The 72,089-nt window shown below is 36.4% G+C and overlaps 5 protein-coding genes and 1 long non-coding RNA gene across 6 annotated transcripts; all 6 read right to left on the minus strand.

Annotated features, from left to right (window-relative positions):
* Window positions 1-738: 738 nt before the first annotated feature.
* On the minus strand, window positions 739-4,102 carry LOC133819871 (ER membrane protein complex subunit 7 homolog). Its single transcript, XM_062253244.1, has 7 exons — window positions 3,915-4,102; window positions 3,746-3,789; window positions 2,570-2,678; window positions 2,318-2,381; window positions 2,106-2,222; window positions 1,905-2,013; window positions 739-1,214 (listed from the first exon to the last, which is right to left on the minus strand). The coding sequence occupies exons 1-7, from the start codon at window positions 4,007-4,009 to the stop codon at window positions 1,120-1,122; spliced, it is 633 nt and encodes a 210-aa protein (XP_062109228.1). The 5' UTR covers window positions 4,010-4,102; the 3' UTR covers window positions 739-1,119.
* Window positions 4,103-22,178: 18,076 nt separating this feature from the next.
* LOC133819872 (phloretin 4'-O-glucosyltransferase-like) lies at window positions 22,179-24,062 on the minus strand. Its single transcript, XM_062253245.1, has one exon. The coding sequence runs from the start codon at window positions 23,973-23,975 to the stop codon at window positions 22,539-22,541; it is 1,437 nt and encodes a 478-aa protein (XP_062109229.1). The 5' UTR covers window positions 23,976-24,062; the 3' UTR covers window positions 22,179-22,538.
* Window positions 24,063-35,092: 11,030 nt separating this feature from the next.
* Window positions 35,093-36,372, minus strand: LOC133815713 (N-terminal acetyltransferase A complex auxiliary subunit NAA15-like). The gene is made up of 5 exons (XM_062248523.1): window positions 36,214-36,372; window positions 35,741-35,806; window positions 35,555-35,662; window positions 35,303-35,434; window positions 35,093-35,197 (listed from the first exon to the last, which is right to left on the minus strand). The coding sequence occupies exons 1-5, from the start codon at window positions 36,370-36,372 to the stop codon at window positions 35,093-35,095; spliced, it is 570 nt and encodes a 189-aa protein (XP_062104507.1).
* Window positions 36,373-36,544: 172 nt separating this feature from the next.
* On the minus strand, window positions 36,545-37,579 carry LOC133819873 (uncharacterized). The gene is made up of 3 exons (XR_009886468.1): window positions 37,469-37,579; window positions 36,681-36,752; window positions 36,545-36,592 (listed from the first exon to the last, which is right to left on the minus strand). It is a non-coding gene; the product is annotated as an uncharacterized LOC133819873 (long non-coding RNA).
* Window positions 37,580-58,004: 20,425 nt separating this feature from the next.
* LOC133815715 (N-terminal acetyltransferase A complex auxiliary subunit NAA15-like) lies at window positions 58,005-60,079 on the minus strand. Its single transcript, XM_062248524.1, has 5 exons — window positions 60,036-60,079; window positions 59,230-59,335; window positions 58,444-58,515; window positions 58,240-58,355; window positions 58,005-58,140 (listed from the first exon to the last, which is right to left on the minus strand). The coding sequence occupies exons 1-5, from the start codon at window positions 60,077-60,079 to the stop codon at window positions 58,005-58,007; spliced, it is 474 nt and encodes a 157-aa protein (XP_062104508.1).
* A 6,708-nt stretch (window positions 60,080-66,787) lies between these two features.
* LOC133819874 (phloretin 4'-O-glucosyltransferase-like) lies at window positions 66,788-68,526 on the minus strand. The gene has a single exon (XM_062253247.1). The coding sequence runs from the start codon at window positions 68,355-68,357 to the stop codon at window positions 66,951-66,953; it is 1,407 nt and encodes a 468-aa protein (XP_062109231.1). The 5' UTR covers window positions 68,358-68,526; the 3' UTR covers window positions 66,788-66,950.
* Between the last annotated feature and the right edge of the window lie 3,563 nt (window positions 68,527-72,089).

Consider the following 72,089-nt stretch of genomic DNA (forward strand, 5'->3'; position numbering starts at 1 on the left):
CCCATATTCCCTCTTCTCTCTACCTATATTGTCTTCGTTTTCTCTCCACAAAATCAAACAAACCAAAAGGACAAGGCAAGAAAATGTGAAGGGAAAATGGGATTTTCTTGAAGACGATTGATGAATCAACTCTCGCCACAACCACAAGCGTCGTGCCCAAGTGCTTTGGGTAAGCTCAAATTTGCCCACTAGCTTTGCACTTAGATATTTCTGCCCACCGGTTTCGATGAGTGTTGGTTGATATTAGGGGTGTTTTCATTGCGGGTAGTGCCGTTTTTGGCCAATTTATTGGATCGCTCCGCACATACAGTTTGAACAATTTTCCAAACCACACCCACACCGCATAGACCTTAAAACTGCACCACAAAAATACAGTGTGGTACGATGTGAGTGATTTATACCTATCACCAAATAATTTAATAATTAAACATTATAATAAAATTCTTAAACAAAGCTCATATCTTAAGTGTTCAACACAATAATAAAAATGACAAGAAGCTATGATACTTTCAACAAACAATAATAATAGAATAAAATAATAAAAGTTTAGCAAAACATCGTTTAAATTTGATAAATATAGCTCTGCGGTGCAGTTTGAACCCGCAAAATATTTCAAACCACATCGGTTTGATAAACACCCTTAGTTGATATCTGGGTTCGATAGTAAACGACCTGGAGAAAAAGTATAGAATTTTTTTTTTTAATATTTTAGTATAAAAACTTTAAAGAAATTCGGTATTCCTGTAAATAAAGAGCTGGTATTGCAAAGATCAAATACAACTCTAGTTAAGTGCAATTCAAAATAACGAAGTGTTTGGTACCTCTTGCGTATGTATAAATACTATACGTACAAGATCTAACAAAAAAAAAGATCTATTTCTACTAAAGTTCATTCCAAAAATAAGTCATCAAGTTCAAGGCAGCAGCACATTTGTGTCAAGCCAATCCCAAAAAGGAATAGCATTTAGAAAAAATTTCCTTTATGAAGTTTTTGCCAAAAGCCTATTCTCTTCTCCATCATGTTTAGGATTAGAGCTTTCTGGCTTCTGTTCATATAAATAAGGCCGTTGGGTGAGCAGAGGCAGAGGATGGCTCACGCCGGTTGGGATCTTTGCTCCACTAGCTTCTACCAGCAGCCCCAGGTATCAAGTTAGCTAGAGATGGAACCCCTTGGCTTCTCATTTCTTCTTGTGCTCGTCTCATTTCTTCAGGATCTGTTGCCATATTTTCATATGATTAGTAAAAGAATATGCACTATAAAAGGGTGATTGTTTTGAGTAGTTGAGTTGTTTTGGAAAATATAGATGAACTTAGGAGGAAGGTAATATTAAACTCTTGTGTACAAAAGAGTTCACTTTACCTTTAAAATACATGTGGGGTTCATACAAATTATTAACTTTACTACCTTTAAATTTAAACCAAACATAGAAAAAAGTTTTAGATTCACATTCTCACCTTTACTATGCCCCATACCAAACACCCCCTAACAGCAAACTATCTACTAGCAAATAAGTAGTACAATAGATGGAAACAAGTTGTGGAAGTACTCCAACTTGGCACCTCATAAGTACACGAGATATAAAAATCTGATAGGATAGCTTATATGTATGAACACACAAGTTACTGAGGAGAAGGCATCCCTATCTCATGTGGGTCATAAATTTTTTAAAGCAGCACATAAATAGGCCAAGTATGCTCTTAGTTGGATGAAACCTTTCCCTCCACCTATGTGTATTGTATTCTCTTTTCAATTTTAATGGTCAGTCATTCTTACAAAAAAATAAGTTACGGTGGAGGAGGAGCTTGTCCCATCATATGAATGCACATCAAGTTCCAGGAAATGTCGGAATCCAAAAACAAAATAAATGGAGTAGAATCCTATATGTAAAGAATAGAAGACTTACCCATGTTCTCCACTAATTTGGGCATTACAAACATGACAATCACCATAAATCCCATCATCAAACCCATTGGGCTTTTCACGATCGACATTATGTTGAAGGGCTCCCTTATCTGAAATTCCAGTGGTGATGTAAGAAACCAATAATAGAGAAACAGTCAAGGGAATAGCATTATTATTATAAGCATAGTCAATCGAAGCCAACCTCGTAGTACTGTTCCTCTCTCAATGGCTCTAAAACAAACTCATGCAGTCCCCTCCTGGTCTCTGTTAGTGCAGCCTGAACCTTACCTGGGTTTCTGGCACTAACATCAACTCGAACCTAAAAGTTTTTATGAAAGATACATAACTAGATCAGACTGCAGTAGTGGTTTAAAAATATTAAGAACAAAGTTGATCTGTGGATAGTGATCCCACCGGAGAAAAGAAGAACCCTATTGCTGCCACTTCAATGAGATGAGTACCTGCTGGCACATTATGGCTTAAAGGACACATGTCAAGGATACAAGCCATGCCTATGAATGGATTACCACCATTTCATTTTTAATATTATGAAACTTTAAAATTAAGAAGAATAAAAAATTTCTATTGTTGAAAGTTTTTTATTTTGAATCCCATTTAACTGAGTTTGAATCAAAGCGTAGACAGCACAAACGAGGTTAAGGATACAATGAAAAAAATCCATCAGGCCTCAAAAAGGTCACCCTTTGGCCACCATTGAGTATAACTTTGATGTTTGATATTTTCCCAGGAAGACCAAATCCAATAGCCCCGTAACCTGCCAAAACAAAGACATCAGTTATGAGATTAGTAAGGGAGAAAAACAAGAAGAATACAACTGCAAAAGCGGTCAGACAAAAAGCTGTTTTGTGACAAAAATTATGTTCTAATGATGTCATCTCCATTATCAGTATCACTCAATGTCTGAAACCATAAGATATCCTAACATGAATTTACAACCATGTTGATCTTATCACATCCACTTCTCTTTTAAAAGAAATTCGTTGCAGTGGTCATCATTATTTATAGCACACTTTTCTTAGTACTGCTTTTCTTTATACAAAATGCTACTAAAAGAAATTATACAAACCAGTCGAAATGCTGGCAACCAGAGGTCAATCTAGATAAAACCCAACACCGCAACAGCTAGAGATCCTAGAACCAAGCTTCCAATCCACTTTACCATAAGATCCAACGCCACTTGGGGCTATCTCAAGTGATTGGGAGTGTGGGAAGGAGAGGGGTTCAAATTTCCATTGAATTAAAATAAAAAATAAGCCAAAATCACGTTTAAAGATATGATACTCTGCCTATGTAGGTAAGTATGTGGATCCAATCACTCGACCTATCATGCGTTTTTGTATCTACTTTATTTTATTGCATCAAGGAGCTTCACAACATTAGTCTTCCCCAAGCAACTTTCATGTGATTTTAGCATGATCTGACCCTTAAAAACCTAACTTTTAACATTGAATAGCAACTCTAAGACTTACAAAGAAAATAAAGTAATTAAATCAAAACACAAGTAATTTGGACAAACTCTAATCAAGCTTTACATATATCTGATCGTTCAAATTAACTGCAGCCCAGTAGAGAAAATTACCATTTAAATAAACTAATGCAAAAGATCAGATTTCAAAAACCTAATCTCCCTACTTAAATTCAAATCATTGACTCTTACCAATGTTTGAGTAATTGAGTGATCCAGTAACATGAAAAAGTCATCATAACTGATAATATATTTTATAGTAATACCTAATAAATCGCTTAACATTGAAAAATAAAAAATAAAAATCGATCTTTTGAACTCGAGAAACAGAAATAAAAGACAACAGGAATACATACTTGGGATCTTAACTCGACCATGAATGGAGTGACCTTCACTGGATCTGCAAACATTAATAAACTAAATAAATCGAACATTTCATGAAAGGGTGCGAAATCAGCGTTCCACTGTTTGGTTACAAAGAAAACAAACGAGAAAATTGAAAAGGGGGTGAATTGAGAATCGTACACAGGAGAAGCTGCAAGCGACGAAGAGATGAGTGCGAAGCACAACTGCACGAAAATCAGGAGAACGACCGATTTGGATCGGATGCTCGGCGCCATCGCACTGTGAATTTGGGAATTCAATTCCTGTAGAGATTTCTTAAGTAACTTTTGGCTTATATTAAGATGCTTTTCATTTTTTAGAATTATCCTAACATTTTCTTAAAGAAATTTTTATTAAAGTTTTTTCATAAATACACATTTTCAATTATACTTTAAAAAAATACGATTTTAAAGATTTATAATTACAAAAATACATTTTCAACTAGTTGTCAAGCCCTCAACAAAGAGTGTTAAAAAAATAACATAAATTTACCTAGATAGCAATTTCATATAAATACAGTATTGAAAAATCAATTAGATATCAATTTATTACATCAACTCAAAATGATCTAAAAAAAAAATAACATAGAAAAATTTGCATTTTAAAATGTACAAAAATTGAACTCAAAATATATCTTAAAATAACTGAACATATACAAAAAAATAAACTAAAAAATAATTTGAAAAACATTACCATTAAACGCAAAAATTATTTTTAAAAAAAATATAAACCCAATGTATACCTAAAATAAAAAAATAAACAAAAAATATTATCAATTATAAATCAACTCAAAATATACCTAAGGAAAACTAAACATATACCAAAAATAAATAAAAAATCAACTAACATGACAGCAAAAAAAATTAAAAATATAAACTAATAATCTACCTAAAGTAAATTTAAATTAAACTAAATAAAAAAATACTAATAATATCTCAGAATAACTACACATTCTTGACGCGGTTCTTCGGCAACAGGTAATTATACGAGTAAGTGTGATGAATTAGTGCTGCTTAGTGAACCGTAATATATATATATATATAATGGCTATGTTTTAGATTGGGGAAAATATTATATAGGAAGATGATCACTCCTTTCTTTTTAGGTGGTTCGAAGGTTAAAATCCTTCTAGTCCACCAGACAATATTATTGATATCTCTTGAGTATTTCTTACATAGTGTTTCTTTACAAAAATAAGCCCACCCTTTGCAATGCCCAGGGTCTTGGTATTTATAGGGAGAGGATACCTGGATTGGCAAAGGGTCATCCCGTGACTGCTTTATCCCTCATGTCATCTCTGTAATATTGATGATTAATTCCTAAAACCTGACTGTGAAGTGTGGTCTAATCAATAGGTAAGGAGATAATGGGCCGCCTGGCCCAAACCAATCGTGGGATGTCTAAATACGCACGTTTATACTGCGTGCCCGAGAATTCAGGAATGAAAAAGACACGTGATGTCTAGGAAGTGCACGTTTATATTGCATGGTTGACTTTACAAATAGTCGAGGGTGTCAGGCCTCTGAGGCACTCCGAGCTAAAGGTGGTACCAGCTCGTGGCCCTCACCAAGTCGATACGATGGCTCCGAGGAACAGCCAAATGATTTAACCAGCTCGGGCTGGTTAAATTAGGGGACGGTAATAAACATCCTCGGACGGGCTGCTGACGCGTGACAAATCGAGTTAGGCCCTTATCCAGCCCGCCAGAGTGTGCGGATATTCAGGGCGTACATTTGCCCCCCAAGCCTCTGCTCGTGACCTGTGACATCACTTCTGATCTTCAAGGTGGAGGCTTTTAAACTTCTCACTCGACTCTTCATGTCCCGTCCACTACCTTGGTACCGGACACGTGGAATGTCGTGGTTGGAGACTGTTCGGATTCCGAGATTTGCATTAAATGGCCTAACCACATTTCTGCTGCCGTTTCACCTCCTGAGTTATGACCCTCGAATCGCGCATTGAGATGATTCGACGGTCCATGCTTCCTTCCGTCTCTTACGTATATATAAGGAGGGCAACCTTCAACATTAGTCACTTTTGCTTGAAATTTTTTCCTTTTTGAGTTTCAGAAGTTCTTTTTCCAGTCATAACCTTAGAGACCCCCACGTTCTTGCCACAGCAGTATCTTAGAAGTCTTGCTTCGAGGATTCAACCAAGATTCCCAACCCCACGCCTTCAGCAACTCTCTTTCAGAAAAATCAATTGTAAGTTTCCTGTCTATTTACATGCTTTGATTTCCCTGTTTCTTCGATAGGCAAAGTTATTTCTTAGTTATAAACAATAGGTTGTTTCTGGCGAGTTTTTGCTGCATAGGTTCCAACTCTAGGCATATTGATCATACTTAGAAACATGTTTAGGAATGTGATGTTCACCACTATGGGATTTATGGGTAAATTTCTGGGAGAATTTTGGAAATGTCTACTTGGAATATGGAAAGTAAAGGGATTTTCAAAATGCAAAACCGGGTAGCTTAGGGGACACGCTTCCCGGGTGTTTTGTTTTCAAAACCTCCCTTCCAAGGCAAGCAATAATCTGCCTCTCCTGACACGAAGATCCCTGGAGATCAGGGATCCGTTTGAAACGTGGGCGCGTGGTCATGGCAACGCGTAGCTTCACACACCACGGGCTGAGACTACCTTAGCCCGTGTATGAAAATCATTTCTCCTCGTGCTCTTTTTTCTTGCTTTTTTAGATCGCCTATTAAGTTTTTCCTCATTCTTGTTCGTTAGGCAATCTGATGGGACCCAGGAGGAACGTGCCCAAAAGAAGTGCGGCTGGATCATCGTCCCAGCAGTCCAAAGGGAAGGAGGTCGCTGTGGAGTCCCCTATACCCGAATTTGGCCTCGTGGTGGAGAAAGAGGTCGAGGTTGGACCTGATGCCTTCTTCGAGGTGGAGAGGATCGTCTCAAAGATTACGACACAAGGGAGGGTCAACAAGATCCTGCTGTCCCATAACATTGAAATTGGGACAAGCGCTCTTGTTGCCCGACCTCCCCTCGAGGGCGAGAGGAGCTGCACGCCCCTCGACGAGGAGTTCGCGGCTTGGAGCGACGAGCACCTCAAGGCCGGGGCCTTCCTACCTCTGGACCAGTACTTCGCGGATTTTCTGAATTACGTGAAGCTGGCTCCCTTCCAACTGCCCCCCAATTCCTATCGTCTTTTAGCGAGGTTGAGGTACCTTTTCATGAAGCAGGAGTGGGAGGTCCCTACACCGGCGGACATCCTTTATTTTTTCTGCCTCAAAGCCAGCTCGGATCAACGGGGGCGAGGCGACGGGTTCTACTACTTGACCCGTTTTCCCAACTCTTCTGCAGTCATCAAGCTGCCTAGCCACCCCGACGACTTCAAGGACCAGTTCTTCATGTCGACGGGGTTTCGCAACTGCGAACATCACTACTTAAACCGTCCTCGTAAGTTCTTTCTATCCTCAGCTTCGCAAAATCGTCGCACTGCTTTATTTCTTTTCATATGTATTGACTTGAATACCACTGTGCAGCCATTTTTGCGAGGATGGCCAAATCAGCGACCCTCGGGGGTCAGTATGAGACCTTGGCGGGGCTCCCACCAAGTGACAAAGATCACCGCCAGCTCGTGTCTGATGAGACGATGCTGGCGTGAAAATTAATTTCTCTGGGCTAGACCTTAGCCTTAAGGAGGCTGTGGGCTATCTCCGTAGCTCGCGAGTTGGCACCCATCCCCGAGAGGGGCGCTACGGACGACGACGAGCAGGACGAGGAAGACGAGGTGCTGCTCGTGTGTCGGAAGTGGGCTCTTAAGATCGCCCATGGGCTCGACGCGGATCGGATCCAGTCCGGGGCAGCAGCTGGCCCCTCCGGCGAAGGTAACCCATACTTGTTTAAGGACTTAGACAAGGTTGCCATAGACCTACAGCTTGCTAGGTTTAACCCCAGCCATCTCGTACATCGCCATCAAAATGACCCAGACCTTAACATAACTCTACTCCAGTGCATTGATCAACTAGTGTTGCGCCATGACATGGGCCGCCCTAGGGGCACTGTAGTAGTAGACAACACCCTGGCTTTTAGGTCGGCCTTTTTCGAGGAGTATAGGACCAACCTTAGGTCGTGGCCCTCCCTTCTGGAGGGTGTAGTCACTCCGGGGCTTAGGCAGTATGTAGAGGAGTCCAGTCCTGAGGTGGATCCGGACCCAGAGCCCCCTCTCATTCGTGCAGTTATAAACTTAGACTCCCCCGAAGAAGCTCCACGGCCGGAGGTCGTGGCAATAGATTCCTCCTCTAGCTTAGAGGGTAGGACATTTTCAATACATCCTTAGATTTTTTGTGATCAAGTATTCTTACATGTATACTAACACTTCCTTGTTTTTGTTTCAGGCGAAGAGATGGCATAGCCCGGGGACAACGTCCTGCGATCCATTTTCCAGGGGGGGAATCCTCCCTCCGGGTCGTTTGGGCCATTGGTAAAGAAGCCCCGGCAGACCAAGAAAGCCCCCCTCCTGGGACCACCTCCAAGTCTCTCGCTAAGGGGAGGGGCCAGGTCCTTGCCGCCGTAGAGAAGATGCCCCCACCCCACCAGCTCCGACTCCCACTGTGCTTATCCCGGTTAACACTTAGGCCTTGGAGAAAATCCCCAAGGCCTTTCGAGGGACGGTTTACGAAACCGCGAGCTATACGGTGGATCATTACAACAATGCCACCCCAAGGGACTTACGGGAGATCGAGACGAGGAGCCCCGAGAATGTTATGGAGTCTTCACTGGGGATAACCCTCACGGTAGGTTTACTTAATTAATAATTCTCTTTGATTTTTCTATAGCACATGCCTTATTATCTTTTGACCTTGCAGACGGCTTTGGCTCTACACTGCAGCATAGCTCGGTCCAGGGCCAGGTTTGACGAGATCAAGGGCGAGTTCCAGACTGCTCAGGCCGCCCTCGCGTCTGCACAACAACAAGAGCGAGATGCCAAGGCTGCCCTGACGGTTGCCAAGGAAAGCGAGAAGGCCGTGCAGGCCGCCTTGGCCGCAGCGAAGGCTGATCTGGAGGCAAACCGGGCTAAGAAACTGGAGGCCGAGGCTACACAGGTCGCCTTGGATGCCGCGAAGGTCAAGCTTGAGGAGTCCAAGGCCGCTCTTGTGGTCGAGAGGGCATCTTCCAGCTCCTCCATGGAGGCCATGCTCATTGCTGGGCCTTCAACCAGGATGGCGATTTTTCCTTCCTGGCGCCAGAGGTGTGGGAGCCCTTCCTCGAGAAGTTCAAGGCTCGTCTTCAACAGGAGGCGCCCTCTGAGACCAGGGAGACTTCCCCTGCAGGCGAGCAGGATGCCGAAGGGGTGACTTCGTCGGAGCGGCCTGGGGGGGCCTAGGATTTTTGATCTCTTTATTTCCTTTTTTTTGTTTGTAATCTTCTACCACGATGTTTTTTCTCCTTGAGACAATTGGTTTCCCCGAATTTCACTTTAATCTATTTTTTTACCTTTATTTTTATTCATTTTCAACACATTTGGTAAGAACTTAGTTCGTGTTAGTTCACTGACTTTCTTTAAAACCACAAAGCACTCAGTCAATCAACTAACTTCTAAGTTTCGGGACCTGGTTGTATCCAGGACGGTTAACTTTTGAAAATTTAGTTTGCGTTAATTTTTATTGATATCTCGTGCTTTTTAAGAAAAACATCGATCAATCAATTTAAACCAACTTCTAAGTTTTAGGACCTGGTCGTATCCAGGACATTGACTTTGAAAAATTAGTTCATGTTAATTTTTTATTGATATCTCGTGCTTTTTAAGAAAAACATCGATCAATCAATTTAAACTAACTTCTAAGTTTTAGGACCTGGTCGTATCCAAGACATTGACTTTGAAAACTTAGTTTGCGTTAAGTTTTTATTGATATCTCATGCTTTTTAAGAAACACATCGATCAATCAATTTAAACTAACTTCTAAGTTTTAGGACCTAGTCATATCCAGGACATTGACTTTGAAAACTTAGTTCGCGTTAATTTTTTATTGATATCTCGTGCTTTTTAAGAAAAACATCGATCAATCAATTTAAACTAACTTCTAAGTTTTAGGACCTGGTCGTATCCAGGACATTGACTTTGAAAACTTAGTTTGCGTCAATTTTTATTGATATCTCGTGCTTTTTAAGAAAAACATCGATCAATCAATTTAAACCAACTTCTAAGTTTTAGGACCTGGTCATATCCAGGATATATGCCCCCCAAGTAATCAGGAAGGGATCTTTCTTGGTTACTTGGAACATGCCCTAACACTGTACACACATAGATATACAATAATACGAAGAAACTACTTCTCATTATTTAATAAAATAAGGTGGCTTTCATAACTAAGCCTTACAAAAGTATTATTGATAATATTTCTTTAGATGCACCACGTTCCAGGTCCGTGGGACTGCTTCTCCATTAAGCCGAGCTAGTTTAAAGGCTCCTTCCTTCACAACCTCTATTATTTGATAGGGTCCTTCCCAGTTTGGTCCCAACACTTCGTCCTTGGGGTCCTTACCGGCTAAGAAAACTCTTCGGAGCACTAGGTCGCCTAAGCTGAAAATGCGTTTCTTGACCTTTGAGTTGAAATAACGAGTAATCTTTTACTGATAATGCGCGAGCCGCAGCTGCGAAGCTTCTCGTTTTTCATCAATCAGGTCGAGGGATGCGTAGAGCAATTTTTCGTTCTGGTCTTGGTCAAATGTACGGACTCTATGCGAGGCTATCTTTGTTTCGATAAGAAGGACGACCTCACTCCCAAAAGCCAGGGAGAAAGGAGTGTGACCCGTCGAAGTTCAGTTGCAAGGTCCGGTATGCCCACAACATCTAGGGGAACTGTTCGGGCCAAACTCCTTTGGCTTCATCTAGCCTTTTCTTAAGGCTTGCCTTTAGTGTTTTGTTCACAACCTCGACCTGCCCATTAGCTTGGGGGTAGGCCACGAAGGAGAAGCTTTTAATTATGCCGTGCCTGTCGCAGAATTCGGTAAAGAGATTGCTATCGAACTGGGTTCCGTTATCCGACACGATCTTCTTTTGTAGTCCGAACCGGCAGACAATACTTTTCACCACAAAATCGAGGACCCTCGTTGATGTAATCATCGCTAGGGGCTCTGCTTCTGCCCATTTTGTGAAGTAGTCGATAGCCACCACCGCGTAGTGACTCCTCTTTTTCCTGTGGGAAGGGGACCAACTAAGTCAATCCCCCAGACCGCAAACGGCCATGGGGACGAGATCATCTTCAGCTCGATTGGAAGAGCTCGGGCAATTGTGGCGAATCGCTGGCACTTGTCACACTTTCGGACGTAAGAAATCGAGTCCTTTGACAGAGTGGGCCAATAATACCCTTGCCTCAATACCTTCAAGGCCAGGTTTTGCCCCCCAACGTGATCTCCACAAAATCCCTCATGCACCTCCTACAGAATGGTTCTCGCTTCACCGGGCATAACACACCGCATAAAAGGTAAAGAGAGACCACGCCGATACAACGTCCCGTCTATCATTGTATACCTCGGAGCTTGGTAAAGTACCTTCCTCGTGTCGTTTCGCTCTTCAGGTAATCTTCCTGTTGTGAGGTATTCGATTAAGGGAGTCATCCAGGTTGGCCTCGTATCGATCATTTCGACCTCCATTACGGCTTCTTCTATGCTAGGTCTTTCCAAGAATTCTACCGAAACTAGGCCCAACGTTTCGGCCTCCCCAGAAGTGGTGAGCTTTGCCAGGGCACCAACATTAGCATTCTGCCCTCGAGGTGTCTGTTCAATTAGGCTGTGCTCAAATGCGGACAGCTCCTTCCTTATCTTGGTCAGGTATGCCGCCATCTTGGTTCCCCGCGCCTGGTATTCCCCCAATACCTGGTTTACCACGAGCTGGGAATCGCTGTAGCATTGGACGGAGCTGGCCTTCAGCTCTTGTGCCACCCTTAGCCCAGCCAGTAAAGCTTCGTATTTGGCTTCATTGTTGGATGCTTTGAACCCGAAACACAACGCGGAGTGGAAACGATGTCCCTCCGGGGATATCAGGATGATTCCAGCTCCGGACCCGCCCTCGTTGGATGAACCGTCCACAACAACTTTCCACGAGGCTCACACTGGTTCTTCCACTGGTTCCTCTTGGAAACCCGTGCACTCTGCTACAAAATCAGCTAGAGCTTGGTTTGATCGCAGTTCACGGCACATATAGTATCTCGAATTGGCTGAGTTCGATAGCCCATTTCAAAAGGCGCCACGATGCCTCAGGTTTTTGCAAAACCTGCCTTAAAGGTTGATTGGTCATGACATGGATTGAATGGGACTGGAAATATGGCCTGAGCTTTCGAGAGGCTGTAATAAGGCAGAAAGCCATTTTTTCCATCAATGGGTATCTAGCTTCAGCTCCGAGAAGCCTCTGGCTAATGTAATAGACTGGCTTCTGAGACTGGTCTTCTTCCTAGACCAGCACGGCGCTAGCCGCATCTTCCGTGATAACCAGGTAAAGGAAAAAGGCTCTCCCGCTGTTGGCTTGGACAACACGGGCGACTAGGCTAAATGTGCCTTCAGGTCGAGGAAGGCCCGTTCACATTCCTCAGTCCATTCAAATTTTTTATTTCCCCGGAGCAGGTTATAGAATGGCAAACACTTGTCGGTAGATTTGGAAATGAACTAATTAAGGGCTGCCACCCTTCCTGTCAGACTTTGGACGTCTTTTCGCGACCGTGGTGATAGCATCTCGCCCAGCGACCTGATCTAATTGGGGTTTGCTTCTATCCCTCTGGTGTTGACTATGAAACCCATAAATTTTTCTTGACGCAACCCCGAAAGTACACTTTTGGGGATTTAGCCTCATGCCGTAGTTCCTTAAAATCTTAAAGCATTCCCCCAGATCGGAGACTTGGTTATCGGCAGTCTTTGACTTGACCAACATGTCGTCGATATACACTTCCATGTTTTTTCCGATCTGTTTAGCAAACATCCTGTTGACCAACCTCTGATATGTAGCTCCTGCATTTTTCAGCCCGAAAGGCATGACCTTGTAGCAATAAATGTTAGTTGGAGTCATGAAGCTAGTGTGTTCCTAGTCTGCCGGATTCATGGCGATCTGGTTATAGCCCGAGTATGCAACCATAAAAGACATGAGCTCGTGTCCCGCCGTGGCATCTACCAATTGATCAATCCTTGGCAAGGGGAAGCAGTCTTTGAGGCAGGCTTTGTTTAGGTCAGAAAAGTCGATGCAGGTCCGCCACTTCCCGTTGGGCTTCGGGACCAAAACAGGATTGGCGACCCAGACCAGGTACTTTGCCTCACGAATAAAGCCGCACTTTAATAACCGGGCTACTTCCTCCTCTAAGGCCTCAGCTCGGGCGGTGCCTAGGCGCCTCTGCTTCTGGGACTTCGCAAGCACGTTCTTGTCCAAGTTGAGTGTATGCATGATGACGCCCGGGCTGATCCCAATCATATCCTCATGAGACCAGGCGAACACATCTAGATTCTCTCACAGAAATCTAAGCAGCTCCGCCTTCCTTTCGTTACATAGGTTTTTTCCGAGTTTTACCACCTTCGAGGGGTCTCGTGGGTCGATGCTCACCTCCTCGAGCTCTTCGATGGCCTGGAGCTCGGATCTATCCTCACCAATCCTGGGATCGATATCATTATTCAAGGTGATATCCCCTTCCTTGGCTCTCTGAGGTTTTTCTATCTCAGGAATGGGTACTATTTCCTGAGATTCCTCATTCCCGCCTTGAATGGTCATCGCCTGCTGCCCGGGTCTTGACTTTCCCTTCATGGAAATGCTATAGCATTCCCTGGCAGCAAGCTGATCTCCTCGAACTGTGCATATCCCCGTGGAGGAGGGGAATTTGACAGAGAGATGGCGAACGGAGGTTATGGCCTCAAATGCTATCAACGTAGGTCGGCCCAGAATAGCTTCGTAGGCAGCGGGACAATCGACGACCACAAACTCGAGGAGTTTAGAGACAGTCCGGGGTCTCTCTCCCAAGGTAATTACCAGCTCGATTGTTCCTATTGCCGCCGACCCTTCTCCGGAAAATCCATATAGCATCATGGAGGTGGCCTTCAATTCGGTGACGGATAGCTCCATCTTCTCCAGCATAGATCGAAACAACAGGTTCACCGAGCTCCCATTATCGACCAGTATCCTCCTAACTCTCCGGTTGGCGAGCTGGGCAGTCATGACCAGGGGATCATTATGGGGGAACTGGACGTGGCTAGCATCCTCCTCAGTAAAGATGATCAGTTGCCTCTCTAGTCGTTGCTGTTTGGGTAGATGTTGTTCCGAGACGAATTCCACTCCGTTATGAGCCTTCAACTCATTGACATATCTCTTCTGGGCACCTCTACTCGTGCCAGCCAAATGGGGGCCACCGGAGATTGTGGATATCTCTCCCCCCATCACAGGAGGAGGGGTATCCTGATTTATCCGGAGCCCGGGCTGATTTATCGGAACTTCTGGGTCCGGTTGACTGGTAGGAACTCTGTTCCGCGCGTATTGAGCCAAAGGCCCGGCTCTAATGAGCGTCTCGATCTCATCCTTTAAATGCCTACAATCGTCAGTGTTGTGGCCAATGTCGTTGTGGAATCGACAGAACTTAGAAGGGTCCCTCTTGGCCTTCTGGTGCTTCAAAGCCTCCGACTTCTTCCAGGGGAGGCGGGCAGAGTTGGCTAGGAAAATGTGGTCCCTAGTGTTTGTGAGTTTGGTATAAGTCGCGTAGGCTGACTTAAATTTTTCCACGGGTTTGTTCTTCTTCGGACCGTGCTGGCCGCCCTCGCTGCTCCCTTTTCTCTTGCCTCCACCCACTTGGTTATTCTATATAACAGTTTGAGTTATTTTCACGACATCCGTTCCCACTCCAACGGGCTGATCAGGGGCTTGGCTGGTTCCTGCGACCGACGCTCGCGCCTCTTCCAAGTTTATCCATCCCTGGGCCTTGTTCAGGAATTCATCCACGGTGCTGACACATTTTCTCTGTATCTCTTTCCATAGCCTGACTCCAACGAGGATTCCCGTGCTCAAGGCCATAAGCTTGGAACTATCGTCTGCATCCCTGGCTTGAGCAGCAACGTTTGCGAACCTGCTCAGGTAAGCTTTCAAGGGTTCCTCGGCCTGTTGCTTCACGTTTGCCAGGGTGTCGACTTTGACGCGGGCAGCTTGAGAAACCCGGAACGTCCTCTTGAAGTCAGCAGAAAAGGTTTTCCATGAGCTGATGGACTGCTTTTTACACTGCTTGAACCATTGCCTGGCTGACCCAGTCAAGGTGGAAGGGAATAGCAAACACCTTAGCTCAGGGCCGATGTTGTAGGCCATCATCATGGTGTTGGACATACCCAAATGATCTGATGGGTCTTCGTCTCCATCAAACTTAGACAAGTGGGGCATCCGGAAACCTGGTGGATATGTCGTGGCTGCTATGTTGGGAGCGAAGAGCTCGAGTTCGTCCCTCGAGTCGTATTCATCTTTTTCCTTGTCTGACAGGAGCTTCTTCATCAGTTCCTCCATCTGAGCTAAACGCTCTAGGGTTTGGTCCTTACTTCCTTGGTTGTTCTGGGGCTGTTCAACAGCTCCAGTTCCATTGTAAGCGTTAGGTGGGTTATTGCCTCTCCAAGCTTGGGCTTGGTTAGGTGGGACATTCCCACTGTCACGTACTTCCGAAAGACCATCCCCTCGGTGAGCATGATTACCACTTCTAGCCGGATCTCCCCTCTGTGAGTTGAGGTGATCTCGAAGGTCAGCCCGAGGGTTGGCCCGAGGGCTTTGCACCGAACTTAAGCGATTGCGCAGGTCTTCACCTGATCTGTCACTTCGGTGGCTCCCAGTCCAGTAACTTCCATTTGAAAAGCTCAGAGCCCGCTGCTGAGGGTGAGGATTCGGGACTTCTCTGCGCGCTCGGCTGCGATGGGAAGGACGGGCGGAAGGAGGATTTCTCCTGTTGCTCCCATGCACCGGAATGTCCCGAACTGGACGGGAAGGAGATGGGTATCTTATTGGCGACGGGGGGTGCCTAACTGGTGAAGCGATCCTAGTCCCGTCCAGGTGGATCAAGTTAGGTCGCGGCCGTTCCTCTCTACCATCCTCTGCATCCTGCGCTCGGCGGTCTGACCGTGGTGCAGGATGGCTGGCCGGAGCAGGCTGTCTTCGCGAGCCCTCCCCAGATCTCCTCCGCGAGCTGCCTCGGGCCCTTCTGAGTGCGCTTGATGGTGGAATCGAGCTAGGAGTTGAGGTTCGGACTGATCGGCTGAAGTGCTGATTTGGCCTAGGAAACTCCTCAAACATCGTTTCCTGGTGGTGGTGTGACGTGGGGGTAGAACTCGGAGTCGAGGCTCTGATTGATCAGCTGGGTTTGGACCGGTTATCCCGGCGGGACTTATGAGCCCCACCTTGCCTCTTTCCGACGTTAGCGTCGGTTGTAAGAGGGGGTAGCCAGGATAAGACTTCTTCGATTTGCTTGTTTGCTCTTGACAGCTGACTCCTCAACTGTATGTTCTCCAACTCGATCGCCGTCAGGAAATCCGGGTTCGGATTTGGCGACCGGGGTGCCGAACTCCTGGTGTCGCCCTGGCCCATAGACTGCTTTCCCGGTCGCTGCTGGACCTCGGAGTTTTGTTCATCGGATATGGCGGCATGGTGGGCCTCCTGCCCATCATGTTGCTCTGCTTCGTTACCATGTCTCGAACGAGTAACCACCATGATCGGGTTTTTGCGACAGCACTATTCTAAATACTCTCAATGAAAGCACCAAACTGTTGACGCGGTTCTTCAGCAACAGGTAATTATACGAGTAAGTGGGATAGATTAGTGCTGCTTAGTGAACCGTAATATATATATATATATAATGGCTATGTTTTAGATTAGGGAAAATATTATATGGGAAGATGATCACTCATTTCTTTTTAGGTGGTTCGAAGGTTAAAATCCTTCTAGTTCACCAGACAATATTATTGATATCTCTTGAGTATTTCTTACAGAGTGTTTCTTTACAAAAATAAGCCCACCCTTTGCAATGCCCAGGGTCTTGGTATTTATAGGGAGAGGATACCTGGGTTGGCAAAGGGGGTCATCTCGTGACTGCTTTATCCCTCACGTCATCTCTGTGACATTGATGATTAATTCTTAAAACCTGACTGTGAAGTGTGGTCTAATCAATAGGTAAGGAGGGATAATGGGCCGCCTGGCCCAAACCAATCGTGAGATGTCTGAATACGCACGTTTATACTGTGTGCTCGATAATTCAGGAATGGAAAAGACACGTGATATCTGGGAAGTGCACGTTTATATTGCGTGGTTGACTTTACAAATAGTCGGGGGTATCAGGCCTCTGAGGCACTCCGAGCTAAAGGTGGTACCAGCTCGTGGCCCTCACCAAGTCGATACGATGGCTCCGAGGAACAACCAAATGGTTTAACCAGCTCGGGCTGGTTAAATTAGGGGACGGTAATAAACATCCTCGGACGGGCTGCTGACGCGTGACAAATCGAGTTAGGCCCTTATCCAGCCCGCCAGAGTGTGCGGATATTCAGGGCGTACACACATATACTCAAAATAAATAACAAAATAACTAAACATTAACCGCAAAAAATCACAAAACAACACATATAGTTTAATTAATCTTAAAAAAATACAAATCAACCAACATATACTTAATAAAAATTTAAATTGCACGCAAAGTATACCAAAAGTATACTTAATAGAAACTTAAAATTGCATATTATAATGTGAAAAAAAACTCAAAATATACCTTGGAACAATTAGACATATATTATTGGGGTGCTTGTTTTGAGTAGTTGAGTTACCTTGGAAAGTGTAGAAGGACTTAGGATAGAAGTAATATTAAACTCTTGTGTACAAAATAATTCACTTTACCCTTAAAATACATGTGAGGCTCACACAAATTATTAACTTTACCCCTTAAAATTTGAACAAAACATAAAAAGGGATTTAGATTCTTATTCACACCTTTACTTTACCCCATATGTATGGAGTATTTATAATAAAAGTATACAACTTTTTTTAGCTATTTAATTTATAATTTCTATTTTGGTAAATTATATAATAACCAGTAATGAATAAATATAATATATATTATATGTTATGTTAATACAAATTTCACGTGTACACATACATACGAGAGTAATAAAAGTTATATGCTAAGTCAACTAAATGGAACATCACATATGTGTATATTTCCCTACTTAAGACCATGCATAAAGAGAGCTTAATATGTACAACAAAATTAAAAGCCATCATGCGAGATAGACTTTTCTTGGGAACACAATATTACGGAAAGAAATTTGGAAGAAGAGGATGAAGTGCTCCTATGTGGCAATCTCCGTGGGTTACATCTTAATTTTATGAATAATTGTATTGTTAAAAAAGCGTCCTTAATTATGATTGGGAAGGTTGAAGAAAGCGTTAAAAAGGTTTCTTTTTGTCTTATATCTCTTTCTTCTAGTTAATATGTATAGGACAATTTTTCTGTATGGGCTTCACTTTAAGCCCCACCAGTAAGGCTCTCAGTATTTTTCGACCCGTGAACAGTTTTTGGCGCGACATTTTTTTATGACCGCATATATTATAGCTATTTAGAGCATCCTGCAAATTTTCAAAAAATGTCGAATAGTTTACAGTACCGAAAACTATGATCAAACATGTTGTTTTCCACTCGTATAAAAAAAATTAGTCACGCGTGCAACAACATGTTTGAACCTAGTTTTCGGTACTGTAAACTATTCGGAATTTTTTGAAAATTTGCAAGATGCTCTAAATAGCTACAATATACACGGTCATAAAAAAAAATTGCGCCAAAAACTGTTCACGGGTTGTAAACACTGAGAGCCCTACCGATAGGGCTTAAAGTGAAGCCCCTATAGGAGAATTCCCCTATATATATACACTGTAAAAATGAAAGGTCAGTCTTCGGTTTCTTTCCCACTAACTTTCTAGGCACTGTCTTAAATATCTTATGTAATGCCCCAAATTTCCTAATAAGGTTTAGGATCTTGATTAGGAGGCCGGGAGAGCCATAATTGATTTATTATGTTATTTAATGATAATATGCATGTTTAGGTGTATTAAATATGCATGTGAACCCATTTGTGATTAATTGGGTGATTTTCATATTTTGGTCATTCTGGTCATTTTTGGCATATATGTGAAATGGGCGTGGTGCTTTGTTATTATTTGGTTATGCTAGGGTTACCCAGCACAAGACGATCCTAGGAGGTAAGCTAGTGGGAAAGTCACAACGGGATTTAAGCTTGACTTGGAGTAATTCAAGGGGTATTTAGAGCATTACCGGGTTATTGGGTAATGAGAATTAATATTTGGTGATAAATTGAGAGTTAGTAAGATCAGGGGGAAATTCTGAAAGTTTTGACTATAATATCCCCGGGGGTGTTTTTGGGACCCCGAGCATTAGGTTTTATTGGAAGATACTTAAGCTTGAAGTAACCTTTTAAGAAATAAAAAGAACGTTCTGTACGTTCTCTCTCCCTAAAAGTTCCATTTTTGTCTCCCGATCGCGTTTTCGAAGGTATCTGGAGTTTTAGGACTCAGATTCAAGTGAGAATCGAGGCATAGCAATCCTAAGGAGAATTAGAAGCTTATTAGCCGGAGGATTTAGTTGGAAACAACTCAATCAGAGGTAATTCAAGTTTTAAGTTCTAAGTTTTTAAAGTTTTTAAGCTTGAATTAGACTTTGTGTTTTGATGAGTTTTTGGGTGATTTGAGACTTAGGTTTTGTTGGTTTTGGATGATGGGAATGTTTGGGAACTTTGATTTTTGAGTTTGGAGATGTTTGGATATGTTTTTGGGAGGTTTTAAAAGATTGAAAACGGGGGAAAATGGTTGGTTCAAGGTAGGGCCGCGACCCTGTTCTTGGGTGCCGCGGCCCAGGCTTGAAGAAACAGGTGGAGGTTCTGTTTTGCCTAAGGGCCGCGGCGCTTGCCGGGAGGGCTGTGGCGCTTGTTGTCATTTTTGGGAAAATTAATGTTTTGAGCATGTGAACTTAACTCTAAGGGTCTGGGATCGATCCTACTACCTAGTTGAGTGGGATTTGTTGTCCCGGAGGCTTGGGTTGGGCTTGGAAGTATTTATTTACTCATTTTGATGGGGTTTTATATTATGGTTGTGACTAGGTTATCACTAGGGGCTTGGAATCAGGATCGTGCTTGTGGCTTATTTATTGGTAACCTGTGCTTTGACCAAAGGTAAGAAAACTGCACCCCATATGTGATATGCATGGTTATGTTTGAGGCATGTTGGATGTTTAAATGTAAACATTAATAGCATATTGAATGCTTAGCAATCTTGCCCAAGAAGAAGAAGAACCAGAGGGGGAGGTATTGTAACTAATTACAACTAGATCTAAACAAAAAACAGTTATGAGTAAAAAGAATCAGACGTCATTATACCAGGTTACTTAAGCAGATCTGGAGAAAAAAAAACTCAGAAATCAGAACAGATCGTAACTGTAAACGGTTACATTTAGAAGGAAAAACAAATTAAATATGAAGTGCAAAAACATATTTGAAATGACAAAACCAGATGTGAAATAGAAGAAGAACAACAAAGAAAATAAAAATAAAACTAGATATGAAGAAGAAGAAGAACCACAGGTGAGGGGAGGTACGTCGTCGTTAGGGGCGGGTCGTCATCGTCGAGGGCGTAGGTAGCATTGTCGATGGATGACTGAGATGAGAGAAACAAATAGGAGAGGAGAGAGGAATAAATGAGAAAAGAGAAAGTTTTATGTATTTACGATTATAGTAATCAATTTTTTATATTACGTGAAATTAATATATTTTAATTCTTCAAAACTTACCATATTTTATGCAATTTTTTTTCCATAAATATAAAAACTACTAGATACAAGCAACATGCAATGCATATGTGTGCTTAGTTTTATTTATAGAATTTATTAATTATTTTTATCAAATTTATATTAATGTCATATAAATTTGAAATAAATATCCTATTTTAATTAAATAATTTATTTATTTTTGTTTAAATTTATGTTTGTTCTAGTTTTTGAATTTGGAAGTGACAACAATAGATTATATTATATATTTAATGTAATATTAAATATTATACGTAGATTTTAAATTTAAGTTTCTTGCTAGATTTTTTTTAAAAATAATTTGTTGCTAATTCACAGTAGATTATATTATATGTTTAATATAATATTATTATAATAAGTGACTTTAAGTTTAATTAAATTTTATTAAAATTATAAAATATACGATTTTATTATTTTTAAATAGTTATCATTATAATATATCTCAAAAATATCATATTTTAATTTATTTAATTATTTATTATTTAAAAATAATTATCATTGTAAAATATCTAAAAAATATCATATTTTAATTGGTTTGATTATATATTATTTTTAAATAATTATTATTGTAAAATATCTCAAAAATATCCTACTTTAATTTTTTAATTATTTATTTTATTTTATTTAAGTTTAAGTGTTTATAAACTACTGTTAAATATAAGAATATTCAGTTAAAGTTAACCTTTAAAAAATAAAAAACTATTAAAACAAAATTTTTTCGTTATTTACACACTTATTATATATAAAAATAGTTATTTTTCCCATTTAGAAAATATGATAAATGATATATGCCCAACAACTTTTTATTATTTATTTATGTTTGATAAAAGTAGATACAACTACTCATTAATGATCATCAAAGAAAAACCTTACTGTAAAGAAAACGACATTAATATTACCATTCGCCATTATTATTTTCCCTACACATACTTAATATAAGAAAACGACATTAATATTACCATTCAAAATTCGTCATCACAAACGTCATATTTTTCTTCTCACTGAAATTGTAGCCTTTAAAATCGTTATCTGTCATAGCTACTAATCAATTAGCAATATTGATTAGTTACGTATCTCAAGGAAAAAAATTCCGTCTCCAATTTCTTGTCTACTTTACGTTCCACTAATTATTTTAGGACACTTCATTAATTTATAGTGTTATTATAATTAGAAAGATAAAAAAATATAAATCAATTTAAATATATATTAAATAAATAAATAAAATGTCTTAAAAAAATAATTGATAGGACATAAAGGAGACAAAAAATTAGGTACAGCATATTTTTTTTCACCCTCAAGTACCCCACATTTCATTCCTTTATACGACATGTCGTTTATCACGTTCTTGATCAGATCGATACGATGACGTATATGGGTTCACGATTGGCCAAGATATATATTGACCGCCACGTGGACAAGTTGAAATGAGAAGGAATAAGAATTTCAACGCTTTGAAATATTTCAATTTCTACGTGATTACATAATTATATTTACAATAAGTATAGGAGAGCAGATATCTATGGTAGTGCTCATTACACTAAAACAGTGACGTTTTTGAAGGAGAATTGCTAAGATGCATTATTGGATCTAACATTATGAGAAAATAACATATCGCTATTAGTATAATTCAATATCGGATCTTACATATTTAAATTTAATAAGTATAAAGTATCGCTAACCAAACATGAGATGCCACCCATGTAATATTAGACGCCTTAAAATACCAAATAACAATACTTTTTTTAAAGAAATTCCCAACTTTGTCCTAAAATTTGTTCATGGGAGATCTGCCAATACTTAATATACTTAATATAGCACACACTTAACAAATTCAATGTATAATCATTGATATACATTTTTTTATTTTAATATAGAGTAACTACGAAGGTTTAGTGTAATTATATATACATTATTATGTATTGTTGACCTTTAATTTATTATAACTAATTAACAACAACTAATTAATCATTAGTAACCATATCCATGACCCTATTGACAAAACTCATGATATTCTTCTCTGACGAGCCACCTTCCCTTATAGCTTCCTTAGCTAAATTCTGCCATTTCTTGACGTTCCTCACTATTTCCACCGCATTTTCCTTCCCTCCCAATACCAACTCCAAACACCTCCTAATCTCTTCACTTCTAACTATTCCATCTTCGTGGGGCTTCACTCTCACCCCTGTTTTCCACTCTTCCTCTATTAGCTTAGCGTTTGTCCTTTGATCAGACCATTTCGGAAAAGCCACCATTGGAACACCAGAAGCCAAGCTCTCCAACGTCGAGTTCCAGCCACAGTGAGTCACAAAGCACCCGACTGACTCGTTACTCAAAACGTCCATTTGAGAACACCATGGCACTATCATTCCAAGCTTTTCCAACTCTTCTCTGCAACTCAACTCATCGTCTTCTTCTTCGTCGCCTTGGTCACTTTTCTCCCTGATGACCCACAAGAACGGACGACCAAATTCCAGCAACCCTTTAGCTATTTCGTCTATTTGATGCTTTGACAATACCGAAACACTCCCAAACGACCCAAACGACACGTAAATGACTGCCGTTTTAGGCTTGGTGTTGAGCCAGCCGATGTAGTCTTGCGATGATTGCTGAAAAAGATCACTCTGAAATGAAGTTGGTGTCGGAGACTGAATCAGTGGCCCAATTCCAATCAAATTAAACTTACTTACAGCTCTTAATGCCTCGGGCTCCAACTCATCGAACGTGTTCACTAATATTATTTTCGTGTTGTTACCTTCTTTTTCTAGATCTTCGTACATTTCTTGAAACTGTGTAACAAAATAAGAGTCACCGGAGTCCGCCATGAACGAGGGAAGGTCCCCGAGGCTCATGGCAAGTGGTTTAATCCCCGGAAATGATAACGAAAAAGAAGAGGTTTTACTATTGTCACGTATGATTTCTCTATAGCCATGATAGTAATAATAGTAAATATCAAACACAGTCGCCGGTTGTACCCAAAACAACGCCGCCGGAACATTATGCTCGGCCGCCACGTCAGCAGCCCAAGAGAGGAGCATGGTGTAGACTAAGCAAGTGTACGGACGCCCTTCTTTATTAAGCCCAGACTCAAGGATATCCGCCAGGGCTTGCCAACCCCGGCGCCGGAATTCTACAAGGCGGCCATGGATGCCAGTTCCTTCTGGGAATCCGTCGTCGTAGCCATCGGAGAACGGAGCGAAGGACAACCCGTCGTTCGGTGTAGCGGAGCCCGTTCCTTTGGCGCCGCGGCTTTTGGTCATGAGACGGTGCGCGTGGACGGTGATGACGAAGGTGACTTGTGCACCGGCGATGACTCGAACGAGTCTGCTGGCGAAGCTTAGAGTTGGGTTGATAACGCCTTGTATTGGGAAAGCGAGAATAAGGAAACGAGGCTGCACCATGACGATCGACCGCTGTTGTGGCAGTGGCTAATGTAATGTGATTTATATACAGTGAAACGTTAGAGTAGTGATTTATATATTGTTGGGTTTGATTATGACCTGCACAACACAGCCAATACAGTGCACAAAGAATAGCAATAAAGAAGAACAAGTAATAGACAATTTAAACAAACCCAAAATAATCAAAAGTAAAACACAAAAGAAAGAACACCAAGAATACTTGGTTCAGATACAACCAGTTTGGTTAATCCTACATCCAAGGCTAGGTAGCAATGCCTAAGTCAAATCTACTATATCTGAAACTAGATTACACCCTCCAAGCTCTCAAGATTACAACAACACTCATCCAACTTCTCTTGAAACACTCTCTCACTAGAGTATTACAACACAGTTCTTGCTCTCAGCCAAAACTCTCAAAAATTGAATACACTTAGGTTGATCAGGCCTAAAACTATATATAGGGTCGAGATACAAGAGCTAAAGAGACAAACAGAAACTAACTATAACTAACAACAATTAGTTAGTCTGTTACAACTTACTGGTGTCTGCGCAGATGCAACTAGAGAAAACATAGATGCAACTGAAAACACCAGAAAACTATGAGCTTTCATTTTGCTAATCATTTGATTGGTTGAGGAAAGAAGTCACAATCTTCACAATTCTCCACCTTGACTTCTTATTCCGAAACATGGTTCAGTGGATTAGACAATGCTGCCTTAGCTTTAGCTCTAAGGGATTCCCATCTTGATGCCAAGCAAGTTCAAGGCTGAAATGAACTTGCTCACGGGTATGACCTTAGTCATCATATCAGCTGGGTTGATCTCAGTGGATATCTTCACAATCTTGACAAGTTGTTTTGAGACAATATCCCTGAGAAAATGGAGCTTAACATCTATGTGTTTCGTTCTTTCATGAAACACAGTATTCTTAGACAAATGTATTGCACTTTGTGAATCACAATGTACAATCACATGATCTTGTTTAAATCCCAGCTCACTCATCATCCCTTTTAACCAAAGAGCTTCTTTTACTGCTTCTGTGAGAGCTATGTATTCTACTTCAGTCGAGGAGAGAGCCACAACATGTTGTAAATTAGACTTCCAGCTTACCACATTCCCTCCAACAGTGAAAACATACCCACATAAAGATCTTCTTTTATCATAATCTCCAGCAAAATCTGAGTCACAATACCCCATAACTTCACATTGTTTCTGGTCTGATTTTGTGTACAAAATCGGTAGGTTTGCAATGCCCTTCATGTACCTTAGTAACCATTTCACAGCTTGCCAATGTTCCAAGCTTGGTTTGCTCATAAACCTACTAACCAAACCAATTCCATATGCTAAATCAGGTCTTGTCGATACCATAGCATACATAATACTACCAATAGCATTAGCATAAGGAACTCCCTTCATCTTTTCTTCTTCAAAAGACGATTCTTCTTCTGTAAGAGACTTTAGCTTGAAGTGGGCTCCAATGGGAGTGTTGACAGATCTGGCTTCCTTTTGATCAAACATTCCCACTACCTTCTTGACATATCCTTCTTGAGACAATCTCAACATGCCCTCATTTCTGTCTCTAGATATCTCTATTCCCAAAATCTTGACAGCTGCCCCCAAATACTTCATATCAAATTCTTGACTTAGCATCTCCTTGAGCCTTTCCATTTCTGATCTGTGCTTACATGCTATAAGCATGTCATCCACATAGATTAACAAGTAGATGTAGCTTCCATCTTCAAGAACTTTGAAGTAAACACAACTATCAAACTTTGATCTTTGAAATTTCTGTCTCAACATAAAATCATCAAATCTGAAGTACCATTGTCTTGGTGACTGTTTCAAACCATATAGAGATTTCTTCAGCAAGCACACCTTCTCTTCCATCCCTGGCTGTATGAATCCTTCAGGTTGTTGCATGGTATTTCTTCATCAAGATTTCCATGAAGAAATGCTGTCTTCACATCAAGTTGATCCAATTCTAAGTTCTAAATTGCAGCGATAGCCAATATAATTCTTATAGAAGTGTGTTTGACAACAGGAGAAAATACTTCATGATAGTCTATCCCTTCAACTTGAGAAAAGCCTTTTGCCACCAACCTTGCCTTGAATCGAGGTAGCTCAACTCCTTCAATCCCTGGTTTTCTCTTGTAAACCCATTTGCACCCTATTACTCTTTTGTTCTTAGGTTTATCCACCAGAATCCATGTCTCATTCTTGGATAAAGACTCCTTCTCTTCTTTCATAGCCTTATTCCATTTACTCCATTCAGCACTATTCTTGGCTTCCTTGTAGCAAATAGGCTCATGTAGCTCTAGTAAATAAGCTACACTAAGGGCAAAAGCAGTAATATCAGCATGTGCAAATCTCTCAGGAGGTCTGATCTGTCTCCTTGCTCTATCTCTAGCCAAGAGATAATCTGAAGCTTGAGTATCTCTGCCATCAGCTTCAGTGCCATCTGCATCACTTCCAGATGCATCTCGAAGTTCACTCTCCTGAACTCCACCTTGATTCTCATTCTGTGATGTTTCTCTCAATTCAATCTGCATAGTATCTTTCTGCTCAGCTTGTTTAGAGCTGGCTTGATCACTAAATTTCATGTTAGTTTTATAAAAGCAGTGCTCATTGAATATAACATCACGACTGATAATGCATTTTTTCTCATTTATTAACCAAAGTTTATAACCCTTGACACCACTTGGATAACCAAGAAACACACCCTTCATAGAACTAGGATTCAAATTCCCTTGACTAATATGAACATAACCTATACAACCAAAAGGTTTCAGGTGACTGTAACTTGGTTTATGACCGGACCAAACATGTTCAGGAACCTTACAATCTAATGCAGATGAAGGTGACCTATTAATGAGGTAGCAAGCAGTAGCAGCTGCCTCTGCCCAAAATGTTTTTGGCAAACCTGAATCAGCTAGCATGCATCTAACCTTATTCATGATTGTTCTGTTCATTCTCTTAGCAAGACCATTTTGCTGAGGGGTGTTCCTAACTGTATGGTGCCTAACAATGCCATTTTCAGTGCAATAAGAATCAAACTCAGCATTACAGAATTCCAAACCATTTTCAGTTCTAAGTTTCTTAACTTTCTTCATGGTTTGATTTTCTACCATAATTTTCCATTCTCTAAACCTTCCAAAAGCCTCATCCTTAGTTCTAAGATAATAGATCCACACTTTCCTAGAATAGTCATCAATAATAGAAAGGAAATATTGAGCTTTACCGAGAGATAATGGAACTTGGGATGAACCCCATAAGTCAGAATGAATGTATTCCAATATTCCTTTGGTTTTATGAGTTGAACTTGCAAATTTCAACCTGTGAGCTTTTCCTACAACACAAGTTTCACAAAACTGTAAGTCTGAAATATATTTAGAGTTCAAGAAACCTTGCTTACCAAGTTCTACCATTCCCTTGTGACTCATGTGCCCAAGTCGTTTGTGCCATAATTCTGTGGTATTAGGTTCTGTAGTTGAATCTCCAGCAGACCCAGTTGAAACTCCAGCAGACCCAGTTATGGTCTCTCCTTGTAGTATGTAAAGTCCTTGTCTTAGCTCACCTCTCATAAACACCATTGCACCTTTGGATACTCTCAAGACTCCACCTTCAGCTTTGTAGCTATATCCTTTGGAATCTAAAACACCAAGAGACAACAAATTTCTTTTTAGTTCAGGTATAAATCTAACATTAGAAAGTACCTTTATGGTGCCATCTCTCAATTTGATCTTGATAGAACCAATTCCTTGAATTCTGCATGTGTTGTTATTTCCCATCAACACTTGCCCTGTACTTTCTTCTTTTAGATCAAAGAACCAATCTTTTCTTGGTGACATGTGAAATGTACACCCAGAATCCATAACCCATTCATCTTTAGGATCACTGGTTGACACAGTCAGAACATCAGCTTCCATAGATCCATCTGTGACATGAGCTTCATCTTTGTTGTCTTGCTTTTGTCCTTCATTTCTTCTCTGTGGGCAGTTTCGTCTGAAGTGACCTTCTTGGTTACAAATCCAGCAAGTTCTCCTTGGTTTTGATGTGGATCTTGATCTCCTTCTACTTTTTCCATTTCTATGGTTGTTGCCATCTTTTCTTTCAGATCTTCCTCTCACATTTAGACCTTCGGCTTGAGATCTTGACACCTTAACATTAGCTTTCAGATCTAATTCCTTTGAGTATGCAGCACCAATCACTTCTTGCAATGACAATGTATCTTTGCCATACTTCAAAGTGTCCCTCAGATTATCATAGGCCTTCGGGAGTGAGTTCAATAGAAAGATTGCTTGATCCTCTTCTTCAATCTTTACTTCAATTGACTCCAAATCTGAAACTAGCTTGGTGAAGTCGTCTATATTATCATCAATAGACTTGGATTCCTCCATCTTGAATCCATAGAATCTTTGTTTGAGATAGATTCGATTTGGTAATGCCTTGGTCATGTACAACTGTTCTAACTTCTTCCACATATCATGAGCTGTTTCTTCTTTGATTACTTTCCTCAAAACTTGATCATTCAAACTCAAAATGATTGTGTTCTTTGCCTTTTTCAGCACCTCTGCTTTGTTTTCCAACTTAGCCATCTTACTTTCTTCTTTTAGGACTTCTTCACATCCAAGATTACCCATATGAGTCATCATCTTTGCACGCCATAGACTGAAATTATTCTTGCCATCAAATTTCTCCACCTCAAACATGGAAGTCGACATATTGAAGAGAATTGCTCCTGGCCAGCGAACAAGTTCTCAATTGCGGAAGTACTTCAAAGTTCTTGATCTTTCTTGGAGAAAATCACAGACGAAGATGGTGAAGAATGCAGCCACTCTAACCTGGCTCTGATACCAGTTGTTGGGGTTGATTAGGACCTGCACAACACAGCCAATACAGTGCACAAAGAATAGCAACAAAGAAGAACAAGTAATAGACAATTTAAACAAACCCAAAATAATCAAAAGTAAAACACAAAAGAAAGAACACCAAGAATACTTGGTTCAGAGACAACCAGTTTGGTTGATCCTACATCCAAGGCTAGGTAGCAATGCCTAAGTCAAATCCACTATATCTGAAACTAGATTACACCCTCCAAGCTCTCAAGATTACAACAACACTCATCCAACTTCTCTTGAAACACTCTCTCACTAGAGTATTACAACACAGTTCTTGCTCTCAGCCAAAACTCTCAGAAATTGAATACACTAAGGTTGATCAGGCCTAAAACTATATATAGGGTCGAGATACAAGAGCTAAAGAGACAAACAGAAACTAACTATAACTAACAACAATTAGTTAGTCTGTTACAACTTACTGGTGTCCGCACAGATGCAACTAGAGAAAACGTAGATGCAACTGAAAACACCAGAAAACTATGAGCTTTCATTTTGCTAATCATTTGATTGGTTGAGGAAAGAAGTCACAATCTTCACATATATATATATACACGAGAATTCTCACAATTCCTCCTACTTAAACTCTATTAGTAGGACTTTCAGTATTATTGATTCGTAAACAGTTTTTGGTGCAATTTCTTTATGACCGTGTATATTGTAGCAATTTAAAGTATTTGCAAATTTTCAAAAAATTCTAAATAATTTACAATACTGAAAACTATGTTCAAGCATATTATTGCACACTTGACTAAGTTTTTATGTATATATATATATAAAATAAAATATATGTGGTTGAAGAAGAAAGAAGAAGAAATGATATGTATGCGTGGATGCATTATATAGCATTGATAGCCATAATTAAAACATTTTTGTCAGTTTAAATTTGAAATTTCAATTATCACAAATTGTTATCTTTTTGGCTATAGATGCAAGACTGAAAACTAATAAACCTTGTTTGGATAAAAGTTAATAGGATATTATATATATATATATGTGTGTATTGTTGTGAAACAACAAACAAACAAGAACTAAACAAAAGAATCAGTAACAAGCAAGATAATAAAAACAAGATAACAGCAAGAGTTTACTTGGTTCGGTTCATTCTCATGAACCTACTCCAAGGGTCTGAACAGCCAAGAAATGGCTGATATACTTTATTCAATCTGAGTGTTACAAAAGAGAGAGATTACACCAGAGACAAGCTCACTTACACCTGAGTTACAAACCCAGAATTCTTCTCTCAAAACAGAACAAAATTCTCACCAAACTCTCTCACTAAACTCAGCTCTCCAATAACTCCTTTTCTCAGCTTTACAAAGTTGTTCTCAATAAACTAAACCTTATAGTATATATATACAATTAAAAGGCTGTAACTAAAACATAACATTCTTGGAGAGTGCACACGTGTACCAGCTTACTTAAGTGGCTGAATCACTTTTCCAACATGTATATATATATATTTATGGGAGTGTATGTGGTATTATAGTAATTTTTACCGTGTTTTCTGTATATGAATACGATGGCGTGTCTTAATCTCTTTTTTTTTTTTTTCTTTGAGAGTGTTCATTATAATTATAACGAATCTTTTACAAAATTTTGAGAAAATCTCAAGTGCAAACTCAATAACATGAGAAGTAACATCAGTAACCTCATATGTAACATTAGCTCTAACTACTTTATGAAACTCATGAATTGAGTAGGTTGCTTATAAGGTTATTTTGATAGTCATGTTGGTTTCATTGGTTGCATTAGTAGTTAATTTGAGTGATAATAAGGTTACTTAAGTTTTATAATGAAATTGTTTAAGTTAATTTAGTTACTGAATAGGTTACTTAATCCAAATTGACATGTTATAGAGAAACTTATATATCCAATAGGGTATTTACCTTAGTCGAGGCTTCTTTTTTTTAATAAAGAGTCATTTCATTCGATCTAAAGAGGAAAACCTCTATTGATGAGACTAAAATAAATTTTATATGTTCATACTATAGGTAATTCTAGCAACAATTATTGTAGAGTATGGATAAAGCTTAATTAATTAAAAAATTATTAATTAATTTATATATTTTCACTTTGCCAAAAAGGACTTTTGGTGTCGGTGTAAAAAAACAGAAAGCACCAAATAATTATTTAATGTTTTTTTATTACTAATATCATACGAGTGATTTTTTTTTTCAACTATACCTCTTATTCTAAATATTATAATTTAAACTAGAACACATAACCGCGTTTCACATAGACTTTTGTAATTATTAAAAAATATACATATTTCCTCGGCTTGCCCTTGACCAGAGGCCCAGCCTCACCAAAAACCAGACACGGGCCGCGACCCAGCATTCCCCATGCCGCGGCCCGCCCTTCTTCCCCACCTCTTATCTGCTTCAAAGGGCAGCAGCACACCAACAACTGAGCCGCGGCCCGACCCTTTCGAACCCAGAAAATCCACCATTTTTAACACTAAAACCTCACTCAAATCCACCCAAAACCATCCTAATGATACAATCCAATTATCACAAACATTCTAACATGTTTTCAACAACATAACCCAACAAAAACCTAGTCTAGAAACTCATCAAAACAGCATTTTAATCTTTGAAACCCACAAGCTCAAGAACACCAAAACCAGCCTGGAAAACCCAGAATTCAAACACTAAACCATAAATTGAAGCTTACCTTTACTGATGAACCAATCCTCCAAGAAATTGCTGAGCTAACTCCCAAGTCTTTTGCCTTAATTCAACCTTTACATTCAGAACACAAGAACTCTTAGAATCCAGCCCCAAAGCTACATAATCAAATGACCAAAAATATAATTCAAGGCTTACCTCAGTTCTTGGTTAGATTCCTTAGCTACTATTGGGTTAATCTTCCAAAACCTCAACTCAATTCACTGAGTTTCCAGCCAAGTTTCCTTAGTTTCTGTAGTTTTCCCTTGAGAGAGGGAGAGAAGAGAGAAAAATGTCGGTTTGGGTAAGTTCCACTGTTTTCCTTAGTTCTGTTCGGTCTATTCTTAATTAATTAAGTCAATCCCAAGGCTCGGGGTACCAAAAACGTCCCCGAGGACAAAATGGTAAAATTCTCCTGATGGACCCAAAACGAGTATGTTTTAAAAATTTATAACTCGCAAGCGCACGAATCATATATGAAATATAGTGTTCGTGCAAGCACGAGATCGAACCCAAAGGAGTTGTCTAAAATAAAAAAGAAAACTATTTTAAATCAAAATTAATAAATTCTAACCTAGCACTAAAGATTGATGAGATTTTTGTATAATGAAAATAAAATAAAAGACAATAATAAAAAATTAAAGACAATGTATAAACATAAATTAATAGTAGAAATCAAGATGGTAAAAGAAGATTATTAAGGTATTAGAATCCACAAAATATAAATCCAATAATATTTATAAGTACATTGAATCCCAAGTTTTAGTGATAGTTAAAATAAAACAAACTATCATTTTCCAAATTGATTTATAATTTTAAGCACAAATTTTGTGACAGTCAGAATCCCGTGATCCGTGAGGGGAAAGACCGGGTAAGCTGTGCAATCCCACACCGCCTGGGGAAGGTCAAGTGTGATGATTCTAAGACTGTGTAGGTATGGGACTACATAGTTGAAGAAGGCTTAAATGGATTGATGGGTACTGCCTATATCAACAAAATGCATCTTCTTTTCGGTAGCCCATCACCTGAGAACTCCAAAGTTAAGCGTGCTTGACCTGGGGTAATCTAGGGATGGGTGACCTCCTGGGAAGTTTCCTAGGAAGCATGTGAGTGAGGACAAAGCACGCTGAAAAGACTCGTGTTGGTATATAGGGCCAGTCGTCATTCCAGAAAGCAACCATAGTGACGTGGGACGTCACAAATTTATTCTAAAAAGATAAGATTTTTCTTCACTTTTCAAAAAGTATAATTTCAAAGTATTTAATGTGAATCAACCTAATGAAACAACAAAAAATCAAATAACATTATTTATAAGGAAAAACATAATATTTTTTTTCTGAGCATTGGATGTGTACAATTTAATGACCCATCTTACACAAAGAATATTTTGTTTTTGCACTAATGAAGAACAAAGTGTAAATATGTGCTAACAATAAAAAATACATGATATTTAAGATGAAAGAAGATATTTGAAAAAGAAACACTACGAGAAAAAATGCTTTTAATAACACAAAAAAATGTGTTATCAAAACATACCATAACACTTGTTGATGTGTTAAGACCGACTATGTTATCGTAGGTCAGGGTACTTTACATAACACTTTATCATTGTTATACAGATGTGTTATTATACTGTCAACGATAACACAATTTCTGTGTTATTTTAATAAATAGATAAGTGTTTAATTATGTTATTTATAGTCGATTATATAACACAAATTTCACATTTCAATACTTATAAATTTGTGTTATACTACACTTTAGTATAACACTTTTTTTTGTGTTATACTAGACTTTAGTATAACACATTTTTTGTGTCATACTAGACTTTAGTATAATACATGTGTTATATTAGCTTAGAGAAACATAATCTTTTTTTACTTACACAAAACTAGGAAAACAAATATGAAAGTAGAAGCCAAATAAGGTAACATAAATAGATTTTTATTAATTACTCAAAATGTAATTACAATATTTAGTCTACTAGTCTAGGCTTAAGAAATCATATTACAACATAATTTATGCCCAATTCAAATTCCTTTATCACTAAATACAAAACAAGAAATGTATACAAAAATTAGTGAAATACATTCTTCCATTCTAAAGGCCTCAACTACAAATGTTGTCAAGAATTGCTCCAAAGAAATCATCTCAATATACCTGCACATTGTAAAAAAAAAGTCCTTTTATTATTAAGAACGTAAGACTTAAGCTAGTTTCCACTTGTAAGCATATAAAGTTTAAATTAAATTTGTAATAACTCCAAAACTTGATGAAACAGCAGGGTATAGCAAGATGTACTACCATGCAAAACAACGACTAAAGCAACAAAACATATTGCTTCTTCCCTTTAAAATTAAACAAGAAATACAGAGAAAAACTCAGAACCTGCATGTATTAATTTAAAGATCCAATTCATACTAACTAATTTATCACCCTATATTCCATAAGAAGAACCAATATGAAGAAATAATTCATATAGTTTGTACTAACTTCTATCCCCATTTATTTCTTCTCTAAAGACCTAGCAAGGTAAATTCCTTTCTGTAAAGTTCAATACAAACATAGCATTGATGTGTAAATAGCTTTGGCAAAATTCTCTCTGTGATAGGTAACCAACAGGGCATCAAGTATGGCATCCAAATTAACAAGTAGAATGTGAATATGGCTGTTAGAGGTCCTTTATGAAGCCCATGCTATTCCTCTTATTCTCCCAAATTTTCTCTTTCTTTCTAAGTTGGAAGTGGGAAATGTGTTTAGAGTTAGGTTATGGGAAACAAGACAAACAAAAACTGGGAAAAAAAAAACAAAAGTGGAAACAAACAAATTTCCCTGTTTCTTTAAATGAATACTCTTTCACTCTCTTAGCTAATTCAATTTCAGTAACAGCTGCACCAGGAACCATTCGGCTATCCCTGCACATAGTCTAACAGGAAAAGTACCCGGTAAGAATGGTTAGTGGGGTAGATAAGTTTTAACTGTAACACAAATAAGAATATTGTTAGAGAATTTCGGAAAAAATTCAAAAAATTTGAGTACTTTTAAATGCTAGTTGACTTACCATAGCAACAGCACCAGTAGTGCGGAAAATTAGTAAGTTAATCAATAAAAAAACACAATAGAAGGTGATATCCTTGTAGCGCTCACATAAGTGAAGTGCCATCTCCCCAACTGCTGCTCCACTAACAATTACTTTGGCACCGGAATCTGCAACTGCCTTTATAAGCTCCTCAACTTTAGCTTCTTCAGTTTTCGCATAATTTTCTAGCTACAAGATATTAAAAAAACTATGAGAACTACTTAAAGGCACAAAATACATAAAAATGTCAAGGATAACATAACAAGCCAAGATATTAAGAAGCAATTTTATATCAACTGGAGCAAGAACAGAGCAGAACAGTATTCTCACGATGGTGTCATTTGGCATTCCTGGGTCAGGAATACCCACCAATATCATGGGAAAGAATAGAATTGCAAGCCCAAAACTGTCCAACAAGAAAAGCTTTTCTTTTTTTAATTCATCATTCATTAAGGAGAAAATATGAACTAAACAACTAAGAACATATACAAACACGATGGCCATAGATAACAGAGATACATACTAAACAGCGATGTGTATCTGGGTGTTCAGCATTCAACCTCAGTAGTTGCTTTACAGCCTGCACTCCAAAGACAATTTAGTCATCAGTTGGCCTTATGCAGCTCAAGACAAAAAGAGGGTCAAAATAAAAGCTTCTCAGCCACACGCTTAAACAAAAGCTTACCTGAAAGGCAAGCAAAACCTTCTGTTTTCTCACATTCACTTCAAAAGAAAGCAAGTGTGTTTCTAACGAATCAGGGGAGTTCTTTTGAAGCAACTTCAAGTACTTTGTAGCTTCTAAAAGTGGATCTTCTACCTGAATAAACACATAAATATCAGACAGGGCAACACTTTTCCTAGAGATGTCCGATAAACAATTAAGGAAAATACAAAACACAATTCAGGAATCTGAGAAATAAATAAAGGCACACGGAACCTGCAACAATTTCTCCCCATGGGGATCTGGATCAACAGGTTTCACATTTCGTTTCCCAGTCTTTGAGACACTATTAGCATTGGATTCTTCATTTTTACCTTCAGCCTCCTAAAAGAATGCTAAACATTAGGATAAAAATAAATGTAGGGGAATGGTCCGAAAAGCTACAGAAGTCAGAAACATTACTTTCTTAGCTCGAGCCTCTGCTTTTCTCAATTTTTGCCTCATTTTCTTTTTCTGAGACTCATAAAGCTACAAAATAATTGCATTCAACTCATAAATCACCTGAGGACTTTTCAGCTAAGCATTTCTAATACTAAGTAAATATGATAAAGTCACGTCTAAAACGGAATGGTGTACCATGAAAGAAATTTGGAAATTAATAATAAATCAATATTAAGTTCAATAGGTCAACCCATTGAAAAATTAACGAAGTTCTCCCCCTTTGAAACTAATTAATAGCAGTTTATTAGTTAAAATTTACCAAAAATAATATCAACAACAGATACATGCAGAACAGAAAGAATCCAGTGCATAAATTTAAAATCAACTCCATCATAGCAGTGCACAATATTTGATAGAATAAAGCCCGGTGTTATTACAAGTTTGTGTAATAGCTAATAGGCTTCACATCATTCGGATAAAATGGCAACCATTACAAGGAAAGCAGCAAAGTTAAAATTCAGATCACTCAATAGCAGAAGACCAAGTGTATTGCTGCCTAAGAGAATTGTACAACGGATCCAACTGTTCAATTTGGTCGGGTGAATACTGACCATTTTCATAATAGAGCCCAGCACACTTGTGAAGGCCTTCATAGTATCTGAAATTGAACTCAAAATAACAAGTTCAAAATATGAATCAAATTTTCACAAGGAATTGATATTTTGAAAAGAAATATAGCATTAGCATTACTAAATACCCGTAATTGTCAGGGTTCATAGAAAGTAGAGCCTTGAAAAAAGTGGCACCTTCTTCAAAGCGACCAAGCTTTACTAAAAGAGAAACCTCTTGTTCTTTAAAAGCCAATTTATCAACCTTGAAAGACATAACAAGAAATGGTAAGCACTTGAGATTCGCATGCTAAAAACATAACCTCATAAGAAATATAATAGTTCAAACTTACTATTTTTGGCTCTTTCTTGTGCAACTCATCAAGAGCTCTCTCAATAGAACCCGATTCTTCTAGCAAAGAAATCTGGAGAATAAAATTGATAAAGGCCACTATTAAAACCATATGATGGGATGGGACCATAAAACCTAATAAGTTTTTTCATTTGAAGTGTGAAACGTAGAACCCACTGATTGAAAGGGCACCAAACTAGACTAACAAGGAAAAATAAATAACTGTTTTCATATTTACCATATAAAAGCAGCTTTTTAAAAAGTCAAATAACTTAAGAGATGTTCATGCATTCACAAAGAGCATTGCTATATGGCACCCATGATGCCCAGCAACACCTTAGGTTGATTGGTGCAATGCAATTAAGTATCGGGTCCCACATATTTTTATGTTAAATTAAAATAAGTGGGACTCGATACTATATTGCACCAATAACGGTATGCTATGTAAGGTGGTGTTATGGGACTCGATACTATACTGCACCAATAACGATATGCTATGTAAGGTGGTGTTGTGCACCAATGGTGCCCATTAGCATTAATCATTCACAAAACCAAGGGAACCTAAAAAAAAAGACCACAAGAATAGGTAGGGAAAAACCTGAAACATAAATAACCAGTAACAACTCCACTACACACAAAACTTCTAGACAACTACAAAACCTAACAATAACTAAAACCCATATCAAAAAACAAGCCTAAAAATCAACATAATAGACAGCTAGTCACCTATAAGATCTACATTAATATATAACATAAGAAACAATATACAGAAGATACCACTTAGAATACCTTATACAAAAGCATTTCCCCATGTTCACAACGTTCATTATCAGGAGGAAAATCATCTTCTAGTGTCCCTTCATATGCTTCCAGAATTTCAACTGCTTTTAAAGCACTAACAAGAAAAAATAAAATTTAATAGACCAAAACTTATTCTCAAATTTAATAACCCAAACACACAACCAAGAAGAATTTATCCACTGAAAATGTAAAGAGGAACTATTCTTACATATTTACATATGCTGTATAGAAAGAAAAAAAAAGTATTGTTTGAATACATATATAATACTTAAACACATGTACAAAAGAGAGGAATAACATTTTCTAAAAGCAACGGATGTACTGTATTAACTTCGGAAATGAGTAGTGATTTCGGAAATGATTGGTTTTAAAGGTTTTTTATTTTTTTAATATTAATTTTAACGGAATATTCTTACATTTAACGGTAGTTTGTAAACACCTAAATTTAAATAAAATAAATAAATAATAAAAAAAAATTAAAATATGATATTTTTGAGATATTTTATAATGATAATTATTTTAAAATAATAAATAATGAAACAAATTAAAATATGATATTTTTAAGATATTGTACAATAAAAATTATTTTAAAATAATAAATAATTAAAAAAATCAAAATAAGATATTTTTGAGATATTTTACCATAATAATTATTTAAATATAATAAAATCATACATTTTATAACTTAAATAAAATTTATTTAAACTTAAAACTCACTTATTAAAATAATGTCATATTAAACATAAAATATAATTAACTGTCAATTAGTAACAAATTATTTTTTTTTTAAAAAAACTAGCAAGAAACTTAAATTTAAAATCCACGTATAATATTTAATATTATATTAAACATATAATATATAATCTCTTGTTGTCACTCTCAAATTTAAAAAACTAGAACTAACATAAACTTAAACAAAAATAAATAAATTATTTAATTAAAATATGATAATTATTTAAAATTTATATGACATTAATATAAATTTAATAAAAATAATTAATAAATTCTATAAATAAAACTAAGCAAACGTGCGTACTGCACGTTGCTTGTATCTAGTTAATATAAATTCATATTTTTCATGATAATTAGGGGAGCTATATATCAAGGAAGAGTGTCAATTTCATATTCGTACTTAAAATTGGGAATTCAAATTGTTTTTTTTATACCTCAATATTTTCAAAGTACTCTTTTTATTTTCACTTTTAATTTAATTTTTTTATTCAATTTATGAATTTTAGTTGATTATTAGTTTAAATTTAAATAAGATATTTACAAAGTATTTATTTAAATTAATAATATTATATATAAATATCTCATGTCATATCTCTTCTATATAAAAGTGTGTAGATTACGGAAATTCTTAGTTTTAAGATTTTTTTATTTTTTTCGTTAAATTTAACTGAATATTGTAGAGGTGATTTCCTACAATTGATTAGAGGGCACCAGCAACCTGTCAATAACAAAAAGAAGAGAGACGAGAGTTCAATTGGGAGCACCGGTGGGGTGTCTGCCAAAGGGACTCCGACGCTCAAGTCAGTCGGGTTGTAACGAGAGCTAATAGAAAGTAATAAAATTAAGATATAAATAGTCGAAATGATGATGGATGGAGGAGTCGTAAAATGGTCAGAGTGACGGTGGCGACGACGGAGGAGTCAAGCGACTAGGTCAGGTCCAATCAGACTGGCTAATTAGTCTTGCTTGACTGGATTGCTCAGAAATAGAGTAGCCTTCGTTTCAATTAGAGAGTAAAGAAAGTTCAGTGATTATTTGATGCCTTTTCTCAATCTCTCATGGTCTTATTTATTGTCCTCCTTCTCGTTCCGTCCTCCTCCGTCTTTCTCATTCGTTTGACCGCTCCAAGTGGTTTTATTCCAAGATTCTTGGCGAACGTGATGGGAGTCTTGACTGTTTCAAGGTCCCTGGCTGACTGAGTATATCCGAATTCGGGTCCGGGTATGGTTTTGGGTAATTGGATGGTACTTTGTATATGCGAGCCTATTTTACATGGGCTTTGGGCCTTCTTGGCTAGTTAGATAGCTTATTGGACTGACTGACTGCTTGTTGGACTATTATTTTTCAAGTATACGAATTTTGTCCACTACAAATATTATTATATTTAACAAAATATTTATTTAATGGTAGATTGTAAACATTATCAAGTGATTTGAAGTTTTTTTTCTTCATCAAATTCACACAAAGATATTGCGAGAAACTAAAAATAGTTTATGTAAACTACTATCTACTATGACTTTTCTATTCTTATTTTATTTTTATTATTAATTTCTTTTTAAATATTATTGTAATTTATATATATGTCATGTAGCCATGTAAATATATATGTATGTCAATGTTGTGTTTAGATATCATATATGTAGATATTATTGATATAAATATTTATATATACTATAGAACTATAATTCATTCTATTATATATATATATATTTTTTTTTAAACAATGAACTAATTTTTATTAAAATTATAGACTATGTTTACAACTTTAAAACTAGGCAAACATGCATTGCACGTTACTTTTACCTAGTATATATATATATATGAGAATTCTCACAATTCCTCCTACTTAAACTCTATTAGTAGGACTTTCAGTATTCTCGATTCGTAAACAGTTTTCGGTGCAATTTTTTTTATGACCGTGTATATTGTACCAATTTAAAGTATTTGCAAATTTTCAAAAAATTCTAAATATTTTACAATACTGAAAACTATGTTCAAGCATATTATTGCACACTTGACTAAGTTTTTTTTTTATATATATATAAAATAAAATATATGTGGTTGAAGAAGAAAGAAGAAGAAATGATATGTATGCGTGGATGCATTATATAGCATTGATAGCCATAATTAAAACATTTTTGTCAGTTTAAATTTGAAATTTCAACTATCACAAATTGTTATCTTTTTGGCTATAGATGCAAGACTGAAAACTAATAAACCTTGTTTGGATAAAAGTTAATAGGATATTATATATATATATATATGTGTATTGTTGTGAAACAACAAACAAACAAGAACTAAACAAAAGAATCAGTAACAAGCAAGATAATAAAAACAAGATAACAGCAAGAGTTTACTTGGTTCGGTTCATTCTCATGAACCTACTCCAAGGGTCTGAACAACCAAGAAATGGCTGATATACTTTATTCAATCTGAGTGTTACAAAAGAGAGAGATTACACCAGAGACAAGCTCACTTACACCTGAGTTACAAACCCAGAATTCTTCTCTCAAAACAGAACAAAATTCTCACCAAACTCTCTCACTAAACTCAGCTCTCTAAGAACTCCTTTTCTCAGCTTTACAAAGTTGTTCTCAATAAACTAAACCTTATAGTATATATATACAATTAAAAGGCTGTAACTAAAACATAACAGTCTTGGAGAGTGCACACGTGTACCAGCTTACTTAAGTGGCTGAATCACTTTTCCAGCAAATCCACCTTGATTTAGTCACATTAAGTAACACAAATTTAAACTGAACAGACCAGAGCCGATGAGGCTCACTTAAAAACTTCCAAATCCAATCAAGTTTAGGCAATGCCTAAACTTGTTTACTGTCACACTCTTTGTCAAAATGTGAGCTGGATTGTCTTCAGTATTGACTTTCTTTGCCAAAACTTGCTTCTGTGATACAATGTCTCTAATAAAATGGAACTTTATGTCTATGTGTTTAGATCTTTCATGTAGCATAGGATTTTTAATCAAGTGCAAAGCACTTTGATTATCACAGTAGACTATAGTATTTTCTGAATCTATTCCAAATTCTTGAGTCAAACCTTTCAACCATAGAGCTTCTTTGAATGCCTCAGTTGCTGCCATATACTCAGCTTCAGTTGTTGATAAGGCAACAACTTTCTGAAGGTTTGACTTCCAGCTAACACAGCCACCAAGTACCTTGAAAACAAACCATGTTAATGATCTCCTTGTATCAACATTGGCTGCATAATCTAAGTCAACGTAGCCAACTACAGTCTCTTGAGAGTCATTAACATTTCCATAGATCAAACCTTGATTTAATGAACCCTTTAGATATCTTAGAATCCATTTCAAAGCTGCCCAATGCTCTTCCCCAGGATCAGCCATAAATCTGCTCACAATGCTCATAACATGGCCTAAATCTGGTCTTGTACAAACCATAGCATACATAAGACAGCCAACAATATTAGTATAGGATACCTTAGACATATACTTCCTTTCTTCCTCTGTTTTAGGAGCTTGAGATTGGGAGAGCTTGAAGTGATTTGCAAGAGGTGTAGTCACTGGCTTAACATGATTTAAGGCAAATCGGTTCAACACTTTCTCAAGATAACTTCTCTGAGATAATTTGATCACTTTTGGTCTATGCCTGATTATTTCAATCCCGAGGATCTTGCTTGCTGGACCTAGATCTTTCATTTCAAATTCACTATTCAGCTTTGCTTTGAGCTTATCTATTTCTGTTATACTTTTCCCAACAATCAAAATGTCATCAACATAGAGTAGCAAGAACAATTGGCTATTAGAATAGACACATGGATCATATGAGCTTTTAACAAAACCAATACTAGTAATAAATTCATCAAACCTAATATTCCATTGTCTAGGAGCCTGTTTTAATCCATAAAGAGATCTTTTAAGCAAGCATACCTCGTTTGGATTCCCATTGTCAAAGCCTTCAGGTTGTTTCATGAATATTTTCTCATCAAGTTTTCCATGTAAAAAGGCTGTTTTTACATCCATTTGGTCCACCTCAAGATCATACTTAGCCGCCTTAGCTATTATAACTCGAATTGATGTTTGTTTTACCACAGGAGAAAAAATTTCCTTGAAATCCAAACCTTCTTTTTGAGTAAAACCCTTTGCAACCAATCTTGCTTTAAACCTTTCCTTTTCTATTCCTGGTATGCCATCCTTTTTCTAGAAAATCCATTTGCAATCTACAAGCTTCTGTGCATTAATTTTCTCTACAATATCCCAGGTGTTGTTTTTCATAAGAGATTTCATTTCATCCTCCATTGCTAGTCTCCATTCTGTACCATTTTTACTGTTTATAGCCTCATTAACACTTGTAGGTTATGAGTTATCAATCTCTTCAGCTGCAGCAAGAGCATATGCTATGAAATCTGCATAGCCAAACTTATCTGGTGGTCTAACATCTCTTCTCTCTCTGTCCCTAGCCAGTTGATAATTGAATAGATCAAATTGAGTACTAGTAGAACTCTCACCTTCCTCTGACCTTGTAGCAGATTCTTCAGATAGAATTTTATGTTAGAATTTTATATGGACTAATATAATTACAAACATAATTCCATTATCACAATCATTTTATAGAGTGCCTACGAATAGTTAAAGACCATAATGGGATGGTTAATACTAATCTAATTGCAATTGAGGCACATGGTAGCACCCTAAAGACTATAGGTTGGCCCATTAAATCATAGTCCACCATATCTGATAATATAAGCCCAATAGGCCCAATATACCCCTTAGGGTAAGAAGGCATATGAGACATATATATAGAACATATATGTTGTTGGGAAAAGTACAGTGGTATATGGTTTGGTAAGGGTTGCTTTCATAAGATCTCTCTTGCATTGCTTTTCTAATATTGTTTTGTGTAGATCGTGAGAGATTCAAGGATGAACATTGGAGACTCAATGTCAGGTATGTTTCATCTATATATATATTCAATTCAATGCTCTAAATAAAATACGTTCCTGGATTGTTGTATGAGCATGCTATATTGATTTGAATCTGACTTATGGATTTATGCTCATAGTATTATATTATATTTAACAATTGGTATCATGAGCAAGGTCATTTGATTTTAGGGCTTGAAATTTTGATATATACCCAATTTTTCAAAATCTAATTTTTCACATGAAATTTCGAATATCATTGTTGGGCTATGTAGAAAATTAGTATATTAATCATCAATGGGTTCAGACCATTTTTTGACAAAATTTTGGGGAATTTTTTGAGTGCTTTTCGGCCATGGATACCCATTTTTTTTCTAAAAATTTTCATAGATAAATGTATATATGTTTGTTGGTTTTGAGAGTTTTTTAATCCAAATGGAGGCTGGAAAGTGATAGAGGATGAGACGTGGAGCAAAACCCCTCAAACGGAGTCCGATTTGGTGGCCGGAGATGGCCTATCCGACCGGGTCACGAACCGGGTCGCGTAGACTCGAGTAGCAGACCCACGGGTCAAAATTGGGTGACAGGGACGATAAAAACGACATGTCGTTTTGCCTCTGTCAGGCAAAAAACGACATGTCGTTCGTACGGACACGAGCCCCTTCAGAGAAAAATGACATGTCGTTTGACGTGTGAGGGGGTCGATTTTTTTTGTATAAAAACGACACGTCGTTTTGGCAGGTAAGGGGTCGATTTTTATAGTGACAAACGACAAGTCATTTTTGGTAAACTACATGTCGTTTTTTGGTAAACTACATGTCGTTTTTGGTAAACTACATGTCGTTTTCTGAAATTTAAAAAAATATATATATATTTGGGGCGCGTGGGGGCGCGTGAGGGGTGTTTTTTGGTCAAAATTTTACCATTTCACTCCTATTCTCATATCCTACTATTTGTATATGTTTACGCACAAGATTGATCCATGAATTGTATTCATAATTGTATTTGTATTTAATCTTTTGTGGCATGAATCTTATTATATATTGTCAACAATTATTGTTTATTTTCTTGCCTGTCGTAAGAATAAGCATGTGAATTGTTTAGTAAAGAGGAACGTTTAAATAATTATTTATTTAAATTTTGTGTTTTTTCCTCCAAAATTACATTAAGATCTATATAAGTAATTAATTATCCTATCGATAATAATTGCTTGGTAAGGATGCTTAATATGGTGAAGAAAATTTATTAAACATTATGAATCACAATTTATCTATCCTTTCGATAGTAAATTAATGTATTTGATTATAATGTTTAATAGATTGTTCTTACCTGTGTATGAGTTCTATTTTGTATGTTTATCTAAGAACTCTAGCATACATAATGATCATTGGTTATTTTGCGATCATATATTGATGAGAAAAGAGCACAAATGACATGGTTTATCATAACATGTATTTAATAGTTATTGCTCTTGTTTCTCATTCAGCTGTAAGCATTCCTAGATCTCCAGCCGTCTTGACGCTGAATGCAACCAACCACAAGCAGTGGATTGAAAATATCACGATGAACTTGACCTTCATGAAAATGGACTTGGCCTTGAGAATTGATGAACCATCTAAGCCTGCTAATGATGTTACTGAGAAGGTTAAGAAATCTTATGAGGACTGGGAACACTCCAATCGTTGTTGCTTGATGCTTATGAGATATCACATGGACGAATCCATTCGTGATAGTATTCCCAAGTCTGAAAATGCAAATGATTTTCTTGCTGCCATTAAGGAAAAGTATAAGAAATTCTCAAAGAATGAGAAGAATGAACATCTGAACATGCTGCATCACACTGTTTACGATGGTTCAGGTGACATTAGGGCTCACATTGACAAGCTCATGGGCCACTATCATAAACTTAAGGCCATGGATATGGACCTTGGTGAGGATTACATGGTGTGGTTGGTGATGGAGAACATTCCATCTCAGTTTGATTCAATCAGATCAAGCTACAATACTCAGAAGGAGCAATGGACTGTTGGGGAGATGTCTACTATTCTTGCCAAGGAAGAGGAGGACATGAGAAAAGGTAGGGCAAGAAGTATCTCCATGGTTTGTTTAGAGTCCAATATTATTGATGTGCCCTCAAACACTTGGTGGTTAGATACTGGAGCTACAATTCATGTTACAAATTCCTTGCAGGCAGTGACAAACCAAAGAAGACCAAGTAGGTTGGAGGAGCATGTATACATGGGAGACGATACTAAAGTCAGAGTTGAATTTTTTGGGACTGTTAGACTGCAGCTAAATACTGGGCATTTTTTGGAGTTGCATGATGTTGCTTATTTACCCTCTATTAGGAGGAACTTGATTTCTGTATCTATTTTGGATAGACTAGGTTAAAGTCTTCATTTTGAAACTGGAAAACTGACTTTGTATCATGACTCTATGTTGGTTGGAAATGGAACTTTATGTGGAAACTTATATAAGCTTGATTTACATGATGTTGTTCCTGTTACTTCTACTTCTTCTTGTTCTTCTTCTCTTAATGCTATTGTTGGGTCAAAACGTGCAAGATCAGATTTGAAATCTTCTATGCTTTGGCATAAACGTTTAGGCCATATTTCTAGAGATAGAATGGAGAGACTGGTGAAGGATGGCGTACTTCAGGATCTTGATTTCTCTGATTTCACTGCCTGTGTTGATTGTATAAAAGGAAAGTTGACTGCCAAGGTTAGAAAGAGCAAGTCAGACAGGTGCACAGATGTATTAGAGACTATTCATACTGATATTTGTGGGCCTTTTGTTCCACTTGCTATGGGTGGTTATAGATACTTTATCACCTTCATTGATGATTTTTCCAGGTATGGCCATGTTGAGCTCATTCGTGAAAAATCTGAATCTTTGGATGCCTTTAAGATTTTCAAGACGAATGTTGAGCTTCAAAAGGGAAAGAAGATTAAAACTGTCAATTCTGATAGAGGTGGAGAGTATTATGGACGTTATGATGAAACTAGAAGGAACCCCGGGCCTTTTGCCAAATACTTGCAGGAATGTGGTATTGATGCAAGATATACAATGCCAGGGACGCCCCAACAGAATGGAATCGCTGAAAGGAGAAATCGCACACTTCTTGACATGGTGCGTTGTATGTTGATTCATTCTAGCTTGCCAGAATTTTTATGGGGTGAGGCATTAAGAACTGCTGCTTATATCTTGAATCAAGTACCTAGTAAGTCTGTCCCAAAGACACCATATGAGTTGTGGTTGGGTAAGAAACCAAGTTTGCGTCATTTTCATGTTTGGGGATGTAAAGCTGAAGTAAGGCCCTATAACCCACAATCTAAGAAACTTGATCCGAAAACTATTAGTGGCTGCTTTGTAGGTTACACTATTGGATCGAGGGGTTCCAGGTTCTATTGTCCTTCTCACACCACCAGAGTGATAGAATCAGATAGAGCTGTCTATTTTGAAGAAGAATTTGGTTCAAGTCAAGGGTCAAGAGAAATTGTATTCAGGGAAGAATGTGTTTATGTCCCTGTACCTGTTGCTTCCGCTTCCGCTCCTGTTGATGACCCTGTGATTGAACAGATTCCGGTAGAAACTCATGATGAACCTCAAAATCAAGACCAAGATGAAAATCTTGATATTGGGGATGATGAAGCTATGGTGAGAAGATCACAGAGAACCCGCAGGTCTGCTATTCCTAATGACTACCTTGTCTATTTACAGGAACATGAGTTTGATGTAGGAGACACTTTTGAGCCAGTTACCTATCAAGAAGCTATGACTAGTCCTCAATCTGTGTTGTGGATGGATGCAATGAAAGATGAGTTGAATTCTATGTCACAAAATGAGGTTTGGGAGTTGGTTGAATTACCCAAAGGTTGCAGACCCATTGGATGCAAATGGGTGTATAAGATCAAACGTGACTCGAATGGGCAAGTGGAAAGGTATAAGGCTAGGCTTGTGGCTAAAGGCTATAGCCAGAGAGAAGGTATTGATTTCAAAGAAACCTTTTCACCTGTTTCCACCAAAGATTCGTTGCGAATCATTATGGCTATAGTTGCTCATTTTGATCTAGAACTCAATCAAATGGATGTGAGGACTGCTTTCTTGAATGGAGATTTATTTGAAGATGTTTACATGACTTAACCTATTGGTTTTGAGAAGTATGGCAAAGAACACATGGTTTGCAAGCTCAAAAAGTCTATCTGTGGGCTTAAACAAGCATCAAGGCAGTGGTATCTCAAGTTCGATATGATTGTCACTGCAAATGGCTTCAAGGAGAATGTAGTAGATCAATGTATATACATGAAGGTCAGTGGGAGCAGCTATATTTTTCTAGTATTGTATGTTGACGACATCCTGCTTGCATCTAATAATTCTGATCTGTTGTCTGAGACAAAACAACTTTTGTCTAGCCATTTTGATATGAAGGATCTTGGTGAGGCTTCCTATGTACTTGGGATTCAGATTCTTCGGGATAGGTCTAATGGTATTCTTCGTTTGTCTCAGAAGACTTACATTGATCGGATCTTGAAAAGATTCAATATGCATGCATGTTCTCCTGGGAAGGCACCGATAGTGAAGGGTGATAAGTTCTCAAAGGCCCAATGTCCACAAAATGATAAAGAGAGAGATGAAATGAAAGTCATTCCTTATGCGTCATTGGTTGGTAGCTTGATGTATGCTCAAGTATGCACACGCCCTGATATTGCTTTTGTTGTCGGCGTGTTGGGTAGATACTTGAGTGATCCTGGTCTTAGCCATTGGAAAGCGGCTAAGAAAGTCATGAGGTATCTTCAGGGTACAAAGGATCATATGTTGACTTATCGGCGAGCTGACACTCTTGATATAGTTGGGTTCAGTGACGCCGATTATGCAGGATGCGTGGATGATAAAAAGTCCACTTCAGGCTACATTTATATGATGGCTGGAGGAGCTGTTTCATGGAAAAGTGTCAAGCAGACACTCACAGCTTCTTCTATGATGGAGGCAGAATATATGGCGTGTTATGAGGCTACTTGTCAAGCAATATGGCTGCGGAATTTCATTTCAGCTTTGAATGTTGTAGACTCTATTTCGAGGCCGCTGAAATTGTATTGTGACAACTCCGCAGCAGTAGCTTTCTCTAAGAACACTAGGAGTACTTCTCGCTCAAAGCATATTGATATCAAGTACTATTTTGTTAAAGAGAAAGTCGATGAGTCCCTCATTTCTATTGAGTACACGCCTACCACTAGCATGTTGGCAGGCCCACTAACAAAAGGCTTACCCATATGTGTATTTCTGGAGCATGTTGCTCGAATGGGGTTGTTAGGAGCCTAGCTTGTTGAGCTCAGTGGGAGTTTTGTTATTATGTATCAAACATGCTAGTATTTTGTATGGATTGCTTATAGCTTGTGTTTTGTTCTGAACATGCATAATGATAATTGAAGTCACTTCTTATTGTTGCTGTTACGTATATATGTTTATATAAGTATATACTATTGTTCATCGAAGTGACAGGTACAAAAGGAGATGAATGCGCATAGTCTCAAATTAATGTACCACATGCATGTTTGGTTTAATGATTGTTATTGTTTTTTGAATGTCTTCAAGACCGAATCATAAATAATATATGTATCCTATCGATATGATATTATATATGATTTATTAGACTGTCTTTTGTGATGGACAACATTATGGTGGTTTGATTATATTGTCCAAGTGGGAGAATGTTATAATTTTATATGGACTAATATAATTACAAACATAATTCCATTATCACAATCATTTTATAGAGTGCCTACGAATAGTTAAAGACCATAATGGGATGGTTAATACTAATCTAATTGCAATTGAGGCACATGGTAGCACCCTAAAGACTATAGGTTGGCCCATTAAATCATAGTCCACCATATCTGATAATATAAGCCCAATAGGCCCAATATACCCCTTAGGGTAAGAAGGCATATGAGACATATATATAGAACATATATGTTGTTGGGAAAAGTACAGTGGTATATGGTTTGGTAAGGGTTGCTTTCATAAGATCTCTCTTGCATTGCGTTTCTAATATTGTTTTGTGTAGATCGTGAGAGATTCAAGGATGAACATTGGAGACTCAATGTCAGGTATGTTTCATCTATATAGATATTCAATTCAATGCTCTAAATAAAATGCGTTCCTGGATTGTTGTATGAGCATGCTATTTTGATTTGAATCTGACTTGTGGATTTATGCTCATAGTATTATATTATATTTAACATTTTATTGATGTTTTCCACCTCAATTCTGGCAGTACTACTGTATTGTTTTTGGTCAGAAATCTTATCCTTTTTCATTGGCATTTCTTCTTCTCTGAACACAACATCCCTACTTATTATGCATCTTTTAAAACCAGGTTCAAGACACCACAGTTTGTAACCTTTTACTCCATCTGGATAGCCAATAAACATGCATTTTACAGCCCTTGGCTGTAATTTATCTTGTCTAATGTGAGCAAAGGTTGTGCATCCGAACACCCTCAAATGATTATATGCAGGTTTTCTTTTTGTCCATACTTCTTGTGGTGTTTTGAACTTGAGAGCAACAGATGGACATCTGTTTATTAAGTACCCTGCTGTTTTGACTGCCTCTCCCCATAAATTCTTTTCTAATCCAGCTCCTTTTAACATGCATCTTACTCTCTCAAGAAGGGTTCTGTTCATTCTCTCTGCCAAACCGTTTTGTTGAGGAGTTTTCCTTACTGTATGGTGTCTAGCTATGCCTTCATTTTTACAGAATTCATTGAAGTCACCTGAGCAATATTCCAATCCATTATCTGTTCGAAGCTTCTTCACTTTTCTGCCAATCTGATTTTCTATCAGTCTTTTCCAATTCTTGAAGCTGTCCAATGCTTGATCTTTAGATTTTAAGAGTATCACCCACACTTTCCTAGAGAAATCATCTATTATACTCATAAAATAGTTAGCTCCACCTAGAGTTTGTACTTTTGATGGCCCCCAAAGATCTGAGTGTAAATAGTCAAATGGCCCTTCTGAAATGTGTTTTCCAGTGTCAAACTTTACTCTACAAGTCTTCCCATATACACACTCTTCACAAAAATCTAACTTCTTACAAACATTGCCACTGAGTAGACCTTGCTTTTTCAATTCTGAGATCCCCCTCTCACTGACATGTCCCAACCTATAATGCCATAATTTTGTCATATCAGTATTTTTGCTTGTTACATTTGCAGCTACACCAGTGATCGTTTTTCCATTCAAGAAATAGAGTCCATTTCTGTATTCTCCTTTAATTACAACAAGAGATCCTTTCATAACTTTCATTGAAGCTCCATCAATTCTTACAACACAACCACCTGCTGCAAGTGTTCCAATAGATAACAGATTCCTTCTAAGGTCTGGAACATATCTGACATTTTGAATGGTCCTTTGAATGCCATCATGCATCTTTATGATTATAGAGCCAACTCCCTGAACTTTACAAGCTTTATTGTCACCTAGAAGAACAGTCCCTCCTGATATCTCTTTAAAACAACAAAACAGATCCTTGTTCGGAGTCATATGAAAAGAACAACCAGAGTCCAATATCCAATCTTGGCCAGAATCAGTTTTAGACACCACTAGTACATCAGCTGAATCATATCCTTCACTGTCAGAGACAACACTTGCTTCCCCCTTTTCATTTTTCTTCTCACGATTTTGCTTGTTTTTGAGGAAATAACAATCACTTTTGTAATGTCCCTCTTTCTTGCAGTAATTGCAAATTTTCCCAGATTTGAACTTTGATTTTGTTCGATGGCTGCTTTGACTTCTGTGACCATTTGAGTTTCTGTGGTTCTTGAAAGTCCTTTTGTCACTTCTTCCTCTGACCATAAGGCCCTCTCCATTAAAGTCTCCTTTTCCTTCAGACTTCTTCTGGATTTCTTTTGAATTTAAAGCTGCCTTCACTTCAGACATGGTTAAATAATCTTTTCCATACAATATAGTGTCAACAAAATGCTCATAAGATTTAGGAAATGAACTAAGAAGAATAATACCTTGATCTTCTTCATCAATACTTACTCCTATGTTGTTCAGCTCCAAGACAATTTTGTTGAAATCATCAAGATGTTTCCTTAGTTCCTTTTCATCATCCATTCGAATTGTGTATAGCTTCTTTTTGAGATAAAGCTTATTGGCCAGAGATTTCCTTAGATAAATTGTTGCTAACTTTTTCCAAAGACCAATTGATGTTTCTTCATTTGACACTTCCCTCAAGACCTCATCACCAAGACTCAACAATATGGCACTGTGTGCTTTAGTTTCTGCATCTCTTTTCACCTTCTCATCTTTGAGTTCCTTCATTTTATCTTCATCAATAGCCTCTGAGATACCTTGATGCACCAGTAAGGCTTTCATTTTGATCCTCCACAAACTGAAATCATTTTCTCCAGTGAACTTATCTACTTCTAATTTCGCTGAAGCCATTCTTGCTCTGATTCTTGATTACCCGAGATGACCACCAAGAAGTTCTTAATTCAATCTTTGTAACCTGGCTTCTGGTACCACTTGTTGTGAAACAACAAACAAACAAGAACTAAACAAAAGAATCAGTAACAAGCAAGATAATAAAAACAAGATACCAGCAAGAGTTTACTTGGTTTGGTTCATTCTCATGAACCTACTCCAAGGGTCTGAACAGCCAAGAAATGGCTGATATACTTTATTCAATCTGAGTGTTACAAAAGAGAGAGATTACACCAGAGACAAGCTCACTTACACCTGAGTTACAAACCCAGAATTCTTCTCTCAAAACAGAACAAAATTCTCACCAAACTCTCTCACTAAACTCAGCTCTCCAATAACTCCTTTTCTCAACTTTACAAAGTTGTTCTCAATAAACTAAACCTTATAGTATATATATACAATTAAAAGGTTGTAACTAAAACATAACATTCTTGGAGAGTGCACACGTGTACCAGCTTACTTAAGTGGCTGAATCACTTTTCCAACATGTATATATATATATATATTTATGGGAGTGTATGTGGTATTATAGTAATTTTTACCATGTTTTCTGTATATGAATATGATGGCGTGTCTTAATCTCTTTTTTTTTTCTTTGAGAGTGTTCATTATAATTATAACGAATCTTTTACAAAATTTTGAGAAAATCTCAAGTGCAAACTCAATAACATGAGAAGTAACATCAGTAACCGCATATGTAACATTAGCTCTAACTACTTTATGAAACTCATGAATTGAGTAGGTTGCTTATAAGGTTATTTTGATAGTCATGTTGGTTTCATTGGTTGCATTAGTAGTTAATTTGAGTGATAATAAGGTTACTTAAGTTTTATAATGAAATTGTTTAAGTTAATTTAGTTACTGAATAGGTTACTTAATCCAAATTGACATGTTATAGAGAAACTTATATATCCAATAGGGTATTTACCTTTGTCGAGGCTTCTTTTTTTAATAAAGAGTCATTTCATTCGATCTAAAGAGGAAAACCTCTATTGATGAGACTAAAATAAATTTTATATGTTCATACTATGGGTAATTCTAGCAACAATTATTGTAGAGTATGGATAAAGCTTAATTAATTAAAAAAATTATTAATTAATTTATATATTTTCACTTTGCCAAAAAGGACTTTTGGTGTCGGTGTAAAAAAACAGAAAGCACCAAATAATTATTTAATGTTTTTTTATTACTAATATCATATGAGTGATTTTTTTTTCAACTATACCTCTTATTCTAAATATTATAATTTAAACTAGAACACATAACCGCGTTTCACATAGACTTTTGTAATTATTAAAAAATATACATATTTCCTCGGCTTGCCCTTGACCAGAGGCCCAGCCTCACCAAAAACCAGACACGGGCCACGACCCAGCATTCCCCATGCCGCGGCCCGCCCTTCTTCCCCACCTCTTATCTGCTTCAAAGGGCCGCAGCACACCAACAACTGAGTCGTGGCCCGACCCTTTCGAACCCAGAAAATCCACCATTTTTAACACTCAAACCTCACTCAAATCCACCCAAAACTATCCTAATGATACAATCCAATTATCACAAACATTCTAACATGTTTTCAACAACATAACCCAACAAAAACCTAGTCTAGAAACTCATCAAAACAACATTTTAATCTTTGAAACCCACAAGCTCAAGAACACCAAAACCAGCCTGGAAAACCCAGAATTCAAACACTAAACCATAAATTGAAGCTTACCTTTACTGATGAACCAATCCTCCAAGAAATTGCTGAGCTAACTCCCAAGTCTTCTGCCTTAATTCAACCTTTACATTCAGAACACAAGAACTCTTAGAATCCAGCCCCAAAGCTACATAATCAAATGACCAAAAATATAATTCAAGGCTTACCTCAGTTATTGGTTAGATTCATTAGCTACTATTGGGTTAATCTTCCAAAACCTCAACTCAATTCACTGAGTTTCCAGCCAAGTTTCCTTAGTTTCTGTAGTTTTCCCTTGAGAGAGAGAGAGAAGAGAGAAAAATGTCGGTTTGGGTAAGTTCCACTGGTTTCCTTAGTTCTGTTCGGTCTATCCTTAATTAATTAAGTCAATCCCAAGGCTCGGGGTACCAAAAACGTCCCCGAGGACAAAATGGTAAAATTCTCCTGATGGACCCAAAACGAGTATATTTTAAAAATTTATAACTCGCAAGTGCACGAATCGTATATGAAATATAGTGTTCGTGCAAGCACGAGATCGAACCCAAAGGAGTTGTCTAAAATAAAAAAGAAAACTATTTTAAATCAAAATTAATAAATTCTAACCTAGCACTAAAGATTGATGAGATTTTTGTATAATGAAAATAAAATAAAAGACAATAATAAAAAATTAAAGACAATGTATAAACATAAATTAATAGTAGAAATCAAGATGGTAAAAGAAGATTATTTAAGGTATTAGAATCCACAAAATATAAATCCAATAATATTTATAAGTACATTGAATCCCAAGTTTTAGTGATAGTTAAAATAAAACAAACTATCATTTTCCAAATTGATTTATAATTTTAAGCACAAATTTTGTGACAGTCAGAATCCCGTGATCCGTGAGGGGAAAGACCGGATAAGCTGTGCAATCCCACACCGCCTGGGGAAGGTCAAGTGTGATGATTCTAAGACTGTGTAGGTATGGGACTACATAGTTGAAGAAGGCTTAAATGGATTGATGGGTACTACCTATATCAACAAGATGCGTCTTCTTTTCGGTAGCCCATCACCTGAGAACTCCAAAGTTAAGCGTGCTTGACCTAGGGTAATCTAGGGATGGGTGACCTCCTGGGAAGTTTCCTAGGAAGCATGTGAGTGAGGACAAAGCACGCTGAAAAGACTCGTGTTGGTTTATAGGGCCAGTCGTCATTCCAGAAAGCAACCATAGTGACGTGGGGCGTCACAAATTTCTTCTAAAAAGATAAGATTTTTCTTCACTTTTCAAAAAGTATAATTTGAAAGTATTTAATGTGAATCAACCTAATGAAACAACAAAAAATCAAATAACATTATTTATAAGGCAAAACATAATATTTTTGTTCTGAGCATTGGATGTGTACAATTTAATGACCCATCTTACACAAAGAATATTTTGTTTTTGCACTAATGAAGAACAAAGTGTAAATATGTGCTAACAATAAAAATACATAATATTTAAGATGAAAGAAGATATTTGAAAAAGAAACACTACGAGAAAAAATGCTTTTAATAACACAAAAAATGTGTTATCAAAACATACCATAACACTTGTTGATGTGTTAAGACCGACTATGTTATCGTAGGTCAGGGTACTTTACATAACACTTTATCATTGTTATACAGATGTGTTATTATACTGTCAACGATAACATAATTTCTGTGTTATTTTAATAAATAGATAAGTGTTTAATTATGTTATTTATAGTCGATTATATAACACAAATTTCACATTTCAATACTTATAAATTTGTGTTATACTACACTTTAGTATAACATTTTTTTTTGTTATACTATACTTTAGTATAACACACTTTTTGTGTCATACTAGCCTTTAGTATAACACATGTGTTATATTAGCTTAGAGAAACATAATCTTTTTTTACTTACACAAAACTAGGAAAACAAATATGAAAGTTGAAGCCAAATAAGGTAACATAAATAGATTTTTATTAATTACTCAAAATGTAATTACAATATTTAGTCTACTGGTCTAGGCTTAAGAAATCATATTACAACATAATTTATGCCAAATTCAGATTCCTTTATCACTAAATACAAAACAAGAAATGTATACAAAAATTAGTGAAATACATTCTTCCATTCTAAAGGCCTCAACTACAAATGTTGTCAAGAATTGCTCCAAAGAAATCATCTCAATATACCTGCACATTGTAAAAAAAAAGTCATTTTATTATTAATAACATAAGACTTAAGCTAGTTTCCACCTGTGAGCATATAAAGTTTAAATTAAATTTGTAATAAATCCAAAACTTGACGAAACAGCAAGGTATAGCAAGATGTACTACCATGCAAAACAACGACTAAAGCAACAAAACATATTGCTTCTTCCCTCTAAAATTAAACAAGAAATACAGAGAAAAACTCATAACCTGCATGTATTAATTTAAAGATCCAATTCATACTAACTAATTTATCACCCTATATTCCATAAGAAGAACCAATATGAAGAAACAATTCATACAGTTTGTACTAACTTCTATCCCCATTTATTTCTTCTCTAAAGACCTAGCAAGGTAAATTCCTTTCTGTAAAGTTCAATACAAACATAGCATTGATGTGTAAATAGCTTCGGCAAAATTTTCTCTGTGATAGGTAACCAACAGGGCATCAAGTATGGCATCCAAATTAACAAGTAGAATGTGAATATGGTTGTTAGAGGTCCTTTATGAAGCCCATGTTATTCCTCTTATTCTCCCAAATTTTCTCTTTCTTTCTAAGTTGGAAGTGGGAAATGTGTTTAGAGTTAGGTTATGGGAAACAAGACAAACAAAAACTGGGAAAAAAAAAACAAAAGTGGAAACAAACAAATTACCCTGTTTCTTTAAATGAATACTCTTTCACTCTCTTAGCTAATTCAATTTCAGTAGCAGCTGCACCAGGAACCATTCGGCTATCCCTACACATAGCCTAACAGGAAAAGTACCCGGTAAGAATGGTTAGTGGGGTAGATAAGTTTTAACTGTAACACAAATAAGAATATTGTTAGAGAATTTTGGAAAAAATTCAAAAAATTTGAGTACTTTTAAATGCTAGCTGACTTACCATAGCAACAGCACCAGTAATGCGGAAAATTAGTAAGTTAATCAATAAAAAAACACAATAGAAGGTGATATACTTGTGGCGCTCACATAAATGAAGTGCCATCTCCCCAACTGCTGCTCCACTAACAATTACTTTGGCACCGGAATCAGCAACTGCCTTTATAAGCTCCTCAACTTTAGCTTCTTCAGTTTTCGCATAATTTTCTAGCTACAAGATATTAAAAAAACTATGAGAACTACTTAAAGGCACAAAATACATAAAAATGTCAAGGATAACATAACAAGCCAAGATATTAAGAAGCAATTTTATATCAACTGGAGCAAGAACAGAGCAGAACAGTATTCTCACGATGGTGTCATTTGGCATTCCTGGGTCAGGAATACCCACCAATATCATGGGAAAGAATATAATTGCAAGCCCAAAACTGTCCAACAAGAAAAGCTTTTCTTTTTTTAATTCATCATTCATTAAGGAGAAAATATGAACTAAACAACTAAGAACATATACAAACACGATGGCCATAGATAACAGAGATACATACTAAACAGCGATGTGTATCTGGGTGTTCAGCATTCAACCTCAGTAGTTGCTTTACAGCCTGCACTCCAAAGACAATTTAGTCATCAGTTGGCCTTATGCAGCTCAAGACAAAAAGAGGGTCAAAATAAAAGCTTCTCAGCCACACGCTTAAACAAAAGCTTACCTGAAAGGCAAGCAAAACCTTTTGTTTTCTCACATTCACTTCAAAAGAAAGCAAGTGTATTTCTAACGAATCAGGGGAGTTCTTTTGAAGCAACTTCAAGTACTTTGTAGCTTCTAAAAATGGATCTTCTACATGAAAAAACACATAAATATCAGACAGGGCAACACTTTTCCTAGAGATGTCCGACAAACAATTAAGGAAAATACAAAACACAATTCAGGAATCTGAGAAATAAATAAAGGCACACGGAACCTGCAACAATTTCTCCCCATGGGGATCTGGATCAACAGGTTTCACATTTCGCTTCCCAGTCTTTGAGACACTATTAGCATTGTATTCTTCATTTTTACCTTCAGCCTCCTAAAAGAATGCTAAACATTAGGATAAAAATAAATGTAGGGGAATGGTCCGAAAAGCTACAGAAGTCAGAAACATTACTTTCTTAGCTCGAGCCTCTGCTTTCCTCAATTTTTGCCTCATTTTCTTTTTCTGAGACTCATAAAGCTACAAAATAATTGCATTCAACTCATAAATCACCTGAGGACTTTTCAGCTAAGCATTTCTAATACTGAGTAAATATGATAAAGTCACGTCTAAAACGGAATGGTGTACCATGAAAGAAATTTGGAAATTAATAATAAATCAATATTAAGTTCAATAGGCCAACCCATTGAAAAATTAACGAAGTTCTCCCCCTTTGAAACTAATTAATAGCAGTTTATTAGTTAAAATTTACCAAAAATAATATCAACAACAGATACATGCAGAACAGAAAGAATCCAGTGCATAAATTTAAAATCAACTCCATCATAGCAGTGCACAATATTTGATAGAATAAAGCCCGGTGTTATTACAAGTTTGTGTAATAGCTAATAGGCTTCACATCATTCGGATAAAATGGCAACCATTACAAGGAAAGCAGCAAAGTTAAAATTCAGATCACTCAATAGCAGAAGACCAAGTGTATTGCTGCCTAGGAGAATTGTACAACGAATCCAACTGTTCAATTTGGTCGGGTGAATACTGACCATTTTCAGAATAGAGCCCAACACACTTGTGAAGGCCTTCATAGTATCTGAAATTGAACTCAAAATAACAAGTTCAAAATATGAATCAAATTTTCACAAGGAATTGATATTTTGAAAAGAAATATAGCATTAGCATTACTAAATACCCGTAATTGTCAGGGTTCATAGAAAGTAGAGCCTTGAAAAAAGTGGCACCTTCTTCAAAGCGACCAAGCTTTACTAAAAGAGAAACCTCTTGTTCTTTAAAAGCCAATTTATCAACCTTGAAAGACATAACAAGAAATGGTAAGCACTTGAGATTCGCATGCTAAAAACATAACCTCATAAGAAATATAATAGTTCAAACTTACTATTTTTGGCTCTTTCTTGTGCAACTCATCAAGAGCTCTCTCAATAGAACCCGATTCTTCTAGCAAAGAAATCTGGAGAATAAAATTGATAAAGGCCACTATTAAAACCATATGATGGGATGGGACCATAAAACCTAATAAGTTTTTTCATTTGAAGTGTGAAACGTAGAACCCACTGATTGAAAGGGCATCAAACTAGACTAATAAGGAAAAATAAATAACTGTTTTCATATTTACCATATAAAAGCAGCTTTTTAAAAAGTCAAATAACTTAAGAGATGTTCATGCATTCACAAAGAGCATTGCTATATGGCACCCATGATGCCCAGCAACACCTTAGGTTGATTGGTGCAATGCAATTAAGTATCGGGTCCCACATATTTTTATGTTAAATTAAAATAAGTGGGACTCGATACATATTGCACCAATAACGGTATGCTATGTAAGGTGGTGTTGTGGGACTCGATACTATACTGCACCAATAACGATATGCTATGTAAGGTGGTGTTGTGCACCAATGGTGCCCATTAGCATTAATCATTCACAAAACCAAGGGAACCTAAAAAAAAGACCACAAGAATAGGTGGGGAAAAACCTGAAACATAAATAACCAGTAACAGCTCCAATACACACAAAACTTCTAGACAACTACAAAACCTAACAATAACTAAAACCCATATAAAAAAACAAGCCTAAAAATCAACATAATAGACAGCTAGTCACCTATAAGATCTACATTAATATATAACATAAGAAACAAGATACAGAAGATACCACTTAGAATACCTTATACAAAAGCATTTCCCCATGTTCACAACGTTCATTATCAGGAGGAAAATCATCTTCTAGTGTCCCTTCATATGCTTCCAGAATTTCAACTGCTTTTAAAGCACTAACAAGAAAAAATAAAATTTAATAGACCAAAACTTATTCTCAAATTTAATAACCCAAACACACAACCAAGAAGAATTTATCCACTGAAAATGTAAAGAGGAACTATTCTTACATATTTACATATGTTGTATAGAAAGAAAAAAAAAAGTATTGCTTGAATACATATATAATACTTAAACACATGTACAAAAGAGAGGAATAACATTTTCTAAAAGCAACGGATGTACTGTATTAACTTCCACATGATTTATTTGATCTAGATTTTTAAAAGGTTCAGCTTACATCACACTATGTAACAGACTTTTTGACAATAAATTCAGAACATGAATTACAAGTGTAATTTTTTTACTGAGAATAGCTACATGAACCATGACAGCGTATTAGCAAAAAATTAACAGCAATGGCATGACCAATGTCAAAACCACTGTTTGAAAATATGAAGTCATAGATCTACAGTCTATAGTCTAGAAATTTCCAGTTGTGTTTAAAGCACGAATCAATTTGAATTATGAATGAGAGAACATAAGTTTGGAAACTTCTTGGCTGTTTATATCAAACATTAAGTATTTGAGTAACATTAGTAAGTGGGACCAACAAGAAAAAAAATTTAGGTTTGTCACTGTAAATGATGGCCACTAGAAAGATAAATATATAAATATATATAAATAAAGGATCAATAAATAAGGTCAAATTCGTACTTTGAGTTTAAATGATGAGCAACAGCAAAGCCGATCCAATTCATACGACACTACAACAATTTTTACTTTTAATGACTCTCTATAATGACTTACACCAATGGTGTAAGTCATTAAAAGTATTCAGAGATATTTAAAGTCTAATGGTGTAAGTCATTAAAAGTTATTGTTGATGACTACCAAGGTAAGTCACTAAAAGTGGTGGGAGACGTTAATTGAAAAATATGAATATAAAATTATTTATTTATAAAATATCAGACTTGTAAAAGCATTTGACGTCTCCCCTGGGAAGACGTTAAATGTTTGGCCAAATATATATATTCAGCCTTTCTTTCTTCTTCCCCGAGCGCACGAACCAGAGGCGGAAAAGGGCGATTTTCTGGGCGATTTCAGGGCAATTTTTTGACGATTTTGGCCGATTTTAGGCTATAAAGTCTCATTTGAGGTAAGTTTTTATTAGTTATAAGTGTTGTATAATAGTTAGGATAATTTTCATGCTTATTGTCTCTAGTTATTAAGGAATTGATATTGGGATTTTAGGGTTTATGAGTTGCGGTTTTGGGTGATTTTTGGCTCAACAAAGTGGATTTAAAGCATATTTGAGGTAGGATTTCAAGATTAAACAATGTATTGTAGTTAGAATGATATAAAAAATTATTTTTGTGCATTTTTTTAATATGATTTGTGGGTTTTATTAGAAATATTAGTTTAAAGTATGAAAAATAATTTTTATGTATATTTGAGATACTATATTGTTTAATTTTAAGATGATACCACACTATTTACTATTTTTAATTTTTTATTACTATTTAATCCGAAAATTATACATTTTTTAATTAATTTTTAATGTCTGCTAAGTATATATATGTAAATATGTTTTGCTAAAATGTATTTAATAATTGTTTAAAATAAGAAAAATAATTTAATTTGAATTTTACATACAAAATAGTAATTCAAGTTTATAATGTTTATAATTTTTTTTAATTTATATTATTATTTAATTAGAAAATTATATATATTTGTAATCTTTATTAAAATTTAAGTAGGTTATTTACATATAGTTATGTTATTTTATTGATTTAGTAATCTTTTATTAATTAATTAATTAAAAATTTTAAGTTGTGGTTTTAACTGAGATTTTTGCTTCAAATTTTCGATTTCAAGCACACATTTGAGGTTTTTAAGTTTCTAAAATTTCAATAATAAATTATTGTTAATCTAATTATTTAATGAAGTTTGTTTATTAATATTTTATTTATTAATTAATTTAGTTTTGTAGGTTGTGAATTTAATAGCAAAGTGCGCTCTTTGCAAAGTGAAGTAAATTTGTTAGCTAGGACTATTAATTGCAAGTGGTACATACATTATCTTCTTTCTTGTTTTAGTATTATTAAACTTTTGTTAGAGGGGTTTAAATATCTTAAATATTCATCCATAGTGAAGTAGGTTCTAAGATTAAAATTGTGTGTTTCAGTGATAACAGAAGGTTGAGAACTGTGTGTTTTAGTAAAGTAGGTTCTGGAAAATTTGTTTGTGTGCTGCGGAGCTATAAGGAAGAAACTTATTGTGTGTTATTTGAATTTTTTGACTTGTTGTTCACAGATGGTTAGATCACTATTATAGGGGAAATGCTACTCGATTTTGTCTAGAATTATGTATTTTATTATTTTATTATTATATTTGTATTGTGTTGTGCTTATTCGATTGGATTTGATTAGATTGACAGATGGTTAAGTTACTAATATAGGGGAAATGCTGCCCAATTTTTCGTATGCTTATTTAGTATTTTTTTTTTTAGTTTAATTTTTCATAGACATAGTTAACAATTTATTTATTATTAAAGTATATATAATTAAATAATAATTAACTAATATATTTTACTTTGTATTTTTTTGTAGCTAAACACTACGCCATATACACCAGCACATATTAATGAACTGCGACAACACTGGACGAACCATATGCTACCGATAATTCAAGGTCATCGTCCCACATATTAGGTTTTTTTTTTACATTTTATTTCTTACCATATGTCTAGCTAGCTAGAGTAATATTTGTTAATTTTGTATGTTTAACAACAAATATTACAATTTTGTATATTTAGCTAGCAAAAACATATTATATACACATTTCGGTTTTATTAATGAAAATTCACAATTTAAATTTGCATATAATTTAGATTTTTTAATTAATATATTTAATTCTATTTCAAAAAAAATTTATATATTTAATTCTATTAATTAATATACTAAAAATAAATATTTAATTATTTTAAAAAAAAAATTACAAAAATCAATGACGTCTCCCAGGGGGAGACGTTGGAAGTCTACAAAGTCTCCCCATGGGAGACGTTGTAGGTACCTATGACGTCTCCCATGGGGAGACTTTGTAGACTTCCAACGTCTCCCCCTGGGAGACGTCATATGGCCACTTTAGATGGCTCCTGCAACAACGTCTCCCCTAGGGGGAGACATTAAATGTCTACAATGTCTCCCCCATATAGCCATTAAATGTCTATTTTGTTGTAGTGCGATGATTTGATTTTAGAGACAAGAGCTGTTGTCTTGTCTCGACAAACCCTGCCAAATCTCGCATTTGCGCCTGTACCACAATAGATAAAGAGCCATCATTAACCAAAACAAACTAAGGATTTAAATCAAGAAAAAGGCACTACTCACAAAAAATGATGTAATAAACAAGCATGATATTAGCAGCTATATTTAACAAGTGTCATGTATTCCAGTTAACTTTGAAACAGAAAATATAAGTGCTAAACTTCAATATTGTTTTTAAGTTACCAAAAGAGCATAAGTCTCTAAAAGAAGAAAATTAACATCAAAAGCATACCTATAACAGTGACAGATCCCGCAAAATTTCAATATTGTCTGGATCGATCCTCAGTGCATTTGTATAGCATTTGATTGCCTCCCTGTATTCTCTATCGGACTGATAAAGAAGACCATAAACATGCCAGCATACATGACTATTAAGATCATCTGCAAAGAGACAAAAAAGCCTTAGAGAACTAAAGACTCTACTGATTTTGAAAACAAAATAGAACATTAAAATTTTAGACAACACCCTCACCTTTAATCCTTGCCGAACAAGCTCATATGCTTCAGATTTACGGTCCATGCAATTTAATGTCAACCCCTTCATTTAGACTTCAAAATTCTATTAACTTAAAACACTAATATAGCTATAATTTTTCAGAAATCCATCAAACCCATTTCATAAATTTCCCAGAAACCATCATCCAAATTGAATAAAAACCCAAATTTTTTTCTAAAAAAAAAAAAAAATCATCTCGTACCTCATTGAAGGATGATTTGGGTGGGCTTGGATTCTCAAGAACAGTGGGCAGAGCACTAACCACCGAGCTAGCACCATCTGTCAATCTTCTTCGGCTTCCATGGAAACCACCACACATCATCGTTGTGAGCCACCACACGCCACCATGAGTGTAGTCGTGGTTTCCTATGGAAGTGAGAGAGGAAGATAGGGGAGACATGGAGCTTGAGAGGAGATGATTTGAGAGAAATAGAGAGAAAGATGAAGGGGCGGCTGAGAGGAGAGAGGCACGTATAGGAAGAAAAAGGGATTAGGGATTTTTACTTTATTAATATTTTTTAATATAAAAAGTTTTAAATAGTGTTATACCCAAAAATTGGAGAATGCATCCTAGGAGGCTAAGGAGAATGCATTCTATGAGAGCTTAGGGGAGTGGTCCTAGGAGACCCCAAGGAGGATGTGGTCCTAGGAGACCCCAAGGGAGTGGTCTTAGGAGACCCCAAGGAGAAAGTGGTCTTAGGAGACCCTAAGGAGGATGTGGTCCTAAGAGACCCCAAGGGTGTGTAGGAGGCAAGCCTCCCAAGGTTTCTTAAGTGTTGGCTCGAACGTGTCCAAGGTAAGTAGCTAAGGGGGAGGAGTCTCATGCAAGAGGAAGGAGACTTATATTTTGATAAGGAGAGCCTATACAATGTTCGATCGGACATGTTTGGGAGATGCTAAAGGAGAATGCCTTGAACTTGTCCAAGGTGAGATGTCATGGAGGAGGTTGCCTCAATGTTGTCCAAGGTGAGATGTCATGGAGGAGGTTGCCTCAATGTTGTCCAAGGTGAGGTGCCAAGGAGGTTGCCTCGGACCACCTTGGTCCGAGGAGAAGCCAAGGAGATTGGTTCAAGGAGGAACATGGCATGCTAGAGGAGAGTGCCATGTTAGAGGAGAGAAATGCATGTCCTACCACCATGCACGTTCAACCCACGAAAACATGTCCTACCACCATGCATGTCCTACCACCATGCACGTCCGACCAACACTTGCATGGGTGGTCAGTAGGAGGTGGATCAACTAGCTAGAGGAGACTAAGTCAAGATTCCCAGAGACAGCTTCAACAACATACGCGGGAATCTCTCATTCATCCCACAAATGGGGGGTTTGTTACATTTCGAATTTTGAATGTTTAAATGTAATAAATATAATAAAATATCCCTATCATAAGGGGATATCAGTTGAGGATCCCAGGCCTATAAATAGAGAGCTTATGGGATGAGAAAGGAGGCTTCTTCTGCTTCTTCTTTCTAGAGAGAGAAAATTGGGACTGTGTATTCTAGAGAGAGAAAGTTGGGTCTGAGTATTCTAGAGAGAGAATTCTTGTATTTTTGCCATCTGTACTGAAGAAACTCAGTGGGCTCAGTCCATCTGATCTTGAGTACAAATCTATAAATCACAACTCTAAGTGGATTAGGCTATTACCGACAATCGGGGCTGAACAACTATAAAATCTCCTGTGTTATTTACTTTTTGTTCATTAAACCGTCTGTGTCGTTTTTATTTCTCTTGAAGGCTTGTCGTATTTGACGTTCTCACGTCGTTGGCTAAAAACGCAGTCAACAAATAGATAAGAGAGAAACAGGGAGAGAAACGTGAAAATTTAATGTTGGCGCCCAAAATTTTGAGTCACCCGCTTTTTACCTAGCATAATACTTTTTTAATTCTATTAGATTTTAGTGTTATCCTATGCCCTTTTTGGTGTAGTGAAAAATCCATAAACTTTGTTGCACAAAATAGGAAATCAACATACAAAATAAATACTATCTAGTTACATATTGTTTCATCATCGCCTTAATAATCTTAAAAAGATTAGAAACTCATAACTAGAATAGAAAATACAAACAAAAAAAATTACAAACATAACTTAGGAAAATTTGGAGGAAAAACCCCAAATTGTTCCTCTAAAAATACATAGAAAATTAACAAAAAAGAAGAAGAAGATGAAGAGAATAGAGATGTTTGAAAGTGTAGGAACTTTGTGGTATGACCTCTCCCCCAAAATAAGCACCCCCTAATGGTCTTGAAAATTCCCTATTTATAGCCAAAATGAGAGTATTAAAATAATCAATTTAAATTAATTAAATTGATTAAATTAATAATAATATAGAAAATAGGGATAAATTGTAAATTATAATGATGATTTTGGGGTAAAATGTGTAGAAAAGTTTGGGTAAAAAAATTTGTATTTTTGGACAAAGAGACAAGGGGACAAGGAGACCAATTTTTGGGCTCAAGAGGAAAAATGAGGCTGGTTTGGGTGGCTGGGACAAGCATGGGCTTTTGGGCTTGCTGGCTGGGTGGTTGGCGTGAGGTTCCAGATGTGTTTGGTTGGAGGAAAAAGGTAGGGAGGAGCTGGCTTGGGCCCGTGGCTGGGCTGCTGGGCAGGAGGGAAGGGGCAGGCGGGCCTAGGCCGGTGCTGAGCTGGATTCGTGGGCCTGGTGGAGGAGATGAAGGAGTGCAGTACGGCTAGGCTGAGGAGAAACCGTGGGCCTTGGCTTGCTGGGAGGTGTTGGCTGATGGTGTGGATGAGAGGAAGCTTGGGCTGAAGGTGCTTCAGCTCGGCCCAGTTGAGCTGTTGAACTAAGTGGAGTGGAGAATGCCACTTCTTGCTATTTTCTTTCAAAATTACACCTTTCTCTTCTTTATTTTCAAGTATAAAAATGCAATAAATTCAAAATTACTTTAAAACTTAATAAATCAATTAAAAACTCAATAATTAAGCAACAATTAGCATATAAAAAATTGTAAAATAACTCTATTTTGTAGAGTTATCATCCCCAGTATTCTCACATAGGCTTCCTAATCCCAAATATATCTCAAATTATTTATTTCCATAACTCGATAACTCAGATAATCATCTAATACCCAAAATACCCCTTGACTCGCCCCGAGCCAGGTATTGGGTCCCGTTGTGACTGTTCCACTAGCTGGCTTCCTAGGATCGCCTCAAGTTGCATATTACAAATATACCCACATAATAATGTGGTCCTCACAATTATAACATATAATCACATTTATGCCATCAACGGGCTAAAATTACAAATATAACCCATTAATCTGAACAGGGCTTACATGCATACTAATACTCATAGACATGCATTTCTTATATTTATATAATCATACAAGCATGCTTATCACAAAATCATACATTAAACTACTTAATTCACACATAAACAAATTATGCCATCATGGCATACTAATCAAGGCTCTTAATCCTTATTAGTGATTTTTGGTTTGTTACAATTTCATTGGCCATAAATTGAAGAGAATTGCTAAGGTCCAACAATCAAAGTAGATGACTTATATGTGTAATCTAATATCGGGTTTCACACATTTAAATTTTATAAGTATAATGAGATATGACTAACCAACCATGTGGTGTTCGACACATTAAGGTGCGAAAAAACAAACAATACTCTAAATTCAATTGAGAAACTACAACATTACATACTTTATTCCTTTTTAAGTGCAAAGTGACACTTTCTTCTTTACGGAAGACAATAACCTTAATACATTTATCCTAATGAAAACCAAATAATAATCATGATTAATCATTTCTAAATCAAGACATTTTTTTTTATCAATTCATAACGTTTTCAGAAAAGCCATGAAATTCTTTTTGGATGAACCACCTTCCCTCGTAGCTTCTTTAACCAAATTCTGCCATTTCTTTGCATTCTTTACTATTTCCACTCCATTTTCCTTTCCTCCCAATAATACCAACTCCAAACACCTCTTGATCTCTTCACTTTTAACGATTCCATCTTCATCGTTGGGCTTCAATCTCACCCCTGTTTTCCACATTTCCTCAATCAGCTTAGCATTTGTCCCTTGTTCCACCCACTGCGGAAACCCCACCACCGGAACACCAGAAGCCAAGCTCTCCAACGTCGAGTTCCAGCCACAGTGACTCACAAAACACCCGATTGACTCGTTACTCAAAACCTCCATTTGAGAACACCACGGCACTATCATTCCAAGCTTTTCCAACTCTTCTCTGCAACTCAACTCATCGTCTTCTTCGTCGTCGCCTTGGTCACTTTTCTCCCTGATGACCCACAAGAACGGACGACCGAATTCCAGCAACGCTTTAGCCATTTCCTCCATTTGTTGCTTTGACAAAACCGAAATACTCCCAAACGACACGTAAACGACTGTCGTTTTAGGCTTGGTGTTGAGCCAGTCGATGTAGTCTCGAGATGATTCCTTGAAAAGATCACCTTGAAACAGAGACTTGTTCTCGGCCTGATCAGCCGGAACCAGTGGCCCAATTCCGATCAAATTTAGTTTACCGGTTGCTCTTATCGCCTCAGGCTCCAACTCATCGAAGGTGTTTGCTAATACTATTTTCGTGTTGGTATTTTCTTTCTCGAGATCTTCGAACATTTCTTGGTAAAATCTGATGAAATAAGTGTTCGCAGTTGACTCATCCATGAACGAAGGAAGGTCCTTGATGGTGATGGCAAGTGGAACACCAGGAAATGATAACGAAAAAGAAGGGTTTTTACTATTATCACGAACGATTTCTCTGTGCCCATGAAAGTAATAATAGTAAATATTAAACACAGTCGCCGGTTGCATCCAAAACATGGCTGCCGGAACGTTATGCTCCGCCGCCAAGTCGGCAGCCCAAGAGAGAAGAAAGGTGTAGACCAAGCAAGTGTACGGACGACCTTCTTTGCGCCCGGACTCTAGGATCTCCCCCACGGCTTGCCAACCACGGCGCCTGAACTCTTCTAAATGGCGTTCGCCATTTACGGGCGTGAAGTTGTCGTCGAAGCCGTCGGAAAACGGGGCGAACGAGACGCTGTCGTAACCGGAACTTGATGATCCTTTGTTCATCGTCATGAGACGGTGGGCGTGGACGCTGGTGACGAAGGTGACTTGTGCGCCGGGTACGAGGCGAGTGAGCGTTTTGGCGAGGTTTAAAGACGGGTTGATACAGCCTTGCACCGGGAAAGCGAGAACAAGGAAACGCGGCAGCTGTACCATGTCGACGGTGATTGATTGGGTAAAACGACGTCGTTTTCGCAATGAAACGACAGTGTACGTGTATAATAATGTATGTTGTATATTGATTCAGCTGAGCTGAGAAGTTAGCTATGAAAAGTGTTGATTTATCATTGATGTTATTATATAGAAGAAGAAGAAGAAGAAATATTGACGTGTGTGGTGATGAGTTTTCAATAATTTCTGATCAGTACGTACTCGCATGCATTTATAGCTAGGGACATCAACTAAGGATGAGGATCCTCTGTCCAGAATCTGTGTGTACAATTTTGTGTCCACCAATAATTTTGTGACAAATCACCTAATGATTTGTCCAATAAAACCTAATATTCAATTGCAGTTTGTTATCCTCTGTTACGTTCAATTTTTTATTTCTTTTTTTATTTAATCAATTACTTTTACTAACCCAACTATCTTACTATTTTTGTTTATATGTCTTACTTTATTGTAGTGTCTTATTCTATTTTTGTTGATGTATACATACAAGTCTATATATATTTGTAATAAATTCCATTTTCGTTTTCATAATATTCTACATTTTTTATTTCCTTTCTTTTTTTTTTGGCAATAAATTTCCTTTCTTTTTTAACTGAAGGATATATATAATATAATATATATTATTACAATATTTGGGTTTATTTAAATTTTGTTAACTACTCTTTTTTTTTTAGTGTAGTTATATAACTTAGTTTTTTTTTATATTTACAGTAGCTATTTTTTTTATATAAATATTATTATCATTTAATTAAACCAATTTTTTTTTCATTTCTTTTATATAGACCGTGGCTGGTTTTTCTTTTATATAAATGTTATTGTCATTTAATTAAACTAATTTTATTTTTTTTCTCAGAATTTTTCAAAAATATGGTTTGTATACCATCAATGTGCAAAAATATAGAAGTTATACTTTTCTTAATTTGTATGAGAAATTTATTAAAGAAAAAGTTAAAGTATGGAAACACATTTAGTAGTTAACTAAATATATGGAAATGTCATTTTTTTTTATCATAGTTATCTTTTCTTTGATTTTAAATATAATTTTTTTTTTCCATCATTTTTTCTTTTTTTTTCTTACTTGTTTTTTCTTCCATTTTTTTCTTTTTCTTTTTTTTTTTCTACCAATTTTTTTCTTTCCATTTTTTCATTCTTCTTATTCTTTTTTCCATTTTTATTTATTTATCTATTTTTTTCTTTCATTTGTATTGTTTTGTTTTGTTTTTTTCATATTTTTTCAGTTTTTTTTTCATTCTATTTTTTCTTCATTTTTGTATTTATTATTTTCTCCTTCCATTTTTTTTCTTTTTTCACACATATGAGTTTTTTTTTTCATTTTTTTCTTCTTCCATTTTTTTCTACCAATTTTTTCATTTATATTTTTTTTCTTTTCATTTTTCCATTATTTTTCTTCTTCTTCTTTTCATTCTTATTTATTCATCTATTTTTTTTCATTCATTATTTCTTTTGTTTTTTTTCATATTTTTTTTTTCATTTTTGTACTTATTCTTTTCTCATTCTATTTCTTTTTTTTTTCTTCAATTTTTTCACACATATATTTTAACATTATATAATTATTCTACTATTTTTTATTTATTATCTTTTACTATTGTAATTTTTTTATAGTGTTTTCCACTATATGTAAAAAAAAATTCAAATCAATTACTATAACACTTATAGGAATACCAAAATTTGGAAAGAAAACTAATAAAAATATGACAACGTGAATGGATAACTAGTTACCTTCACATTCTTTGCGTGTATATTTCTGAGGGTAACTGGTTACTTTCACGTTCTGGTGTGTGTATATTTATGGTTTCTTTATGGTAACTAGTTACTTATGTTACTGAAATCATAGTTACTTATTATTCCTTTTTTAATGAAGTGTTCTTCCATTTTTTCCTTCAAATTTGATGTTTCTTTTCATATTTAATATGAGTAACTCGTCACCCCTCTTAGGTAACTGGTTGCCTCTCTTATGGCAGAAAATTACTCATCTCAGGATAACTGGTTACCCCTCCTGGTGCGTGTTATTTAACTTAGCTCTATGATTTTTTTTTTAAATCAATCAAGTAACTGGTTACCCTACCCAGGATTTGAAAAAAAAAACGTACAATCTTAAAAAAAATGTTTATAATAAATAAATAATAACTTTAAAAACAATTCATATTACAAAAAAAAAATGTAAAATAACCAAAGAAAAATTTAATATAAAATTAGTAATATAAAAACAATATAAAAAACAAATAACCTAAAAAAAAATAATAATCAAATTACAAACATACCCTTCCAAATTTGATTAAAAGTAAAACTATGGCATAAACCAATTTTTATACAAAAATATGGGAAAATAAACCCATAAAAGTGAAAATTCTTAAAAAAAGCCATAGATTAACTTTTTTTTTAAAAAAGCCATATTTTTGCACACTCTATTAAAAATCCCATATAAAGTGTAATTTTTTTATACCATAATTTTGTGGTAAAGTTTTTTTATGGCTTTTTTTTAGTGCTAAAATGTAGACATAAAAGCCAATAGCAGTAGTTTTGTCTAAAAAAAAAAGCCAATAGTAGTATTTAAAAGGAAAGGTGTGAAAATATCATAAAGATTACTATAGAAAAATAAAAAAGAAATAAGGAGTGAAATTAATCAAAACTTAAATAATAACATGTTTAAGAATTGTCAATAAAATCTTTGCATAAAAAGTGATTTAGTTATTTTACTATGAGCATCTATCTTCAACTTTTAATATAAGTGTCTTCTTTCAAGAGTTTAGTGGATTTTGAGGAAGTTCAAAGCTAGTATGAAAGGAATAAGTGCATAGATCATAATTAATATATTATATATGTATAAGATAAATATATATATTTATTCTATAAATAAAGTATGAAATACAAATGTACTTGTTGTAGCAATTGCATTAAATAAATATATATATATATATATTTGTTTAGAAGTGTTGTAGCAATTCCATCATGCTCATATTGTTATTTAGATTAGTGTAAGCATTTTGACTTTCATGCTACAAAATAATAACGTGTTATTCTCTCAAAACATTATGTACATTTTAAAATAAATAAATAATATACGCACTTGGTTAAGATTAAGTGGAGATATACATAACTCTGAATGTTGCAATGGTTGTTGAGCAAGAGAGACTTCAAAATGAAGTTGTCTATCTCTACCAAAATGAGATGAAGCCTAAACAAAGAATATCATAAGTCAATTAAAACAATAATTGGCATAAAAATTAGATATTATTAAATAATAAAAAAATAGTTACATACTTGTGATGCACCAAAAATGAATAGATCATGTTGATGTGGACCATCAAAGCTATTTTGATTAAATTTCTTTCCACTTCCACTTGATCTTTCGTTCTAAAATAGCAAAACACAAATAATTAAATTATAGAGACATAATATTTTAAATTACTATGAAATATAGATATAATATATGATGTGAAGAAACCTTATTGCGCTCAACTTTTGTAACGCCTTGCTAATTAGGGTCCATTACCAGGTGTGTTTTGAAACCAATGCTGGACTTACTAACAAGTCATTTGAACTAAACATGTGATTAAGCCACTAAGGTTTGGGTATTAAAAACTTTTGATCATTTCATAAACATATCCATTAAGTTAATAACTAGTTCTTTACATGGGATCCCAAAAACATTAGTTTAAAAGCCTGTTACAAAACTCAGATTACACATTAAGCCGT

Source organism: Humulus lupulus, chromosome 2, assembly GCF_963169125.1.
Source record: "Humulus lupulus chromosome 2, drHumLupu1.1, whole genome shotgun sequence".
Lineage (NCBI taxonomy): Eukaryota > Viridiplantae > Streptophyta > Magnoliopsida > Rosales > Cannabaceae > Humulus > Humulus lupulus.

Excerpts from the sequence above, each read along its gene's own strand:
- LOC133819874 (XM_062253247.1), bottom strand. The coding sequence starts at position 68,357 with ATGGTACAGCTGCCGCGTTTCCTTGTTCTCGCTTTCCCGGTGCAAGGC.
- LOC133815713 (XM_062248523.1), bottom strand. The coding sequence starts at position 36,372 with ATGAAGGCCTTCACAAGTGTGCTGGGCTCTATTATGAAAATGGTCAGT. Across the intron at positions 35,663-35,740 it reads CAGAGGCTCGAGCTAAGAAA|GAGGCTGAAGGTAAAAATGA; the intron begins GTAATGTTTCTG and ends GCATTCTTTTAG. Across the intron at positions 35,198-35,302 it reads AGGTTTTGCTTGCCTTTCAG|GCTGTAAAGCAACTACTGAG; the intron begins GTAAGCTTTTGT and ends TTTGGAGTGCAG.
- LOC133819871 (XM_062253244.1), bottom strand. The coding sequence starts at position 4,009 with ATGGCGCCGAGCATCCGATCCAAATCGGTCGTTCTCCTGATTTTCGTG. Across the intron at positions 2,679-3,745 it reads TGGTCGAGTTAAGATCCCAA|GTTACGGGGCTATTGGATTT; the intron begins GTATGTATTCCT and ends TTGTTTTGGCAG. Across the intron at positions 2,382-2,569 it reads CCTGATGGATTTTTTTCATT|CCATAATGTGCCAGCAGGTA; the intron begins GTATCCTTAACC and ends GTGTCCTTTAAG.
- LOC133819872 (XM_062253245.1), bottom strand. The coding sequence starts at position 23,975 with ATGGTGCAGCCTCGTTTCCTTATTCTCGCTTTCCCAATACAAGGCGTT.
- LOC133815715 (XM_062248524.1), bottom strand. The coding sequence starts at position 60,079 with ATGAATTGGATCGGCTTTGCTGTTGCTCATCATTTAAACTCAAA. Across the intron at positions 59,336-60,035 it reads GCTCATCATTTAAACTCAAA|TGCTTTAAAAGCAGTTGAAA; the intron begins GTACGAATTTGA and ends TTTTCTTGTTAG. Across the intron at positions 58,516-59,229 it reads GGGAAATGCTTTTGTATAAG|ATTTCTTTGCTAGAAGAATC; the intron begins GTATTCTAAGTG and ends TTTATTCTCCAG.